Consider the following 71,302-nt stretch of genomic DNA (forward strand, 5'->3'; position numbering starts at 1 on the left):
GTAACACTAACCTACCTGTGCCGTATGGGCAAAACCAGGGGCCAGTGGGCAATTACAGCGGCATTAGGTCCGACTCACAGCCTGCTCCTAGTTCACTCCAGTGAGACTGCGCACACATACAATGGGAGGAGGGAGGAAGGCTATAAGCCCCACCCAAGCTGGCTGATATGTTGCTGGCCTCACAGGTAAACCTTAATGCTACCTAAAATGATAATAAAGGCGCATTAGTATAAACTTTAAACAAATACATTGATGTGGTATCACATGGCAGGAGGTGCTTAACCCCTTAATGCAGATGTGCATAGATACTGGGGGCAGAGCATGCGCTTGTGGTCCGTTGCTATGGGTGATCCCCAGCAACAAAAATGCATACAATGGAGGATACCTGCAAACAACCACAAGTACCACAATGGCATCCTGCACCAGATAAATAGGTTTGGATGTAAAACAATCAAAATAATCTATGACAGAATATAGGTGCACTACTGTGGTAGATTTAACAATGACATTTACTAACCCTCAAAACTGATGTAAAATTGAGACATTAGCCAGTATATCCTTGTATGAAGAACATACCTGAGCCCGCACACCAACGCCAAGGTTTCTCAAGTGGCTTGGATATCAGTATCGGATATTACTTCAACAACGATCATTTAACCCCCTAGATGCTGCAGCCAGTATCGACCGCAGCATTAAATTATCTCAAACAAATATACTCTGTTAGTAAAGATCTACGTTTTTGTATTTTTAAGAATATACATGCCAAAATAAACCTTTATGGTTAAATGTTATTGAAACTATTAGAATCAGGATGGAAAAATTAGTATGAAGATAAAAACAATTTAGTACTATCAATATGACCACAGCTGACCCAATTCATGGCTGCCTCAGAGGAAGTGGAAAGATTCAACATTGGCATTGCATGCTACCATAGGTCAGTGGTTCCCAACCTTTTTCGACTCGGGGGACCCCTCGGAAAAATACATTTTTACAGGGTACCCCTGCTGAATTTGACGAGCAAAAAAAAAAAAAAAAAGTTAAGAGGAATACAGGAGCGTATAGGTGTAAAGAGGGTAACAGAGGGGTGTAGAATAGTGTACATGGGTGATAGAGGGATGTAGAATAGTGTACATGGGTGACGGAGGGATGTAGAATAGTGTACATAGGGGACAGAGGGGTGTAGAGGAGTGCACATGGGTGACAGAGGGGTGTAGAGGAGTGCACATGGGTGACAGGGGGGTGTAGAGGAGTGCACATGGGTGACAGAGGGGTGTTGATGGGTGTACATGGGTGACAGATGGTTGTAGAAGAGTGTACATGGGTGACAGGTGTGTTGAAGGGTGTACATGGGTGACAGATGGGTGTAGAAGAGTGTATAGTACATGGGTGGCAGGGAGGCGTAGGTGACAGAGGGGTGTACATGGGTAACAGGGGTGTAGAGGAGTGTACATGGGTGACAGAGGGGTGTAGAGGAGTGTACATGGATGACAGAGGGGTGTAGGAGAGTGTACATGGGTGACAGAGGGATGTAGAGGAGTGTACATGGGAGACAGAGGGCTGTACAGAGGGGTGTAGAGGAGTGAACATGGGTGACAGGGGGTGTAGAGGAGTGCACATGGGTGACAGAGGGGTGTTGATGGGTGTACATGGGTGACAGATGGTTGTAGAAGAGTGTACATGGGTGACAGGTGTGTTGAAGGGTGTACATGGGTGACAGATTGGTGTAGAAGAGTGTACAGTACATGGGTGGCAGGGAGGCGTAGGTGACAGAGGGGTGTACATGGGTAACAGGGGTGTAGAGGAGTGTACATGGGTGACAGAGGGGTGTAGAAGAGTGTACATGGGTGACAGAGGGGTGTAGAAGAGTGTACATGGGATACGGGGGACGTAGCGGTGACAGAGGGGTGGACAGGAATGACAAGGAGGTAACATAGGGGTGTAGAAGAGTGTACATGGGATACGGGGGACGTAGCGGTGACAGAGGGGTGGACAGGAATGACAAGGAGGTAACATAGGGGTGGTGAACATGAGTGACAGGGACGGACAAGGTGGACATGGATGACAGGAAAGTGGACAAGGATGAAAGGAGGTAACAGAGGGGTGAAAAGGGGGGGTGGACAGGGAAGAGGATGCATTACCTTAAATGGGCACTGTCAGATACAAAAACTGATATGTTGTAAACCATGCAAAACCAATAGAAAATTTTCAGTATTTCATAAAAAGCCAGTCAAACAACTGCCCCCCCCCCCCCCCCCCCCCCCCCGTCTGCTTGGACACATCACCTACGTCATGGACACACTTCCTTGATTGACAGCTGTGAGTGCAGGGCTCACAGCAGGAGAAAAAATCCTCCCACTATCAGCTTGTGTCCCACTACTGTCAGTGCAGACAAGCTGGGAGTTGTAGTTTTGCTAATGCTGGGGGAGATGTGAGCAGACAGCATAGTGAGGGAGGGGGCAGAGACCTGCACAGTGAGGCCACTGTGGTAGCTTGGGGGGTGTAGGGTAAGTAGTGTGTAGCTGTGCAGTGATGAAAGGGTGTTGAATTAACCCTTAACTGTCATGATGCCAGGGTGCGGGTTCCTCTCTGTATATATATCCTATCGCCACCCATCCCAGTAACGATAGGGAGGAATAAATGATTGTCCACAACCGGAATTTTAGTAAACTGAAGATAACTTTACTGCAGATTTTATGCAAGTAAAACGTAGTAACAGTCTTTACAGAGGACTGGACTTTAGGTTCCTCACAGGTTTGGTTGGGACCTTGTAGGGAATAAGCTTGAAGTAATTCCTTTATGCTGTTCCATTGGATTTAGGGGTATTGTTTAGGTCCAGCAGTCACGTAGGTTTTGTATTCAGCTGAAGTTAGCAGGCTTCAGGCCTAGATTTGTCTTGAAGGTATACACAGAGCTCCGCTCATTGTCATATCCCAAGGGAAAGAGAGCAAGGATTGGATAACAGCGCCCTAATATCTGAAGGGGCAGGCTTCAAGCTTATTGGTCCCCCAGACCTGTCAGTTCTAATACAAAGCATTGTGGTACATCATGTGACATGAGCACCTGACCTGGAAGGTCCTTAACCTTAGCAGAACACTATAATTATCAATCATGTGACCTAAGGTCCTGGAAGCAACATTTACACTATACATTAAATATACTATATACATAAAATTAAAGAAGAAAGAGGTGACTAGGGGTTATCCCACTAAGAGCATCCTATCAGTATGGAGGAACTCTGACTTTGGGGACTTATAACAAAAGGTACAGTACGCGTACAGTACCGGGACACCGCACCACACCCCCTCCCTTTGAGAGGAATTCAGAATAGTAAGCTAAACTAAAAGTGTAATAAGAAAATAAATAAAGGTGCTAGACACATAAAAATTTTATTTACATGGTCAGGATTAGGTACTGAGTGATATATTTAAAAAAAAATTTTGGTTGGATCTGACGGGTACGCTTTAATTAAGCTGAGCTTTTTTTCAATGTCCTTCTGCAGGGGGCCGGGGAGATGATCCTGGGGCCGGGAGGATGGTCTGGTGCACCATCCCCATTACATATATCCCTTTCCATGCCTGCGCGCCTGTGACTCACTCATGACGCCGCAGGGGGACGCTGTGTGCGCAATGTGCACGCAGGCTTCCCTTCCCCCCTGTGCCGCCTTGATTCACAGGCACATAGACCGGGGTGGGAGATTTAAAATAAAAAAAATTGCTGGAGCGTCGCGGTACCCCGGGCAGCGCCTGACCGCCGGTTGGGAATCACTGCCTTAGGTATACCTAAAATTAGCAGATTTTGTACTGACCTTTAATATTTTGCTTCTTGTATTCAAAGGTTTTTTCCAGTACTTTAAGAAAGTTATAATACTGTGTGGAAGGGATTTCATAGCCACATCCCCTGGAATGCTGCCCACATGGAATGCTGGGAAAGGTCAGAGACAACAGACTTACAATACAGCACTTCCTGTGTGGGTTCCGGCATGGAAACAGGACAAAGCGTCACATGGAGGTAGTAGAAGCAGATTACTCAGTATTATAACTTGGTATCATGGGCTCAAAGGCTGAAGAAAATAATTCCTGAAATACCCGTTTCATCTACTCTTACATGTAAGCTTTATATATCCTACTATATGACGTCCCACAGTTATATTCCGCCAAAGATCTCCTTTTAGTCACAGCTGGCGGGATTCTGTTACAATGACACTACAAGTTGCAAAGGCAGAGTTCCTCATCGGGAGTCCAGTGACTGGTTCACCATTTCCCAGTGTTGTTGGCAAGACATTTATTGTCTTATAGTTTTAAGCAAATAAAATTATAGCTGAGGCCACCAATAAAATTATACCTGAGGCCACCAATACCTTCTACCTTCTATCTATTAGAAGGCTAAATTAACGCACCATTAACGCACCACTGGCATTCGGAACATCTATCAGCAAACAGCATCGTTCCAGCAATCACAGCATCACTTTCCATACAACGGCCGCAGCTTCCACCCATCCAGCCTACTGACCAAGCTGATGTCAGACGCCAAGTTGCTCTCTCCATGAGTTTCATCCATCAGCTGTCCGTAAGCAGTGTTTTATCCCACTACCATCAGCGGCTTCCACCGGGTCTGTGGCAGGCAGACCAGCCATGGGAGCGCACGCCAGCGCCCATACACGGCCCTCTCGGACCCCGCTCTGGACAGGTGCTTGCCGGCACCAATCCTCTGGCAAGCTTTATCAAAGTACTTTATCTGACAGGTAACTATAGCCTATTTTTCTGTCCAAACACACGGACTAGAGTCTATATCCGATAATATTTGTTTTGCGGACTGTGGAAAGCTCATATTCCGAACTACCAGATGCCGGAATAACGGACTTACTTCCAATTATTGCATTCAGTGGTTTTATATTTGATATTTTAATATTCATTTGCACATTTACCTCCCCACAAGGGCCCTGTGTAAGGAGGTTTTATAAATATTATTGTCCTGTTATTTTTAATAAATGTATACAGTGGTCCCTCAACATACGATGGTAATTCGTTCCAAACGACCCATCGTTTGTCGAATCCATCGTATGTTGAGGGATTCGTGCAATGTAAAGTATAGGAAGCTGTACTCACCTGTCCCCGCCACTCCGGACCAGGTCCTCACCGCTCCCGATGCTGTCCCAGGGGCTCCCGATGCTGTCCCGCTGCTCCGGTGTCTTCTTCGCGATCCTCCGGCTTCTTCCGCATCTTCTCCGGTGCCCGGGCCTCGCTTTCTGCTGACGTTATTACGCTGCTGCTCCGGCACGGCGTGCATAGTGACGTAATAACGACGCCGGAAAGCGAGGCCCGGACCCTGGAGAAGATGCAGAAGACGCCGGAGGATCGCGAAGTGGACCCAGAGCAGCGGGAATAGGTAGGCGAACCTTCCCGGGATGCTTAAACTGCTATCCGACAGCAGCTTAAGCATTTTGCGCTGTCAGATAGCAGTTAATGGGATGGCCCCGACATATAAAAGAATCGTATGTCGATGCTGACATCGACATGCGATGTCCTCTGAGAGGCCATCATATGTCGATTTTATCATATGTCGGGGCCATCGCAGGTCAGGGGGTTACTGTATTGCTTTCATCATACACTTGAAGCACAGTTCTTTGTAATAAATTCTCATTTAATTTTCCATCCTGTATCAGACTATCTGATATTGGCCTTGAGATTATGGTTACCATTTCTTTCCTTTTTCCAAATACTTATCACACCTAAGGTGTAGGTGTCCAACCATACTGTACCTCGGCTAATTTATTGTGAGCTGCACTTAATCCTCTTTTTTCTAGTTATCTAACTATGTCTGTATGTTTCTCATTTTCAATTTTGCTATCTCAATGCCATCACGCCCCCTCCCATAGACTTGCATTGAGGGGGCTGGGGTGTGACATCTTGAGGGGCGGGGCTATGACATCACAAGCTTCCGGCCAGCTCTAAGCATTTGGAACATTCGGAGTACCCCTTTAATTCTATCCTGAGTGGAGTTGAAAAGAGTAATAAAGCCCTGGAAGAGCTGACACAAATGGGCTCTCTCAGCTCAGATGTTGGCCTGATTAGGGAAGATATGAAAAAAGTGAAAGAAAGATGGGAAAATAGAAAAGCTAATCCCGCAACTAGATGGAAAAGTCAGGAATGTTGAAAAAGTTCAGGAAGAATTGACTAGAGAGAAGAAACAACTGCGAGAGAAAATAGAAGATTTGGGAGATAGATTTAGGCGTGCTACTGTGAGAATAATTGGCTAACCGGAAGGAGAGGAAGGAACAGACCCTATTGCATTTTGCTCAAAATGGTTGACTGAAATATTTGGAGAACTGTTTTTTTCTGCTTGGTTTGTTATGGAAAGAGCACACAGAGTACCGTTTTCAAAGCCCATACCGGGAGCTCCACCGAGAACTTTATTGACAAAATTTATGTGTACAAGAGACAGGGACAGCCTATTAAAAGCAGCTATTGAAAAAGAGGAGATCAAATGGGGAAGTGCCACTATTTATATGTATCCAGACTTCTCAAGAGAGACACAAAAGAAGAGGACGGACTTTAGGGACATTAAGGGAAAATTGCAGACTTTGAACATTCCTTTTTCTCTACTTTTTTCTGGCACGTCTAAGGGTTGGTTTTAAGGGAAAAACCTAGATTTTTCATTCACCAGGAGAAGTGGGAAAATGGATGGAAAATAAAGGGATATGAATTGATAATACAGAGAGGAATTTGTTTGGAGGGAGAGAGGGAGCGAGGAAGTTAAGCGGAAAGGGGAGAGTAGAGGTTAATTTCTATAGGGGGTCGGGGAAGGGGGGGGAGGGGTCTGGAGGGGAGGGTGGTAAGTCAGCCTGGCACATAGTTGGGAAAGAAGGGTAGAAATTGGCAATTTGTATGACATTATCTCAGAAGAAAGGTAAAGATTAGATATTAGTTTGGAATGTAAGGGGTCTCAACGACAGCAGTAAAAGAGTGACAATTATGGATAGGATGACAAGGTACCTTCCTGCAATTGTCTGCCTCCTTGAAACCCATCTTACCCAGGAGACAGTGCACTTAGTTAAAAGAAAATGGGCTAAACAAGAATTCCATTCTTTTGGGTCTAACTATTCAGCAGGGGTCATGGTTTTGATTCATGGGAATCTTAAATTAAGACATGGGTAGCACAATGTGATCAAAATGGGAGGTATTATTTTTTATATGTAAAATGGGACACAGTAAATATGGTTATTGCTTTCATATATATTCCTCCACCATAATCCCCGGATGTGTTGAAAAAATTATTGGATTTTCTGTATGGGAAACAGTTTAAAGATCTTTATATTTTAGGGGACTTTAACTCGGTAAAGAAGTACAAAAGAGACTGTAGGAGTGATAATGTAAGGGAAGGAAGGACAGCCTTGGCTAATTTATGTGATGAATTAGGATGGAGGGATGTGTGGAGAAGTCTGGACCCAGCAAAAGAAGTATTTTCGTGTTACAATAACACCCATACAACTGTGCTAAGAATAGACATGATATTAGCCAATGATAGTAGGATTAGATCCATTACTAAAATGAGTTATGAACCGAAATGTACTGTATATCCGAACACGCTATAGGGGTTTGCATTTTGGTATATGGTAATGAAAACAATACCTATAAAAATACTATGAAGATTAATCCCCACTGGTGAGAAGTGACGGAGATAACAGAAGGTATTGAACAGGAGATTAAATAAAGGAACAGTAGACTTGTTTATGGTGTGGGATGCGCTCGAAGCTTTCCTTAGGGGAATTTTGTGTAAAAATATCCCATTTTAGGAAACAGTTGAAAATAAAAGAAGAAAGGTTAGTTAATGATATCAAAAGGATAGAAGAGGAATATGCCAACAATTTAGTAGGGGAGGTTTGCGGAAAATTAGAACAGGGCCAGAGGAATTATAAAGGATTTAATTTGGAAAAAGCACAAAAATTTTTTTTAGGGGACAAGAAAAGTTCTCAGAAGGGGGGAAATCTAGTAAATGGCATGCTAGTATTATTAAAAAAAAAAAATCAAAAAGAAAATAGGGAAATTAATAGTCTGAAAGATAGGGAGGGTAGGTCTGTAAGAGGAAGTGATAATACAATGGAGGTGGCAGTAGAATATTATCAGAGACTGTACATCCGAAAAAGAAATAGAGGAATTTACCATCTCCCAAAGGTAAAAGAGGAGGATAAGAGAATACTAAATAGGGCGATTAACCAGAGCGACATTCAAGAGGTACTTCAGTCCTGCCCTGGGAGTTCAGGGAGGGTCAGATAGTTTTACCTACGACATGTATAAAAAGATTCCGGGAAGCATTGTTGTCCTTCTTAATGGAGATCTTTAATGAATCCTTGAAGAGGGGGAATTTGTCTCCCTCAATGTCCGAAGCTATTGTAATTTTACTCCCAAAGAAAGGGGACAACAATGATATGATGGAAAATTTCCGACCTAAATATTTTATTATATTTACCCCACTTTGCCTAAAACATTTTATGGTGGCTTTAAAACACAAAAGTTTTCAATTTCTTAACAAAGAAAGAATTGGGGACTTGTGGGCAGTGGCAGCAATTTGCTATAATGCAGAATTAGAATGTTTTATATTTATAGTATCCCTATTATAAAAAAAAAAAAACTTTTGACATGTTAAAAATTTTGATCAGTTGGGGTTCTTAGACCGCCACCCACTAGTAGAACGTCTTGTGTCTCTTTCCTGCAGCTCCATTATAAGTCTATAGTCCTCTCAAGGAGGATGGATATAGCTAAGAGCCCCCAACCAAATGAAAGGCTTTTTGAAATGACAGGCATACTTTAAAGGGGTACTCCGCTGCCCAGCATTTGGGCGTCATAAACCTGCCCCCTCATTATGTCACGACCCTCCCCCTCAATGCAAGTCTATGGGAGGGGGCTTTACAGCCATCACGCCCCCTCCCATAGACTTTCATTGAGGGGGCGGGGCGTGAAGTCATGAGGGAGCAGGGCTATGACGTCACAAGCTCCTGATGCCGGCTCCAGAGTTCAGAACAGTTTGTTACAAACGCTGAGCAGCAGAGTACCCCTTTAAAGGGGTACTCCACCCCTAGACATCTTATCCCCTATCCAAAGGATAGGGGATAAGATGTCTGATCGCGGGGGCCCCGCCGCTGGAGACCCCCGCGATCTCTCCTGCAGCACCCCCCTATATCAGCAGCACAGAGCTATGTTTGCTCCGTGGCTGATGATGGGTGATACAGGGGCCGGGGTGAGGGAGGGGGCCCCGCTCCCTCATGATGTCATGCCCCGCCCACTCAATGCAAGCCTATAGGAGGGGGCGTGATGGCCCATAGACTTGCATTAAGGGGGTGGGGTGTGATGTCGCAAGGGGGCGGGGCCGTGATGTCACAATACCCCGGCCCCTGTATCACCCGTCATCAGCCACGGAACAAACAGAGCTCTGTGTTTCTGATATACGGGGGTGCTGCAGGATACGAGATAAGATGTCTAGGGGCGGAGTACTCCTTTAAGAGACTTAGAGAATTTTTACCCTACACACGTCAAGAGTGACAAAATTGCCCTCATTTCTTGCACAAGCCCTTTCTTTTGCATTAAAAATGTTGCACAAACTCCTGCTTTGTGCAAAGAATCGAGTTTACGCACATAGTTTGTGCAATTTTGCCCCTTTGTGCAGGGCAGAGAATGATCAATTCCCACCTTCATAATTTATTCTTCTTTCTAACCTCAACCCAGATACCAGCGGATTCCCCTTCGTGATCACAGAGGTCGATTGTCTCCCTTTTGCTTGATGACAGAGAGAATCCAGACCTGATCTCTTACCCCATCCAGCAGGATATGATTGTTCCATTCCAGAATTTATTTAAAAATAATATATTTTTTTTAATATTCATTATTGACAGTGCTATTTTTAAAATTTTATTTTAGCATTTTACAAACTTTTTTTTTTTTTACAATAAATAATAAAACATAATGAACCTTTCCGCAGTGTGGTCAGTTATGTTGCTAAAGATAATGTCGAGGCCGGACGTTACCTATAGGGGGATTTTTGGTAATGTAGATCTCTAGATAAATGACCGCACGTTGGCTTGTGGTCAGCCATTTCTCCTACATTACAGAGGTCCATATGTTGTTACAATGTGCTAGGCTACTGCTGCCATCTACTGCTACTACTGCTTAACACAGAGTACTGTAGGTGCTGTTTATTATCATGTGAGACAATATTCCAAGATCCAGACAGATCAAAGAAAACTTTGGTTCCCAAAAATATCTGAAAAGTTAAAAGAATATTAAAGGTGTGTTCCAGGAAAAAAAAAAATTTTTGTTATTTTTTGAAAATAAGCCCTAGCTGGATTATCGGGGTTGGCTGCAATATAAGCCCTACCCCGAAAATAATACCTAGGCAGGTGGTCTTCAACCTGCGGACCTCCAGATGTTGCAAAACTACAACTCCCAGCATGCCCGGACAGCCGTTGGCTGTCCGGGCATGCTGGGAGTTGTAGTTTTGCAACATCTGGAGGTCCGCAGGTTGAAGACCACTGACCTAGGCAATGCCTGGGCTGCAAATATAAACAAACTTTAACTTACCGTACCTTCGTACTCCATTCCCCCGTTGGGACGTCTCAGAGCCTTCAGCGTATCACCGGCCGCAGCGATGTCCCACCTCGGCCGATGATAGGCTGAGCGCGTTGTCATGTGAGGAGCAGGCCGGCTTCTTACAGGACAGTCGGCTCAGCCTATCATCGGCAGAGGCGGGACATCGCTGCGGCTGGTGATAGGCTGAAGGCTCTGTGACGTTTCCATCCCCAGGAAGCAGCAAGAACAGCGGAGGCCGGTACCTTAGCAACGGGGGAACGAGGACGAAGGTAGAGTTAAAATTAGTTTTTTAATATTTGCAGCCCGGGCACAGGAATACAAAGTACAAGTAGTGATAATTATTTGGCGGGGGGGGGGGGGGAGAGAAGCTGTGCTCGCGGGTGACATACGATTAGTCTCCCGATGTGGGGTGGGCTGATAAACCGGTGGCAGGGGACGTTGGGTTGGGCAGAGCTGCACCCATCACATGATGATGATGGGGGGGAGGGTAAATATCGTAAAATTTTGTTCAATGTACATACCGTAAATAAATAAGCCCTACCCTGAAAATAAGCCCTAGTGTGTTTTTTGTGACAAAAATTAATATAAGACTCGGTCTTATTTTCAGAGAAACACGGTATCAACTGACTCCAGAAAGTTAAACAGATTTGTTAATTACTTCTATAAAAAAAAAAAATCTTAATCCTTCCAATAGTTATTAGCTGCTGAAGTTGAGTTGTTCTTTTCTGTCTGGCAGACAGAACTTGTCTCGGGAACTGCACAGAGTAGAAGGGGTTTGCTATGGGGATTTGCTTCGACTCTGGACAGTTCCCGAGACAGGTGTCATCTGAGAGCACTTAGACAGAAAAGAACAACTCAACTACAGCAGCTCATAAGTACTGAAAGGATTAAGATTTTTAAATTGAAGTAATTTACAAATCTGTTTAACTTTCTGGAGCCAGTTGATATATAAAAACGTTTTTTCCTGAATAACCCCTTTAATTGTATTCATCGTCTCATCCCTCTGTCTAAGGGTGCGTTCACACGGAGTAAATCAAGAGTAATTCACACCCAAAAATTTACGGGCGGAAAAAAGAATCTTATTTTCGCGCAAAATTTGTGCAAAAGTTGTGCGGAATTGCGCGCGGAAAAGGGGGAGAAAGAAGTGAAGGGTTTTTCAGCCATTTCCGCGTGAATTCCGCTCAAATTGCGCACGACTTCCGCGCGAAAACGATGTCGGGCGGAATTTTTTTTTTACCATAGTTTTTACTATGTTTTTTTTAACATAGAAGAGAAGGGCTCAAACTATCATGTGTGACACCAACGTACAGGGACTGTTAAGTTAGTGTAGTTCATAATATAGTGTCTGTACCTGGGATTGATGATGGTCTTGCAATTTTTGTGGGATCTTTGCCCTGGATGTAAATTTTTAGGAGCATACAAAATGAGTGTTGTCTCGGGCCTTTCCCAGGTTGCAGTGCGGCCCGAGACAAAACATCGCAAGTAAATGGTTGAAAGGAAGCCTGTCTGTGCTTCAATGGGTGAAGCGACCACTGGGTGGGAGGGAGATCATTCTCCACAGGGCTGCAGGGAATTGTCCCAGGTGTGCTTCAATGGGTGGGGTGACTGATGTGTGGAGGAAGTAAAGTTAACTCACATTTATAAACAAGAGATCCTGGGACTAGTAGTTGGTGGGAAAGAACATCAATCTGAAATAGCTATTTCACAAAAAGATAGCAGCAGCTTTATGGTGGACTCACAACACAGCCATTTAGCCCCAGGAAAAGCACGGATCCATCCTAATCATGTCCATTACTGTCTGGCAGGTAAGTACTAAAGTCACCATATTTTGGATAACCCCTTTAACCCCTGAGTATCGTACTGGCAACCAAAGCAGCTTTGTTACAAATTTTTATTACAGATGTAATAAAACAAATATAAATTTTTGGGTAGTGGTTTTATTTAATAAATACAGATGTCAATCAATATGAACAATGTACTTCCAATAAATTACTGTAATAAAACAAAATAAATAATTTAATTATGCAGTAATGCACTTAAAAAAGCTTTCTAAAGAGAGATAAATATGTGTGAAAATTGAAATAAATATAAAAAAATGAAATAAATATTAAATATAAAAATATAAATAAAATACTAAAATATTTCTATTAATAATTAGCTAGGCATTGCTAGAATATTTTTATAATACAATATCATAAATTATTCCGGACTTTTATTAGTGATAGGTACAGTGTCGCCTCTTATTTGAGGTAGTGGGTGATGGGTCGGACACAGGTGCAGCCCACGGTGACCAGTTGCTTGTCCAGCTTATAGACGGGGACACATTCTCTCATCTCACGACGCAGGACCAGGATCTCCTGTCTGATGGGGACTGAGTTCATAATGAGGTCCACATTACCCTCAGAGTCCATACAGCCGTGGTGGAGACATCTGGCCTCATTGATGACCACAGGGAACCTGTTATGGTCCACGTTAGGGCTGGTGGAAGGAGAGAAGCAGAAGTTGTACAAATCAGGGGCCACAAGATTAAACATAATTGAATCCATTACCTGCAGGAAAAATTATACCCTGACCAAGACATGGTGGCTTGTTTGACCCCCAGGCACCAAGGGCACAAGTCCCACCAGCCCCACTTACTATCATCCTATTGATTTCAGTGGGCAGAATGATGATGATGATAATAATTAATAATAATAATAATGATGATGATGATGATGATGAAGATAATATTATTGTCACATTGTATAAGCCATTATTATGTGTATATTTACCTGTATTCCCATGGAGACATTGAGCGGCTCTTCATACTGTCAGTCATGAGATGTGCAGAACTCCTACTGCCGACCTTCATATCAACCTTCACACGTGGTGGAAATGTGGTGCCCAGAGAGAATGGACAATCTCCGCCGGACACTGGAGGGACATCCCACCCATCTGTACCAGGGATCTGCTCTCCTGTTCCATGGACACAAGAGCTGAGGCTCAGAAGAAGCCATGTGGAGAGAACCTGAGGAGAAGATATATACATTCTATGTATTAGAGGAGGTCATTATGGATGTATCACCATGAGTAAGGGTTAATAATGGACCAATAAGATGCTGCAGGTTTACTCTATATAATGCTCCTTTATTAACATCTATAAGACTCTTGTATGTATCCAAAAATGAAGGGTCTTTGTTATAGCCCAAATCAGCCATGACTAGGAGTATTATATGACACCAAGCTTAATGCAGATAACTCACTAAATCAATATCAGCAATTATTCCTAACTAAATCATCATGTGACATATAATGACCCCTAAACCTGGTAAATGGCATAGAAGCGGATCAGAGCTCTTACCATTGATGTTCCCCAGTGGGCGGCCATTGCTCTCACAGATGTGCTCTGGGGAGGTTCTGCTGGTGGACTGTACTGTGATCCGGACTCCAGGCCCCATTATATAAGGGTCACAGTTGTTCCTGGGGTTTCCTGAAGTATTCATAACCTAATATTCAGGTTGTATTGGCTCAGTGTATTTTTTGTGATATCATTTTAATTAGGGAATTTATTAGGAAATCTTGTGAGAATTTATAGGTCAGGATCAGGAACCTCTCCGCTATGGAATCCCTTCATTATTGATTAACCAGAAGTGGACACTACTCATCCAGTTATCTGATAGAGATAAGAAGAGCCGTCAACCCAAGAGGGAGCTTGTGATAACAAAATGGACTGAGAAGAATGAGAAGTAGAAGACATTATGTGATGCTATATACTTAGATGGGTATTTCAGGATATTCTGGGACATTTTAAGAGGGCAAAGATTATGTCAGATGGACAAGATGGCGGCCCTGTTTTCTTTGGAAGGGACATTTAGACAGTGACAAGCATCTCCTGCCTACTCGTAGAGAAAGCCTTTGAGGCCTTCCTCCCCCACCCACACAGAGAAAGTGTCAGGATCCGGGTACTGAGAGGATACTGGTGGTGGATCCTCTGTGTCAGTGAGGTGATGACGTGGACCGTACCAGGGGAACGGAGTCTAAGGGGTTACTGGTATTCACTAGAGCCCGTCGCAAAGCGGGATGGACTTGCTGCGGCAGGTAACCCCCAGGTCGTTCCACCCGATAGCGACTCAACCCCGACTGACTGCTGAGATAGGCGCGGTACAAGGGATTAGGCAAGAGCAAGGTCGGACGTAGCAGAAGGTCAGGGCAGGCAGCAAGGATCGTATTCAGGGGCAACGGCAGGAGGTCTGGAACACTGGCTTGGGACATACAAGGAAACGCTTTCACTGGCACAATGGCAACAAGATCCGGCAATACAGGGAAGGGGAAGTGATGTAATATAGACCAAGGCACAGGTGAAATTACTAATTTGGGCCAGGCCCCAATCAGCGGCACACTGGCCCTTTAAATCGCAGAGAGCCGGCGTGCATGCGCCCTAGGGAGCGGGGGCCGCGCGCGCCGGTACTGGACAACTGGAGGACAGGTCCGGTAAGCAGGCTGGGATGCGAACCTCGAGCGGGCGCGTCCCGCATCACGGGTCGCATCCCTGCTAGAGACACTATCGCAGCGCTCCCGGTCAGCGGGTCTGACCGGGGCGCTTCGAGCAGGTAAACGCTGCGACCGCTCCGGGGAGGAGCGAGGACCCGGAGCGCTCGGCGTAACAGAAAGCCTGTGGGTCCTGCTTCTCCCGCCAATGTGTAGAAAAAGCCTGTGAGTCCTGCTTCCCCCACCCACACATAGAGAAAGCCTGTGCTATTTCTGTTAATAAACCATTAGAGGGAGAGCTTTAAATCACTGTATGAGTTAGGGATGTAGGACTCAGAGACTCTATTATGAGGGGGAGGTAATACTTATACTTACAGGCTGTCTCTATGATAGGTGGGGTAAGCAGGGCTCTTAGGCATTCTCTAAGGCTATGAAGCAGGACCCACAGGCTTTATCAATGGGTGGGTGGGGAAGCAGGACCCACAGGCTTTATCAATGGGTGGAAGGGGAAGCAGGACCCACAGGCTTTATCAATGGGTGGGTGGGGAAGCAGGACCCACAGGCTTTATCAATGGGTGGGTGAGGAAGCAGGACCCACAGGCTTTATCAATGGGTGGGTGAGGAAGCAGGACCCACAGGCTTTATCAATGGGTGGGTGGGGAAGCAGGACCCACAGGCTTTATCAATGGGTGGGTGGGGAAGCAGGACCCACAGGATTTATCAATGGGTGGGTGAGGAAGCAGGACCCACAGGCTTTATCAATGGGTGGAAGGGTAAGCAGGACCCACAGGCTTTATCAATGGGTGGGTGAGGAAGCAGGACCCACAGGCTTTATCAATGGGTGGGTGGGGAAGCAGGACCCACAGGCTTTATCAATGGGTGGGTGGGGAAGCAGGACTCACAGGATTTATCAATGGGTGGGTGGGGAAGCAGGACCCACAGGCTTTATCAATGGGTGGGTGGGGAAGCAGGACCCACAGGCTTTATCAATGGGTGGAAGGGTAAGCAGGACCCACAGGCTTTATCAATGGGTGAGTGGGGAAGCAGGACTCATAAGCTTTCTCTATAAGTGCGGGAATAAAACAGGATTTACACGCTATGTTTGAGTCTTTGCTCTATTAAAACTATACAGCTTTAAGCTTTGTGTCCACCCACTGTCCCATACTGCCCTCAAATATGCGGCCTGACACTTCCACTCACCACAATTTAATAGATCACTAAAGTATCGAGGTGTTCACTTTGGGTAATCTTCCTTTATTAGAATTCCCAAAAAATAAGCTGACCACGAGGCATCCTCCTATTGCTGGGACCTCTAAAGATTACCTGTAATCAGTGGGGTATCCAGATGGATATGTTTGTCCCCTACAGTGCCTCTACAGGAGAAAAGATGCATTACATCATTTACAATACATTGTCATTGACGAATGTTACGTACAGTCCAGAAGTAGCTAAAGCCCCTTTGACAAACACTTCTGTAAGCCATATATATATATACTTAAAGGGTTATTTCCGGTGAAAAACAATTTTTTCATATCAACTGGCTCCAGAAATGTAAACAGATTTGTAAATGACTTCTATTAAAAAATCCCCTACTTCTCTTGGCAGCTCATAGACATTACATTGCTCAACAGGGGGCAGCAATGAGCACAGGAGGAAGCATTGATGGCAATCATTACCGTGTGCTGCTATCTCTATGGTCAGAGATAACCGCTGAGAGTTCAGATAAATTATGGCCCCTCTTTAGGGAAGTTCTGGAGATCTTACGCCGGTTTCTTTCTCTTATTATCTGACACAACCTGACAGAGTTGGACAGTCCACACAATGGTCACAGACACTGGAATATACAGAAACTCTTTGGAAAACTATGTTTCCTGGGATAAAGACTCCACCCGGAGCAACAACCAAGATAAATAGAGAGAGGGACTGGGATCCAAGAATCAGAGCAGAAGATCCACCACAGCAGACAGCGCCCCCAGCAGGAGGAGCAGAATGGACCGTACAATATACCTGATACTTGTGAGTATAAAAGTCTCTATTTTACAATATTGTATTGAGGATAATTATAGGAAAATGACTTTTAATCAGTTGGTCCTTTACTGACTTTGCTTCTATCTTTCCAGTAAGGTTATGTTCACATGAAATTTTTACAGTTGTTTTTTTGACATTAGAAAATGTTCCAAAAAAGAAGGCAAAAAAATACAGAAAAGTAGAACCAAAAGCCATTTGGTCCATTTTTCAAACATTGTTTATTTTATTTTATTTTTTTAGCTACATGTATTTTCATTACATTTCCCTAAAAAATAAGTCTCTATCCCCTGCTCAGGTGACTTTCCTGGTGTCCCTCTGCTCTTCTGCCATTCTACCAGATGAGTATTTGTCCCAAATTAATACTCAGGAAGGATCTAGGGATGAAGAGCTCCACCTGGAGGCCAGAGGGAGATGTCCTGGAAGAAGGAATCGGCGCCTGCCAACCTCTATGATAGTGGACACCAGTGTCATTGACACCAGTTACCTGGATAGTTTGGTGGAGATGGAGGACGTTCACACCCGCTCTCTATCACCCTGGGACTACCGGTAAAATACTTTTTACTTTTAAAAAAAAAATGTTTTTAAATCAACTGGTGCCAGAAAGTTAAACAGATTTGTAAATTATTTATATTTAAAAATCTTAACCCTTCCAGTACTTATTAGCTGCTGTATACTACAGAGGAAGTCCTTTCTGTCTGACCACAAGTGCTCTCTGCTGACACCTCTGTCCATTTTAGGAACTGTCCAGTGTAAGAGCAAATCCCTATAGCAAACCTCTCCTGCTCTGGACAGTTCCTGACATGGACATAGGTGTCAGCAGAGAGCACCGTGGTCAGACAGAAAGGAAATTCAAAAAGAAAAGAACTTCCTCTGTAATATACAGCAGCTGATATGTACTGGAAGGATTAACATTTTGAAATAGAAGTAATTTACAAATCTGTTTAACTTTCTGGCACCAGTTGATTTAAAAAAAAAAAATTTCTAGGGGAGTACCCCTTTAGCCCCATTATTTGCAGTGCTGAATAGTAATAGTTATGTGCAAATTTCTTTCATATAACTATTTAGTGAAAAATGTAAAAAACTGAACACTCCGTTTGTGCTTGAATTTGCAGGTTTTGCCTATGTCCCTATGTCTACACTACTTTCTTTAAGCCCCAGCAGTTCAGCTTTGACATAAGGGTATTCTTTAGATGCCACTCACCATCCCCATTAAAGGGGTACTACCATGCTGACAACTTATCCCCTATCTAAAGGATAGGGGATAAGTTGCCTGATCGCGCGGGATCTCGCACGCAGCACCCCGCTCTCATCAGGCCCCGGAACGAACATCCGCTCTGGGTCTGATGACGGGGTCGGTGATCATGACGTCACAGCTCCGCCCCCCGTGTGACGTCACGCTCCGCCCCCTCAATGAAAGTCTATGGCAGGGGCGAGACAGCTGTCTCGACCCCTGCCATAGACTTACATTGAGGGGGCGGAGCATGACGTCACATGACGTCAAGTTCCTTGGATATTTGCATTAGGGTGAGGTCACATGTAGCGGGTAATAGTGTGGTCCTAAAAATGAAGAGAAAGAATTGGGCTTCCTAGAGCCTGAAGCTCCACAAGCAAACATGTCAGAGGAAGTGGGTCCTAAAATTATAAGAAGCAAAACAGAAAGCAAACAACAACCTAGTGTAAACTGAACCTCTTCATATGTAAAACAAATAGTTTAGACATTTATCTTGGCTGAAAACTATACAAATATGTAATCAGAGTGTCGATATATGATGCATAGGAACTCATCTCCAAGTTGATGCTCTTAAAGGGGTACTCCGCTCAAAAACACTTTTTTTTTTGGGGGGGGGGGGGCTACAGAAAGTGGCCGCTAGACCGAAAGGAACATGTCATGTTTCCAATACGATATTTTCACATGAACTAATAAGAAGGATGAAAGGAACAATAAAGGGGTACTCCGGTGGAAAACATTTTTTTTTTAAATCAACTGCTGCCAGAAAATTTTACAGATTTGTAAATTACTTAATCATTCCAGAACTTATCAGCTGCTGTACGCAACAGAGGGAGTCCTTTTCTTTTTTCATTTCCTTTCTGTGTGACCACAGTGCTATCTGCTCACACCTCTGTACATGTCAGGAACTGTCCAGAGCAGGTCAAATCCCCATAGCAAACCTCTACTGCTCTGGACAGTTCCTGATATGGACAGAGGTGTCAGCAGAGAGCACTGTGGTCAGACAGAAAGGAAATTCAAAAGGAAAATAACTTCCTGTGGAGCATACAGCAGCTCATAAGTACTGGAAGGATTGCGGTTTTTAAATAAAAGTACGGTAATTTACAATTCTGTTTAACTTTCTGGCAGCCGTTGATTTAAAAAAAATTGTTTTCCACCGGAGTACCCCTTTAATCTTCCTTTCATCCTTCTTATTAGTACATGTGAAAATATCGTATTGGGAAACATGACATGTTCCTCTCGGTCTAGCAGTCTCTTGTTATTCTATTTCTTTCTGAAGCCTCCAAAAAATCCATCCAGAGTAAAGGCCCCTTTACACGTATTTTTCGCCGTATAAGACGCACTTTTTCTTCCCCAAAACTGGGGGGGGGGGGGGGGGGAAAGTTGGTGCGTCTTATACGGCGAATACCTGCGGCCATCAACGGCCGGGACCCGCGGCTAATACAGGACATCACGGATCGCGGTGATGCCCTGTATTAACCCTTTAGATGCGGAGATCAAAGCTGACCGCCGCGTCTGAAGCGAAAATAACACTAACCCGGCTGTTCGGTCGGGCTGTTCGGGACCGCCGCGGTGAAATCGCAGCGTCCCGAACAGCTTACAGGACACCGGGAGGGACCTTACCTGCCTCCTCTGTGTCTGCTCCGTGCCAGGATCCCCTGCATGGCCGGCGCTCTCCTTCGACGTCATCACGTCGTCGCGCACGTCGGCCTGTCATCCAATAGGAGCGGCGTGTGCAGCGACGTGATGACGGCGACAGAGAGCGTTGATCCCGGGGAAGAAAACGTCCGGAGCGTCGGGGACACCACGGGGACGCGGCGACAGCGGTGGAGCGACATCCAGGGCAGCGGTGACGGGTCCGGAGCGGCGGGGACAGGTGAGTATTACCTCCTATCCAGTGGTCTTAAACCTGCGGACCTCCAGATGTTGCACAACTACAACTCCCAGCATGCCCGGACAGCCAACGGCTGTCCGGGCATGCTGGGAGTTGTAGTTTTGCAACATCTGGAGGTCCGCAGGTTGAAGATCACTGTTGGGTGCAGAATCTTTTTTTTCTAAATTTTGCACCTTTAAAATAGGGTGCGTCTTATATGCCGGTGCGTCCTATAGGGCGAAAAATACAGGTACTTATCGTCGGCAGAGTGAGTTTTCCTAAGAGGGCTTGTTCCCTATACACACAAAAAAATTAAAAATTAAAAATGTTAAAAAAAGGCCAGCGAAAGGCCAAAGAACGAACAAACACTTTTGGATCTATTGTGCGTCCGTTTTAATTATTGTTATTGATTACTATCGATATTGTATAAACAGGAGATGGGCCTCAGACAATGAAGAATTTAAAGGGCCTCAAACAACGATCCAGCGATCGCCCGCAGGGTTGGTTGAGCCATTTAAAGACCCATAACACCAGCGCTGATCACAGAGATCGTCGCTCATTATCCTTCCCCATTGGCAGGATACACAATAGCAGAATTGGAATGTACCAAGTGTAATGTGTTTTGTTTCACACTTCGAATTTGTCTTTTCAGCCTCAACACAGATCCCAACAGATTCCCCTTTGTGATCTCCGAGGCCGATTGTGTCACTTTTGCTTGTGTAGACGCTGATGGCAACGAGAATCCAGACCTGATCTCCTCCCCCGTCCAGCAGGAGATGATGGTCCTACGATGGGAGCAGAAAAGCTGCAGCTTCTCCTATAGACTGGAGACTGTGGTGGTCACAGTGGGCTGCACATGTGTCAGGCCTATGGTCAGCTATTACTGAATATGAGAAAATATATATGGATTGACTTTTATGTTTTGTAAACACAGGCTAAATTATTGTCTATATTATTATTTTTATTATTATTTCTATAGCACCATTTATATGGATTAAAGGGGTGTTCCAGGAAAAAAACTTTTATATATATATATATATATATATATATACATATATATATATATGTATATATATATATATATATATATATATATATATATATATATATATATATATCAACTGGCTTCAGAAAGTTAAACAAATTTGTAAATGACTTCTATTAAAAAATCTTAATCCTTCCAATAATTATCAGCTACTGAAGTTAAGTCGTTCTTTTCTGTCTGGAAACAGTGCTCTCTGCTGACATCTCGGGAACTGCACAGAGTAGAAGAGGTTATCTATGGGGATTTGCTTCTACTCTGGACAGTTCAAGAAACAGGTGTCATCAGAGAGCACTTAGACAGAAAAGAACAACTCAACTTCAGCAGCTCATAAGTACTGAAAGGATTAAGATTTTTTTTAATAGAAGTCATTTACAAATCTGTAACTTTCTGGATCCAGTTGATATATATATATATATATATATATATATATATATATATATATATATATATATATAAGTTTTTTCCTGGATAACCCCTTTTAAGTTTTTTAAATTTTTGGATCTTTTTCCTTTATGTTTAGACAATAAATATAAATTTGAACCCATTAGATTCTTGTCTATACATCTTGCTATTAGTTATATAGCACTAACATATTCCACATCACTTTACAATATAGAGGGGACATGTACAGACTTATCGTATTTTTCGCCGTATAAGACGCACTTTTTCTTCCCCAAAACTGGGGGGAAAAAGTTGGTGCGTCTTATACGGCGAATACACCCCTATCGCGGCGGTCCCTGCGGCCATCAACGGCCGTGACCCGCGGCTAATACAGGACATCACCGATCGCGGTGATGCCCTGTATTAACCCTTTAGATGCGGTGATCAAAGCTGACCGCCGCGTCTGAAGCGAAAGTGACACTAACCCGGCTGTTCAGTTGGGCTGTTCGGGACCGTCGTGATTTCACCGCGGCGTCCCGAACAGCCCGACTGAATAGCCGGGTTAGTGCTTACAGGACACCGGGAGGGACCTTACCTGCCTCCTCGGTGTCTTCTCCGTTCAGGGATCCCCTGTATGGCCGGCGCTCTCCTTCCTCGTCATCACGTCGTCGCGTACGTGCGTCGGCGTGCGTAACGACGTGATGACGGCGACGGAGAGCGAGGATACCCGGCCGGCAGCAGAGACGTTCCGGAGCAACGGGGACACGGCGACAGCGATGGAACGACATCCAGGGCAGCGGTGACGGGTCCGGAGCGGCGGGGACACGTGAGTATTACCTCCTATGCAGTGGTCTTCAATCTGCGGACCTCCAGATGTTGCAAAACTACAACTCCCAGCATGCCCGGACAGCCAACGGCTGTCCGGGCATGCTGGGAGTTGTAGTTTTGCAACATCTGGAGGTCCGCAGGTTGAAGACCACTATTGGGTTCAAAATCTTTATTTTTTTAGATTTTGCACCTATAAATTGGGTGCGTCTTATACGCCGATGCGTCCTATAGGGCGAAAAATACGGTACATTACAGAGTAACAAACTTATAAACAATTATAAAATAAACATGATGTTCCCGCTCACAGGAGCCTATAATATAGGGAATAGGGGGTGACACAAGAGGAGTGAAGACCCTGCACACAATAGGTTACAATATGTGAGGATATAGGAAAGATGATAGAGATGTAAGTACTTGTATTGTACAATAATACCGCCATCTTTTCTGATAAATAGGGCACTAATAGACATAATGCTGCATGAGACAGTCACCAGAGTTGACTAAAGGTCAACCCCGCCCCCTCATGATGTCACACCCTGCCCCCTCAATGCAAGTCTATGGGAGGGGGCGTGACAGCTGTCACGCCCCCTCCCATAGACTTGCATTGAGGGGGCAGGATGTGACATCATGAGGGGGCGTGGCTATGACTTCACGAGCTCCCGGTGCCGGCACCAGCTTTCGGAACTGTTTGTTCCAAATGCTGAGCAGCGGAGTACCCCTTTACCCTTTAAACATGTGATTGTTTGCAATCTGGGTTATGGCGTCCCAGAGAAGTGGCGCAGTGATGACTGAATTCTAGATTGTTGTCAGAACATTGAAACCTAGACCTTCAAAATGTGACCCAATCACTTTTAGGCTAAGTTCACACTGGGCTGTTGTGCACTAACCTGTTCAGAGTCCCTTTGGCTATTTTTTTTTTATTTTTATTTTTTTTGCGGCAAATGGGCCCTAAACTCGGAGCACAACTGATCCCTGTTGGATCCCAATGACTTGAATAGGGCCACACAGGGAGTAGGGCAGAGAAAAGAATAGGACACATAGGCCCTGATTTATCAGAGACAGAGACTGGAGTGATTTTCCCAAGCAACCAATCACAGCTCATGTTTTATATCTTATGGAGCTCTGGTAAAATGAAAGCTGAGCCGTGATTGGTTACTTGGGAAAATCACTCCAGTTTCTGTCTCAGACAGATTGATAAATCAGGGCCATGGTACTTTTTATTTTGCCCTCAATTACTATCCTTCCGATAGACTGAGCCACAGACCTCCCTTTACACGAGCACAACGGCCATGTAAACAAACACTTAAAGGGGTACTCTCTCTTGTGGAAAACTTTTTTTTTTTTTTTTCCTTAAATGAACTGGTGCAAGAAAGTTAAACAGATTTGTAAATGACTTCTATAAAAAAAAATCTTAATCCTTTCAGTACTTATTAGCTGCTGAATACTACAGAGGAAATTATTTTCTTTTTGGAACACAGAGCTCTCTGCTGACATCACGAGCACAGTGCTCTCTGCTGACATCTCTGTCCATTTTAAGAACTGACTAGAGTAGGAGAAAATCCCCAAAGCAAACATATGCTGCTCTGGACAGCTCCTAAAATGGACAGAGATGTCAGCAGAGAGCACTGTGCTCGTGATGTCAGCAGAGAGCTCTGTGTTCCAAAAAGAAAAGAATTTTCCTCTGTAGTATTCAGCAGCTAATAAGAACTGGAAGGATTAAGATTTTTAAATAGAAGTAATTTACAAATCTGTTTAACTTTCTGGCATCAGTTGATTTAAAAATAAATAAATAAAAGTTTTCCACAGGAGTACCCCTTTAAGTGGGTTGGTGTCAGTACACACTGTGCAATTCTAATGTGTTTTCTTACTTAAGGGTACGTTCACATGAGCGGATCCCCAGCATATTTTATGCTGCAGATCCCTTTACAAGTGCCTGCTCGGAGTGGCAATACGCCGCTTCGAGCAGACACACTGCGATGTGCGAGTTGCAGCGCGCATGCGCAGTATACTCGTACATTGCGGTACTTCTCGGCCTAGCTCATAGAGCAGGAGGAGCGGCAGTGGTATGTGCGAGTACACAGAACATGCATGGTGACTCGCACATTTTTTCAGTGTGTCTGCTCATAGCGGCGTATTGCCACTCCAGGCAGGCACTTGTAAAGGCACCATACAGAGGTCCTTCAGCGGCGGATCTGCAGCGTAAAATACGCTGGGGATTCGCTCTTGTGAATGTACCCTAAGGGTGCATCCCACTTGCCGTATATGCAGCGTATTTGACACTGCGCAAAACTTACGGCAGCAGCGGGAAATACGCTGCATATCCCTGGCTCACTATACACACAAGGCTTTCCGACGGCAGCCCTATGTGTGTAGTGAGTTTTGGAGGCGGAGCCGTGTGCCGGAGTGTCTGTGACGCGTGGCTCCGCCTCCAAAACTCACTACACACATAGGGCTGCCGTCGGAAAGCCCTGTGTGTATAGTGAGCAAGGGATACGCAGCGTATTTCCCGCTGCTGCCGTAAGTTTTGCGCAGCGTCAAATACGCTGTGTATACGGCAAGTGGGAACGCACCCTTAAGCACATTTTTGAGAGAAATATTGCCGTGAGAAGAAAGTGAGTTGATCTATAAATACAACTGAAGCCTTTTATGTAGATTCAACATCTTAAGGCTGTGTTTACACAATGAATTTTCACAGCATTTTTTACACATTCTACTGTATTATAGACCGTGTTCACACGTTGAGGCTAATGCTTACTGCATTCATTTTTGCCTCAAATGGACAAAATTGTGGTAAAAATTGTGAAAATGATGCAAATCACAGTGAAATGCTAAATTTTTTATGCGATTCTGGTCCTAAGTCTCAAAAACACATCCGGTAATTATCTGCAGTACTGTTAATTAGTCGCAACATGTAAACACAGCCTTACCGATTTTTGCAGTGATTTCACAAGTGTGGTAAAAATTACTATATTTTGTACTATATTTTGCACAATGGCTGTATATTTCCTATTTTAACCATGATTTAAGGGAAAATCACAGCAAAAACAGAAAAAGGCAGCAAGAAACGCAATGTGTGAACACAGCCTCAGGGGAGGTGTATGAGTACTATATATCCTTATCCCAAAGCAGCAGTATACAGATAGAGCTGGAGGGGAGGTTTATAACTACTATATTTCTTGATCCCATAGAGTTAGCAGCAGCAGTATACAGATAGAGCTGGAGGGGAGGTGTATAACTACTATATATCTTGATCCAATAGAGATAGCAGTGGCAGTATACAGATAGAGCTGGAGGGAAGGTGTATAACTACTATATATCCTAATCCCATAAAGATAGCAGCAGTACACAGATAGAGCAGAAGGGGAGGTGAATAACTACTATATATCCTGATCCAATAGAGATAGCAGTGGCAGTATACAGATAGAGCTGGAGGGAAGGTGCATAACTACTATATATCCTAATCCCATAAAGATAGCAGCAGTATACAGATAGAGCAGAAGGGGAGGTGTATAACTATTATTTATCCTGATCCCATAGAGATAGCAGATGAAGCTGGTAGGGTAAGGATCTCAGAGCTAGTAGGAGGGATCTGACAGGTGATGATGTCATCCTGTAGTCCACAGGAAGTCAGAGTCTGACATTCTGGTGTAACCATTAGGCACTGACAGATTAAAAAAAAAAGTCAGACTGGTGATCACATGACCAAGTTATAGTATTTAAAGGGGTATTCCAGGCAAAAACATTTTATCCCCTATCCAAAGGATAGGGGATAAGATGTCTGATCGTGGGGGGCCGCTGCTGAGACTCCCCCGCGAACTCCCTTTAGCACCTGCATTCTATGCGGGGGCTGCGTCTCTAGTTTCTTAAACCTCCGGGTTTCCGGGACTGGTGACAAGACGTCACGCCACGCCCCCCTCCATTCATGTCTATGGGCCGTCACGCCCCCTCCCACCTGCATTCTATACGCAGTCCCCGTATAGAATGCAGGTGCTAAAGGGAGATCGCCTGGGGGGCCTCAGCAGCGGCGCCCTGCGATCAGACACCTTATCCCCTATCCTTTGGATAGGGGATAAAATGTTTTTGCCCGGAATACCCCTTTAAACACATGTATGTAGCTGAGTTGAAATAAAACAAAAGGAGGACGAGTGATGGTGAGTCTGCTATTATAACAAAAAACATATAAACCTGCAGTTGTGTCAGTACAAAACATAAATTACATATTTTACACAATAACTTCAACGTAGATGTACTGATGCCATTTTCTGTCATTTGTCAAAACAAACTGCTATAGAATGTTCTGTGGTGACAACTGAATTCACAAGGTAGGGCTATGCTCACATTTGTTTGCTCACTCAGAGGAAAAATGGAATAGCCTGTTACGTATACATTAAATGTAGCCATTTACCGACTGATAACCAAAATAGTGTCTTTTTGGCTCTCTTGGGAATGGGGAAGAGGCCAGGGAGCTGCTGAGACAACACCACACTTACAATGAGAGGTCTACACAACTTCCTTTCATGGGTATTTCAAGTACTAACATTCTGAATCCAGTACAATGAGTGATAACACTATATTATTATATTGTATATCCAATAGTGATAGTTTTATGCACATGTTTTTTTCTGATACAGAAATTCCAGCTTTTGTATGAAACATGACATAAAATGCATAGTAAATTCTATTGTGCAAAGTCTTCTAAAGTTTTCTTTAAGAAAAAAACAAAAAACTAAAGAAATAAAAAAAAACATGCTTTAGCTCCATCTCTGCTCTACACAGGTAAAGCGGGCAATATTGGTTACAATGGAGGTCCGTGGTACACGCATCCATGGTACGGAATTGCCAAATATTCCATAGACTTCCATTGCAATCCTGTATACTGCTTGCTATACAGTGGGGATCAAAAGTTTGGGCACCCCAGGTAAAAAAAATTATTAATGTGCATAAAGAAGCCAAGGAAAGATGGAAAAATCTCCAAAAGGCATCAAATTACAGATTAGACATTCTTATAATATGTCAACAAAAGTTAGATTTTATTTCCATCATTTACACTTTCAAAATAACAGAAAACAAAAAATGGCGTCTGCAAAAGTTTGGGCACCGTGCAGAGTTAATATCTTGTACTGCCCCCTTTGGCAAGTATCACAGCTTGTAAATGCTTTTTGTAGCCAGCCAAGAGTCTTTCATTTCTTGTTTGAGGTATCTTTGCACATTCTTCCTTACAAAAGTCTTCCAGTTCTTTGAGATTTCTGGGCTGTCTGTCACGCACTGCTCTTTTAAGGTCTAGCCATAGATTTTCAATTATGTTGAGGTCAGGAGATTGGGAAGGCCATGGCAAAACCTTCAGTTTACGCCTCTTGATGTAATCCCCCGTGGATTTCGAGGTGTGTTTAGGATCATTATCCATTTGTAGAAGCCATCCTCTCTTTAACTTCAGCTTTTTCACAGATGGCATCAAGTTAGCATCCAAAATTTGCTGAAATTTTATTGAATACATTTTTCCTTCTACTCATGAGATGTTCCCTGTGCCACTGGCTGCAATACAACCCCAAAGCATGATTGATCCACCACCATGCTTAACAGTTGGACAGAGGTTCTTTTCATTAAATTCTGTTCCTCTTCTCCAAACGTACCTTTGCTCATTCCAGCCAAAATGTTCAATTATAACCTCATCGGTCCACAGAACTTGTTTCCAAAATGCATCAGGCTTGTCTATATGTGCACTGATTTTTGTGGTGAGGATGTAGAAGAGGTTTTCTTCTGATGACTCTTCCATGAAGACCATATTTGTACAAGTAACTCTTTATAGTGGAATAGTGTACCACAACTCCAGTGTCTGCCAGATCTTTCTGGAGGGATTGTGCAGTCAAACGTGGGTTTTGAATTGTTTTTCTCACAATCCTGCGAGCTGTTCTGTCTGATATTTTTCTTGGTCTTACAGATCTTGCTTTAACTTCCACTGTTACTGATGACTGCCATTTCTTAAAGGAGCAGTGGTGACCCGTGGTGAACAACTTATCCTCTATCCTAAGGATAGGGGATAAGTTTGAGATCGCGGGGGGGTCGGACCGCTGGGGCCCCCTGCGATCTCCTGTACGGAGCCCCGTCAGCCGGCGGGAAGGGGGCGTGTCGACCTCCGCATGAAGCGGCGGCCAACACCCCCCCCTCAATACAACTCTATGGCAGAGCCGGAGCGCTGCCTTCGGCAATCTCCGGCTCTGCCATAGAGATGTATTGAGGGGGCGTGTCGGCCTCCGCTTCGCGCGGGGTCGACACCCGCTATCTGGCTGGAGAGCCTGGCCCCTGTACAGAGAGATCGCAGGGGGCCCCAGCGGTTGGACCCCCCGCGATCTCAAACTTATCCCCTATCCTTAGGATAGGGGATACGTTTTTCACCACTGGACTACCCCTTTAATTACATTCCGGACAGAGGCAATTGACTTCTGAAAACATTTTGCTATCTTCTTATAGCCTTCTCGAGCTTTGTGAGCGTCGACTATTTTCAGTTTCAGATTTCTAAACAACTGCTTAGAAGAACCCATGGGGCTGATTGTTGGGGCAAGGTCAGATGAGTCTGGGCATTTAAAACCTTTGAGATTGACATCACCTGGTCTTCCCAGATGATGATTGAGGACAATCCATGACACTGACAGGTCTCAGCTTTGCAAAGGGGGCAGTGCATGCTATCAATTCTGCAGGGTGTCCAAACTTTTGCAGACGCCACTTTTTTGTTTTCTGTTATTTTGAAAGTGTAAATGATGGAAATAAAATCTAACTTTTGTTGACATATTATAAGAATGTCTAATCTGTAATTTGATGCCTTTTGGAGATTTTTCCATCTTTCCTTGGCTTCTTTATGCATATTAATACAAATTTTTACCTGGGGTGCCCAAAGTTTTGATCCCCACCGTAGCTCTGCAGCGCAGAAATGTCCCTTCATACTAGTAATCATTGGGGGTCACTGAGACATGTCAGAAGTTTGTTCAAATGATGGGTAAACTTTAAGAACCCCCCCCCCCCAAAAAAAAAAAAAATTATATATATATATATATATATATATATATATATATATTGTTACGCCGAGCGCTCCGGGTCCCTGCTCCTCCCCGGAGCGCTTGCGGCATTCTTCTGCGTGCAGCGCCCCGGTCAGACCCGCTGACCGGGAGTGCTGCAGTGTTATCACCGGCAGGGATGCGATCCACGTAGCGGGATGCGCCCGCCCGCGAGTCACATCCCAATCACCTCACCTGCCCCGTACTCCTGCTGTTCTGTCCCGGCGCGCGCGGCCCCGCTCTCTAGGGCGCACGCGCACCAGCTCTCTAAAATTTAAAGGGCCAGTGCGCCATTAATTGCCGCCTGGCCCAATCAGTACCTACACCTGCAAAACATATTAAAAAAAAACCTTCCTGTCCTTGCCGGATCTTGTTGCCTTGTGCCCTGAGAAAGCGTTTCTGTGTGTTCCATAGCCTGTGTATGCAGACCCTTGCTGTTGCCCCTGACTACGAACCATTGCTGCCTGCCCTGACCTTCTGCTACGTCCGACCTTGCTCTTGCCTTGTTCCTGTGTACCGCGCCTGACTCAGCTGTCAGTGAGGTTGAGTCGCTATCGGATGGAACGACCTGGGGGTTACCTGCCGCTGCAAGTCCATCCCGCTTTGCGGCGGGCTCTGGTGAAAACTAGTAACCCCTTAGATTCCGTTCCCTGGTACAGCCCACGTCATCACCCCAACTGAGACAGAGGATCCACCACCTGTGTCCTCTCCGCATACCAGTCCGGATCCTGACATATATATATATATATATAGATATATTACAAATGTACTGTATGCACTCAAAGGCTGACAAATAAATACTTTTATTAGTTTTACGTAATAAATAATCAGATAAATAATCAGAATATTTTCAGAAATATGTCATATAAATAATAATTAATATGTAACTTATAAAACTGAACATGCGCCACACATTTTTGTAATACTATTACACATTGCAAGATTGGGATTTGCAAATAAAGTTATTGAAACTGTTGCCCATGACAACCAGATTTTTCCCATTCTGTCGCTAGAGAACTTACAACTGGAATTGAATTGGTTGTTATGGGCAACACCTTTAGTGTCCCTTACACTGTATGAAGAGTTCCCAGTAGGCCTGAAATCCTTGTTGCCAAGAGCAACCAATCTAAATCATATTAGGAAGATAAAACGTGTCCTCTGATTGGTCGCCATGGGTAACAAGGTAACACTTCTGAGGAGGTACCATTACAGAGTCGCCTCTTATTTGAGGTAGTGGGTGATGGGTCGGACACAGGTGCAGCCCACGGTGACCAGTTGCTTGTCCAGCTTATAGACGGGGACACATTCTCTCATCTCACGACGCAGGACCAGGACCTCCTGTCTGATGGGGACTGAGTTCATAATGAGGTCCACATTACCCTCAGAGTCCATACAGCCGTGGTGGAGACATCTGGCCTCATTGATGACCACAGGGAACCTGTTATGGTCCACGTTAGGGCTGGTGGAAGGAGAGAAGCAGAAATTATACAAATCAGGGGCCACAACATTGAACAAAATGTATTTCCTTACCTGCAGGAAAAATTTAGTTTGCTTTCCTAGTCCTATATTCAAACACCCTGACCAAGACATAGTGGCTTGTTGGACCCCCAGGCACCCAGGGCACAAGTACCACCAGCCCCACTTACTATCATCCTATTAATTTCAGTGGGCAGAATGATGATCATAATAGTAATGATGATGATGATGATGAAGATAATATTATTATCACTTTGGATTATCTATGATTACTTGTATATTTACCTGTATTCCCATGGAGACATTGAGCGGCTCTTCATACTGTCAGTCAGGAGATGTGCAGAACTCCTACTGCCGACCTTCATATCAACCTTCACACGTGGTGGAAATGTGGTGCCCAGAGAGAATGGACAATCTCCGCCGGACACTGGAGGGACATCCCACCCATCTGTACCAGGGATCTGCTCTCCTGTTCCATGGACACAAGAGCTGAGGCTCAGAAGAAGCCATGTGGAAAGAACCTGAGGAGAAGATATATACATACTATGTAATAGAGGAGGTCATTATGGATGTATCACCATGAGTAAGGGTTAATAATGGACCAATAAGATGCTGCAGGTTTATTCTATATAATGCTCCTTTATTAACATCTATAAGACTCATGAACCTGTCCAAAAATAAAAGGTCTTTGTTATAGCCCAAATCAGCCATGACTAGGAGTATTATATGACACCAAGCTTAATGCAGATAACTCACTAAATCAATATCAGCAATTATTCCTAACTAACTCATCATGTGACATATAATGACCCCTAAACCTGGTAAATGGCATAGAAGCGGATCAGAGCTCTTACCATTGATGTTCCCCAGTGGGCGGCCATTGCTCTCACAGATGTGCTCTGGGGAGGTTCTGCTGGTGGACTGTACTGTGATCCGGACTCCAGGCCCCATTATATAAGGGTCACAGTTGTTCCTGGGGTTTCCTGAAGTATTCATAACCTAATATTCAGGTTGTATTGGCTCAGTGTATTTTTTGTGATATCATTTTAATTAGGGAATTTATTAGGAAATCTTGTGAGAATTTACAGGTCAGGATCAGGAACCTCTCCGCTATGGAATCCCTTCATTATTGATTAACCAGAAGAGGACACTACTCATCCAGTTATCTGATAGAGATAAGAAGAGCCGTCAACCCAAGAGGGAGCTTGTGATAACAAACCGGACTGAGAAGAATGAGAAGTAGAAGACATTATGTGATGCTATATACTTAGATGGGTATTCCAGGATATTCTGGGACATTTTAAGAGGGCAAAGATTATGTCAGATGGACAAGATGGCAGCACTTTTTTTTTTTTTTTTTGGGAAGGGACACTTAGACAGTGATAAGCAGGGGTTAAAGGGGTATTCCAGGAAAAAAAACTTTTTTATATATATCAACTGGTTCCAGAAAGTTAAACAGATTTGTAAATGACTTCTATTAAAAAATCTTAATCCTTTCAGTACTTATGAGCTTCTGAAGTTAAGGTTGTTCTTTTCTGTCTAAGTAATCACTGATGACACGTGTCTCGGGAAATGCCCAGTTTAGAAGCAAATTCCCATTGCAAACCTCTTGTAAACTGGGCGGTTCCCGAGACACGCGTCATCAGAGATTACTTAGACAGAAAAGAACAACCTTAACTTCAGAAGCTCATAAGTACTGAAAGGATTAAGATTTTTTAATAGAAGTCATTTACAAATCTGTTTAGCTTTCTGGAGCCAGTTGATATATATAAAAAAAAAAAGTTTTTTCCTGGATAACCCCTGAATGGTGGATACAGAAATTACATAGCTCTGGAAAACCCTTTAAAAGCGCCTCTAACCAGTGTCCCTATAGCAAAATACAGTAGGGGAAGGGCTAAAATCAGAAAACTATATGGTCTGATTCAACATTTGTATGTCAAAACCTGTATAAGTGATTGCAGAACTCATAGAGGGAACCTCTAGGTCCTCCCTCCAGGACTGTGAGTCCTTCTTTCCCCAGCCATACATAGAGAAAGCCTGTGCCACCCCTTTTAAACCATTAGGGGGAGAGCTGTAAATAACTGTGTATCAGCAGGGCTGGTTCTACCTATAGGCAAAATAGGCAGCAGCCTAGAGCGCCCTCTTGATGGGGGCACCGCTCGGCCCACTAAGGTGATTACATGACAAGGAGGTTTGTTACAGTGCGTCATCCCAGTAGTAAGATGAGTACATAAGGAGGAGGTTTGTTACAGTGTGTCACCCCAGTAGTAAGGTGTGGCGTGTAAAAAAGAGGAGCCAATGGGCAAGGTCAACAGGTGGAAAAATTAGCTTTTGCCTAGGGTGTCAAAAATTCTTGCACGAGCCCTGTGTATGAGTTAGGGATGTAGGACTCAGAGACTCTATTATGAGGGGGAGGTAATACTTATACTTACAGGCTGTCTCTATGATAGGTGGGGTAAGCAGGGCTCTTAGGCATTCTCTAAGGCTATGAAGCAGGACCCACAGGCTTTATCAATGGGTGGGTGAGGAAGCAGGACCCACAGGCTTTATCAATGGGTGGAAGGGGAAGCAGGACCCACAGGCTTTATCAATGGGTGGGGAAGCAGGACCCACAGGCTTTATCAATGGGTGGGTGGGGAAGCAGGACCCACAAGCTTTATCAAGGGGTGGGTGGGGAAGCAGGACCCACAGGCTTTATCAATGGGTGGAAGGGGAAGCAGGACCCACAGGCTTTATCAATGGGTGGAAGGGGAAGCAGGACCCACAGGCTTTATCAATGGGTGGGTGGGGAAGCAGGACCCACAGGCTTTATCAATGGGTGGAAGGGGAAGCAGGACCCACAGGCTTTATCAATGGTGGGTGGGGAAGCAGGACCCACAAGCTTTATCAAGCGGTGGGTGGGGAAGCAGGACCCACAGGCTTTATCAATGGGTGGGTGGGGAAGCAGGTCCCACAGGCTTTATCAATGGGTGGGTGGGGAAGCAGGACCCACAGGCCTTATCAATGGGTGGGGGGGGGGGGAAGCAGAACCCACAGGCTTTATCAATGGGTGGGTGGGGAAGCAGGACCCACAGGCTTTATCAATGGGTGGGTGGGGAAGCAGGTCCCACAGGCTTTATCAATGGGTGGGTGGGGAAGCAGGACCCACAGGCCTTATCAATAGGTGGGGGGGGAAGCAGAACCCACAGGCTTTATCAATGGGTGGGTGGGGAAGCAGGACCCACAGGCTTTATCAAGCGGTGGGTGGGGAAGCAGGACCCACAGGCTTTATCAATGGGTGGGTGGGGAAGCAGGTCCCACAGGCTTTATCAATGAGTGGAAGGGGAAGCAGGACCCACAGGCTTTATCGATGGGTGGGTGGGGAAGCAGGACCCACAGGCTTTATCAATGAATGGAAGGGGAAGCGGGACCCACAGGCTTTATCAATGAGTGGAAGGGGAAGCAGGACCCACAGGCTTTATCAAGGGGTGGGTGGGGAAGCAGGACCCACAGGCTTTATCAAGCGGTGGGTGGGGAAGCAGGACCCACAGGCTTTATCAATGGGTGGGTGGGGAAGCAGGACCCACAGGCTTTATCAAGCGGTGGGTGGGGAAGCAGGACCCACAGGCTTTATCAATGGGTGGGTGGGGAAACAGGACCCACAGGCTTTATCAAGCGGTGGGTGGGGAAGCAGGACCCACAGGCTTTATCAATGAGTGGAAGGGGAAGCAGGACCCACAGGCTTTATCAATGGGTGGGTGGGGAAGCAGGACCCACAGGCTTTATCAATGGGTGGGTGGGGAAGCAGGACCCACAGGCTTTATCAATGGGTGGGTGGGGAAGCCAGACTCATAAGCTTTCTCTATCATTGAGGGAATAAAGCAGGTTTTACAAGCTATGTTTAAGTCTTTGCTCTATTAAAACTATACAGCTTTAAAGGGGTACTCTGGTGGAAAACTTTTTTTTTTTTTTTTTTTAATCAACTGGTGCCAGAAAGTTAAACAGATTTGTAAATGACTTCTATTAAAAATTTTTTACCCTTCCAGTACTTTTTAGCAGCTGTATGCTACAGAAGAAATTTTTTTCTTTTTGAATTTCTTTTTTGTCTTGTCCACAGTGCTCTCTGCTGACACCTGATGCCCGTATGAAGAACTGTCCAGAGCAGAAGAAAATCTCTATATCAAACCTATGCTGCTCTGGACAGCAGTTCCTTACACAGACAGAGATGTCAGCAGAGAGCACTGTGGACAAGACAAAAAAGAAATTAAAAAAGAAAAGAATTTCCTCTGTATTATACAGCAACTAATAACTACTGAAAGGATTAGGATTTTTAAATAGAAGTCATTTACAAATCTGTTTTACTTTCTGGCACCAGTTCATTTAAAAAAAAAAAAAAGTTTTCCACCGGAGTACCCCTTTAAGCTTTGTGTCCACCCGCTATCCTATACTGCCCTAAAATAGGAGGCCTGACACGTTCACTCCCCACAATTCAATAGATCACTAAAGTATCGAGGTGTTCCCTTTGGGCAATGTTTTTTTAATTAGAATTCCTAAAAAAATAAGCTGACCACGAGGCACCCTCCTATTGCTGGCACCTCTAAAGATTACCTGTAATCAGTGGGGTATCCAGATGGATATGTTTGTCCCCTACAGTGCCTCTGCAGGAGAAAAGATGCATTACATCATTTACATTAAATTGGAATTAACGAATGTTACACATAGTCTAAAAGTAGCTAGAACCCCTTTAACAACTTAAAATATATATATATATTTTTTTTTTTCAAATCAACTGGTGCCAGAAAGTTAAACAGATTGGTAAATTACTTCTATTCTATTAAAAAATCCTAATCCATTCAATACTTATCAGCTGTTGTAAACTACAGAGGAAGTTCTTTTCTTTTTTAATTTCTTTTCAGTCTGACCACAGTGCTCTCTGCTGACACCTCTGTGCATGTCAGGAACTGTCCAGAGCAGGAGAGGTTTGCTATGGGAATTTTCTTCTACTCTGGACAGTTCCTGACATGGACAGGGGTGGCAGCAGAGAGCACTGTGGTCAGATAGAAAAGTACTGCACAACTTCCTCTGAAGCATACAGCAGCTGATAAGTATTGGAAGGATTAAGATTTTTTTAATAGAGGTAATTTACAAATCTGTTTAACTTTCTGGAGCCAGTTGATATGAAAAAAATAGCTTTTCACCAGCGTACCCCTTTCTAGCAGTCTTTACTGCTCTTCCCTTACTTCTCTTGGCAGCTCATAGACATTACATTGCTCAACAGGGGGCAGCAATGAGCACAGGAGGAAGCATTGATGGCAATCATTACCGTGTGCTGCTATCTCTATGGTCAGAGATAACCGCTGAGAGTTCAGATAAATTATGGCCCCTCTTTAGGGAAGTTCTGGAGATCTGACGCCGGTTTCTTTCTCTTATTATCTGACACAACCTGACAGAGTTGGACAGTCCACACAATGGTCACAGACACTGGAATATACAGAAACTTATTGGAAAACTATGTTTCCTGGGATAAAGACTCCACCCGGAGCAACAACCGAGATAAATAGAGAGAGGGACTGGGATCCAAGAATCAGAGCAGAAGATCCACCACAGCAGACAGCGCCCCCAGCAGGAGGAGCAGAATGGACCGTACAATATACCTGATACTTGTGAGTATAAAAGTCTCTATTTTACAATATTGTATTGAGGATAATTATAGAAAAATGACTTTAATCCAGAATTTATCAGTTGGTTCTTTATTGACTTGCCTATATCTTTCCAGTTTTTTAGACTTTAGAAAGATGTCAAAAAAAAAAAGCTGAGAAAATGTTTTGGTTTATTTTCAGCCATTTTTGATGGCAAAAAACAGCAATTTTACCACTCAAAAACAGACCAAAATTCTGCGTGTGAACTTACTACAGAATACTGCTGCATTTTAGAGGCCTTTTTGGTGGGTTTTACTGTTCTACAGTCTTTTTCAAGCAATATAATGTAGAGTGCTAAAGGGGTATGTGATTTTGAAAGGAAAGAACCTAAAGTCCCTTAAAGGGGTACTGCAGTGGAAAAAAAAATTTTTATTATTATTTTTTTTATGTTGCACAGGAAGTTCTTTTCTTTTTGAATTTCCTTTCTGTCTTGTCCACAGTGCTCTCTGCTGACACCTCTGTCCTTGTCAGGAACTGTCCAGAGTAGGAGAAAATCCCCATAGCTAACCTATCCAGCTCTGGACAGATCCTGATACGGACAGAGGTGTCAGCAGAGAGCACTGTGGTCAGACAGAAAATAAATTAAAAAAGAAAATAACTAAGTAGTATACAGCAGCTGATAAGTACTGGAAGTATTAAGACTTTTAAATAGAAGTAATTTACAAATCTGTTTAACTTTCTGTCACCAGTTGATTTTAAAAAAGTGTTTTCTATTGGAGTACCCCTTTAAGTCTTATCTGTATAGCGTTATAGATCTGAGCACAGGGGATTCTGCTTTATGAGTAAGGAATATATGTGTGCCTACCAGGGGCGGACATATCACTTGTTCAGCCGGTTCGGCTGCACAGGGGCCCAGCGTGTTAGGGGGCCCCCTAGTAGCCCAGGTCACAGCCTGGGCCTCACAGTCTGGGCCCCTGCAGGGCCCCCTGCCAGTACTTCATACTAAATGCTGCAGCAACAGGTCCCGGACCTGCCGCTGACAGCAGTAATTTACCTCGGCCGGGCGAGAGGACAGGCCAGGGGCTGATGGGAACAGACGTGCCCCGCGCAGGCACGCACGTCTGTTCCAAGCCCCTGATGTCACGTGTCATGGCCTCTGACCCCGGCAGTAGCGACAGGAGCAGCAAACCCTCCCGCCTCACAGCCGCATCACTGAGCAGATAAGGTGAGGAGAGTGACGGTCGGGTGCAGGGCGGGGGGGGGGGGGGTTTGGGGGGGGGGGAAGGGATTGTAATGATGATGAAGAGGACAGGAGGGGTGTTGAAGAGGTTGGTGGTGTAATGATAAGAAAGATTGGGGGTCTGGGAGAGCGTAGTGTTGATAAGGAGGACCAGAGGGGGAGTCAGGGGTGTAGTGATTAGGGGGTTTAATGTTGATGAGAAGGACTGGGGTGGGGGGTGTCAGCTGTGTAATAATGATGAGGTGCTTAAGGTATATGGGATGATGAGGAGACTGAGGATGCAGTGCATGGGGTGATGAGGAGACTGAGGATGGAGTGCATGGGGTGTATGGGGTGATGAGGAGACTGAGGATGGGGTGCGTGGGGTGTATGGGGTGATGAGGAGACTGAGGATGGAGTGCATGGGGTGATGAGGAGACTGAGGATGGAGTGCATGGGGTGATGAGGAGACTGAGGATGGAGTGCATGGGGTGTATGGGGTGATGAGGAGACTGAGGATGGGGTGCGTGGGGTGTATGGGGTGATGAGGAGACTGAGGATGGAGTGCATGGGGTGATGAGGAGACTGAGGATGGAGTGCATGGGGTGTATGGGGTGATGAGGAGACTGAGGATGGGGTGATGAGGAGACTGAGGATGGAGTGCATGGGGTGATGAGGAGACTGAGGATGGAGTGCGTGGGGTGATGAGGAGACTGAGGATGGAGTGCATGGGGTGATGAGGAGACTGAGGATGGGGTGCGTGGGGTGAATGGGGTGATGAGGAGACTGAGGATGGAGTGCGTGGGGCGATGAGGAGACTGAGGATGGGGTGATGAGGAGACTGAGGATGGAGTGCATGGGGGGATGAGGAGACTGAGGATGGAGTGCATGGGGTGATGAGGAGACTGAGGATGGAGTGCGTGGGGTGATGAGGAGACTGAGGATGGAGTGCGTGGGGTGTATGGGGTGATGAGGAGACTGAGGATGGAGTGCATGGGGTGATGAGGAGACTGAGGATGGAGTGCATGGGGTGATGAGGAGACTGAGGATGGAGTGCATGGGGTGATGAGGAGACTGAGGATGGGGTGCGTGGGGTGTATGGGGTGATGAGGAGACTGAGGATGGAGTGCATGGGGTGATGAGGAGACTGAGGATGGAGTGCGTGGGGTGATGAGGAGACTGAGGATGGAGTGCGTGGGGTGTATGGGGTGATGAGGAGACTGAGGATGGAGTGCATGGGGTGATGAGGAGACTGAGGATGGAGTGCATGGGGTGATGAGGAGACTGAGGATGGAGTGCATGGGGTGATGAGGAGACTGAGGATGGGGTGCGTGGGGTGTATGGGGTGATGAGGAGACTGAGGATGGGTTGTGTGGGGTGTATGGGGTGATGAGACTGAAGATGGGGTGCGTGGGGTGTATGGGGGTGATGAGGAGACTGAGGATGGGGTATATGGGGGTGATGAGGAGACCGAGGATGGGTTGTGTGGGGTGTATGGGGTGATGAGACTGAGGATGGGGTGCGTGGGGTGATGATTAGACTGAGAATGGGTTGTGTGGGGTGTATGGGGGGATGAGACTGAGGATGGGGTGCGTGGGGTGTATGGGGTGATGAGGAGACTGAGGATGGAGTGTATGGGGTGATTCAGTGGTGTATCGTGGTTGGCAGTATTATATTGATAGAGTACAGTGGTGGGCAGTATTATATTCAGGGGTACAGTGGTTGGCAGTATTATATTCAGGGGTACAGTGGTTGGCAGTATTCAGGGGGTACAGTGGTTGGCAGTATTATATTCAGGGGTACAGTGGTTGGCAGTATTATATTCAGGGGTACAGTGGTTGGCAGTATTATATTCAGGGGTACAGTATTTGGCAGTATTATATTCAGGGATACAGTGGTTGGCAGTATTCAGGGGGTACAGTGGTTGGCAGTATTATATTCAGGGGTACAGTGGTTGGCAGTATTATATTCAGGGGTACAGTGGTTGGCAGTATTATATTCAGGGGTACAGTGGTTGGCAGTATTATATTCAGGGGTACAGTGGTTGGCAGTATTATATTCAGGGGGTACAGTGGTTGGCAGTATTATATTCAGGGGTACAGTGGTTGGCAGTATTCAGGGGGTACAGTGGTTGGCAGTATTATATTCAGGGGTACAGTGGTTGGCAGTATTCAGGGGGTACAGTGGTTGGCAGTATTATATTCAGGGGTACAGTGGTTGGCAGTATTATATTCAGGGGGTACAGTGGTTGGCAGTATTCAGGGGGTACAGTGGTTGGCAGTATTATATTCAGGAGTACAGTGGTTGGCAGTATTCAGGGGGTACAGTGGTTGGCAGTATTATATTCAGGGGTACAGTGGTTGGCAGTATTATATTCAGGGGGTACAGTGGTTGGCAGTATTCAGGGGGTACAGTGGTTGGCAGTATTATATTCAGGGGGTACAGTGGTTGGCAGTATTCAGGGGGTACAGTGGTTGGCAGTATTATATTCAGGGGTACAGTGGTTGGCAGTATTCAGGGGGTACAGTGGTTGGCAGTATTATATTCAGGGGTACAGTGGTTGGCAGTATTATATTCAGGGTACAGTGGTTGGCAGTATTATATTCAGGGTACAGTGGTTGGCAGTATTATATTCAGGGTACAGTGGTTGGCAGTATTATATTAATAGAGTACAGTGGTTGGCAGTATTATATTCAGGGGTACAGTATTTGGCAGTACTATATTTGGGGGTACAGTGGTTGGCAGTATTATATTCAGGGGTACAGAGGTTGGCAGTATTCAGGGGGTACAGTGGTTGGCAGTATTATATTCAGGGGTACAGTATTTGGCAAGGTTATAACGATTATTGTCATCATACAGAGGATGAGGATCTACTGACAAATTAAGGAACCAATGATGTCCAGGTGTCAGACTCTGCAGAGAAGATGGAAGAAATCCTGGTGTCTGGACCAGATGAAGAAGAAAAGTAAAGACAACAGAGAAGACGTCACTCAGGTCAGTGATATCATTGTGTATTTTCCTAACTGTCCCATCAGAGCTGTAGTCACTGATATCATTGTGTAGTCTCCTGACTGTCCCATCAGCTGTAGTCACTTCAGACATGATGGGAGTTGCAGCTTTCCAACATCTCGGGAGCCACTTGAACCAAGGTGATTGGTGGGGGTCCCATGAGTCAGACCCCCACCATAAAAATGGGCTGTTTATTTAAAAATGCCTGGGCCTATTTTTGGTCCCAGTCTGGCCCTGCCTGTAAGTCATTTCTATCATTAAGGATAAGAAGCCAAGGAACCAGGGGGTGCCAAGGGGTGTCGTGCTAAGTCCAGGGGTGCGAATGTAAAGGGGAGCACTGCCCTCTGCCTCCCAGCTAGATACGGGTCAGGCTGACCTGGGGGAGTACTCACTGGGCCGCACACTGAGAGGGACAGGGGCCACCCGGAGCCCACCTCAGGAGCCGTTCCATCCACCTGTGGTGGACAAGGCAAGTGGCGACACTACACGCGCGGGGTAAGTGGAGGCCCCCCCGGTGGGGTCTAGGTACATGAGGGGGCACAGTGCTGGGGGGGGGCCCAGGCACATTCTTTGCACAGGGGCCCTCTGCTGTCTGTGTCCGCCCCTGGTGCCTACTGTATTACTATGAGGAGTGTTCTGGGCTTTAGGAATAGATGAAACTTTTTGGTTGCCTCCTGCCCTCACCGTTTCAATGTTTATTCTACAACTATTTATTACCTGGATAAAAAATGAATATACAATTTATCTGGTACAATGTACAATTTTATTTGATAAGATACATGTTGGTAATAACACTCTAAGTTTAACGTGGGTGAAATCCTTCACCCATTGTTCCCCTAGAGGTTTCCTTAAAGGGCTTTTCCTCTCTGGCCTGCTGAAGAATGACTCTTTGTGAATTAAAGAATTACTGTGTTTATAACCATTTTCATAGTTTTTGCCTCGACATGTACAGTGGGGCAAAAAAGTGTTTAATCCGCCATCAATTGTGAAAGTTCTCCGACTTAAAAAGATGTTAGAGTCCTGTAATTTCCATCATAGGTATACCTCAACTATGAGAGACAGAATGAGAAAAAAAATCCATAAAATCACATTGTCTGATTTTTAAAGAATTTTTTTGCAAATTATGGTGGAAAATAAGTATTTGGTCAATAACAAAAATTCATCTCAATACTTTGTTATATGCCCTTTGTTGGCAATGACAGAGGTCAAACATTTTCTGTAAGTCTTCACAAGGTTTTCACACACTGTTGCTGGTATTTTGGCCCATTCCTCCATGCAGATCTCCTCTAGAGCAGTGATGTTTTGGGGCTGTCGCTGGGCAACACAGACTTTCAACTCCCTCCAAAGGTTTTCTATGGGGTTAATATCTGGAGACTGGCTAAGCCACTCCAGGACCTTGAAATGCTTCTTACGAAGCCACTCCTTCATTGCCCGGGCTGTGTGTTTGGGATCATTGTCATGCTGAAAGACCCAGCCACGTGTTTTCTTCAATGCCCTTGCTGATGGAAGGAGGTTTTCACTCAAAATCTCATGATACATGGCCCCATTCATTCTTTCCTTTACACGGATCAGTCGTCCTGGTCCCTTTGCTGAAAAACAGCCCCAAAGCATGAAGTTTCCACCCCCATGCTTCACAGTAGGTATGGTGTTCTTTGGATGCAACTCAGCATTCTTTCTCCTCCAAACATGACGAATTGAGTTTTTATCTAAAAGTTCTACTTTGGCCTCACATATTACATTTTCCCAATCCTCTTCTGGATCATCCAAATGCTCTGTAGCAAACTTCAGACGGGCCCTGAAATGTACTGGCTTAAGCAGGGGGACACATCTGGCACTTCATGATTTGAGTCCCTAGCAGCATAATGTGTTACTGATGGTAGCCTTTGTTACTTTGGTCCCAGCTCTCTGCAGGTCATTCCCTAGTCCCCCTGTGAGGTTCTTGGATTTTTGCTCACTGTTCTTGTGATCATTTTGACACCACGGGGTGAGATCTTTCATAGAGTCCCAGATCGAAGGAGATTATCAGTGGTCTTGTATGTCTTCTATTTTCTAATAATTGCTCCCACAGTTGATTTCTTCACAGTAAGCTGCTTGCCTATTGAAGATTCAGTCTTCCCAGCCTGGTGCATGTATATAATTCTGTTTCTGGTGTCCTTCGACAGCTCTTTGGTCTTGGCCATAGTGGAGTTTGGAGTGTGACTGTTTGAGGTTGTGGACAGGTGTCTTTTACACAGATAACAAGTTCAAACAGGAGCCACTAATACAGGTAATGAGGGGAGGACAGAGGAGACTCTTAAAGAAGAAGTTACAGGTCTGTGAGAGCCAGAAATCTTGCTTGTTTGTAAGTGACCAAATACTTATTTTCCACCATAATTTGTAAATAAAGTCTTTAAAAATCAGACAATGTGATTTTATTGATTTTTTTTCCTCATTATGTCTCTCCTAATTGAGGTATACCTATGATGAAAATTACAGGCTTCTCTCATATTTTTTAAGTGGGCGAACTTGCACAATTGGTGGCTGACTAAATACTTTTTTGCCCCACTAGATTTTCAAGTTATACATTCATGGCATTGAATTAAATGTGCACAAGATGTCAGGCCATGTTTACACATCCAGAATTCCGCATTGGAGTTCTGCCGGAGATTCTGGAGCAGCAGAGTCCCATTGTATTCTATGGGATTCTGCAGCGCTGTGCACATAGGGGGATTTAGGCCCCAGATGTTTCTTGCATGGAAAATCTGTTTTCCTTGTCCGCAGAAAGAACGATACAGTTCATTCTTTCTGTGGACTACGCATGGAATGCATAGCGATCTATGAGAGAGGGCATTCCCATGCGGAATATTATGCCAGTGCCCACAGTCTCTGGAATGTCCGCATGGAGATTTTCCGTGCCGATATTCCGGAGGTGTGAACATGGCCTCACAGTTTTGGTGGTTCATGAGTTGGGTACAAATTGTAAGTAAATTATGGTGGGCTCATATTAAGTAACAGAAAATGTTAAACCTCATGGTGGTGAACAGGCTGAGTCTTGGAAGTAGGCATCCTTAACCCTTTAAAGGAGTACTCCGGCGTGCACTTTTTTCCTTTTACCCCGTCCGGGCTGCAAAATAAAAGAAAACACACTTTCTCTTACCTGCCAACAAGCCCCCGTAGCTCCGGTACACTCCGGTACAGGTGTTTGGTCCCCGGGCTGTATTCTTCTTACTTCCTGTTAGCCCGGCACGTCACATGGAGCTTCAGCCTATCACCGGCCGCAGCGATGTCCAGCCTCGGCCAGTGATAGGCTGAAGCTCCGGGTGATGTGCCGGGCTAACAGGAAGTAAGAAGAATACAGCCCGGGGACCGAACACCTGTACCGGAGTGTACCGGAGCTCCGGGGGCTCGTTGACAGGTAAGAGAAAGTGTGTTTTCTTTTATTTTGCAGCCCGGACGGGATAAAAGGAAAAAAGTGCACGCCGGAGTACTCCTTTAAGGACCCGGGCTTTTTCCGTTTTTTCATTTTGAATTTTTCTTCCTTAACTTAAAAAAATCATAATTCTTTAAAATTTTCACCTAAAATTCTATATGATGGCTTATTTTTTGCGTCACTAACTCTACTTTGTCATGACATTAGTCATTTTACCCAAAAATCTACGGTGAAAAAGGAAAAAAAATCAATGTGCGACAAAATTGATGAAAAAAAAACTACTTTGTAAGTTTTGGGGGATTCCGTTTTTACGCAGTACATTTTTCGGCAAAAATGATACCTTATCTTTATTCTGTAGGTCCATACGGTTAAAATGATCCCCTACTTATATAGGTTTGATTTTGTATCACTTCAGAAACAAATCATGAATACATGCAGGACAATTTATACGTTTAAAATTGTCATTTTCTGAGCCCTATAACTTTTTTATTTAACTGTGTTCAAGGCGGTATGAGGGCTCATTTTTTGCGCTGTGATCTGAAGTTTTTAGCGGTACTATTCTTGTTCTGATCAGACTTTTTGATCACTTTTTATTACGCGCTATTTTGGACTTTGGAATTTTTTTGCGCGTACGCTATTGAATGTGCGGTTTAAAAAGCGGTATATTTTTATAATTCAGACATTTCCGCACGCGGCGATACCACATATGTTTATTTTTATTTACACGTTTTTTTTTTTTTATTATTCTTGGAAATGCCGAGTGATTCAAACTTTTATTAGGGGAAGGGATAATTGAAAGGGTTAATGATTTTTTTACACTTTTCTTATACAATATTATAGCTCCGATAGGGGGGGCTATAACATTGCATTTACTGATCTTTTACACTGATTGATCCATCTCCATAGGAATGGATCAATCAGTGTTTTCGGCGATTGAATGCTCAAGCCTGGATCTCAGGCTTGAAGCATTCATTCGGCGATCGGACTGCAGGAAGGAAGGTAAGAAGACCTCCTCCTGTGCTACAGCTGTTCGGGATGCCGCGATTATACTGCGGCGATCCCGAACAGCTCCCTGAGCTAGCCGGGCACTTTTACTTTCGTTTTTAGCCGCGCTGCTCAGCTTTGAGCGCACGGCTAAAGGGTTAATAGTGCACGGCACCGCGATCAGTGCTGCTTCACTATGACGCCAGGCCCGCCGCGATATGATGCGGGGTCACCGTGTGACCCCGCGTTATATCGCGGGACCGGGACTCAGGGCGTAAGTTTATGTCCTGGGTCCTTAACAGGTACTCCGCTCCTAGACCTCTTATCCCCTATCCAAAGGATAGGGGATAAGATGTCTGATTGCAGGGGTCCCGCCACTGGGGACCCTCGCGATCTCGGCTGCGGAACCCAAGACATCCGATTCAAGGAGCAAACTTTGCTCCATGCTGGATGACTGGTGATGCGGGGTGGAGGCTCGTAACATCACGGCCATGCCCCCACAATGCAAGTCTATGAGAGGGGGCGTGACGGCCGTCATGCTCCCTCTCATAGACTTGCATTGAGGGGACGTGGCCGTGACATCACGAGTCTCCGAAGCTCTGGCGCTACACCCGATGCTCTAAACGAATGCTGGATGCAGCAGGGAGATCGCAGGGGTCCCCAGTGGTGGGACCCCGCAAATCAGACATCTTATCCCCTATCCTTTGGATAGGGGAGAATATGTCTAGGGGCAGAGTACCCCTTTAAGGGTATCATAATTGTAACATCATTAAGGGGCAGGCATGGTGGATTACCAGAGGAGGATTTTCTGCAGGGACCTTGGTGGCCTTAAAATGTACTGGCACTGCAGGAATGGCAAGCCAGAGTGTGCCCCCCTTTATTGCTGTCTGGTCCAATGCAGAATGTCAGACAGCTGGGGATCACACAGTATTCATGAGTTCCTGTGGCCAAGCACTTCACCTGACTCCTGTCATTGCTTTAGTCCTGTTTAAAAAAAAAAAAATTGTGTGCATTTATTTAATAGTCTGTGTTTATTATAGTTGGAGTTGTTTTAAGGGATAGTGAGGGTCCCATCTCATATCCATGCAGGAGCTGGAAGGCTACAGGTTGGAACATATTGCTCTAGTTATAACATTTCTCTGAAGAACCGAAACATAAAGTCTATTAGAAAGTAGAACCTTTCATTTACACATTAAATAAACTATAATGCCTCTTCAAGACACTATCCTATATATTATCTTTTACATTACATTTCCTTAAAGAAACTGGATGCAAAATAAGTCTCTATCCCCTGCTCAGGTGACTTTCCTGGTGTCCTTCTGCTCTTCGGCCATTCTACCAGATGAGTATTTGTCCCAAATTAATACTCAGGAAGGATCTAGGGATGAAGAGCTCCACCTGGAGGCCAGAGGGAGATGTCCTGGAAGAAGGAATCGGCGCCTGCCAACCTCTATGATAGTGGACACCAGTGTCATTGACACCAGTTACCTGGATAGTTTGGTGGAGATGGAGGACGTTCATACCCGCTCTCTATCACCCTGGGACTACCGGTAATGTACTTACCCCATTACTAGCAGTGTTGGATAGTAATATGGTTATGTGCAAATTTCTCCCATAGAACTATTTAGTGAACAAAAATATGAATAAATAAGAAACTGTGAATATTTAATAAAGAAACTGGCCCCTGAAAGTCCCACCACTTGGGGTCCCCATATCTACTGCGACACTAACTAGTCCTGCAGCAGCATCAGGCTTGTCTATGAGTCACGGAGGGACACGCCCCCTTCTACCACACACCAATCAACTCCCACCACCACAAGGAAGGACACGCCCCCTTCTACCACACACCAATCACCTCCCAACACCACAAGGGAGGGACACGCCCCCTCCCACCACACCACCAATCACCTCTCAACACCACAAGGGGGGGACACGCCCCCTTCCCCTGAGAGGATTTCTAACACTGTGAGCTAATGAAAAGGGGTATTTTTCTAACAAAAAATATAGGTGATAGAGGCATAAAAAGGAGATGCACATGATCAGGATTAGGTACTGAATAACATATTATTTCTTTTTTCTTTTTTGTGGGATCTGACAGCTACATTTTAAGCCCAACCAGTTCAGTTTTGACATAGGGGGATTCATTAGATGCCACTCACTATCCTCATCTACACACACACACACACACATATATATATATATATATATATATATATAATGCCATTATCCACGTTCCTTGGATATTTGCATTAGATTGAGGTCATGTAGCGAGTAATAGTGTGGTCCTAAAAAGGAGAGAGAGAATTGGGTTTCATAGAAAACCATCAGTAAACTCAGAGCCTGAAGCTGCACAAACAAACATGTCAGAGGAAGTTGGTCCTAAAAGTATAAGAAGCAAAACAGAAAGCAAACAACAACCTAGTGTAAACTCAACCCCATCATATGTAAAACAAATAGTTCAGACAAATATCTTGGCTGAAAACTATACATATATGTAGCGAGAGAGACGATAGATGATTAATGTGAACTCACCTCCAAGTTGATTGTCGGATCATTGGATCTTTTGTGCATCCATTAAAATAATTTATATTGATTATTATCGTTATTGTGTAAACAGGTGATGTGCATCAGACAATGAGTAATTTTAACTCAAAAATTATCCAGCAATCGTCCGCAGGGTTGGTTGGGCCATGTAAAGACCCATAAAACCAACGCTGATCACAGAGATCGTCGCTCATTATCCTTCCCCATTGGCCGGATACACAATAGTAGAATTGGAATGTACCAAGTGTAATGTGTTTTGTTTCACACTTCGAATTTGTCTTTTCAGCCTCAACACAGATCCCAACAGATTCCCCTTTGTGATCTCCGAGGCCGATTGTGTCACTTTTGCTTGTGTAGACGCTGATGGCAACGAGAATCCAGACCTGATCTCCTCCCCCGTCCAGCAGGAGATGATGGTCCTACGATGGGAGCAGAAAAGCTGCAGCTTCTCCTATAGACTGGAGACTGTGGTGATCACAGTGGGCTGCACATGTGTCAGGCCTATGGTCAGCTATTACTGAATATATATGGATCTACTTTTTTTTTTTTTTTTTGGGGGGGGGGGATTTTTTCCTTTATATTTAAGCAATAAGTAAGCCTAAATTCTTGTGTATACCATTATAATTATTATTGTTGTTGTTATCATTATTATTGAGTATAATTTATATGGATGGACTTTTTTTCAACTTTTGGATCTTTTTCTTTTATGATTAAGCAATAAATATAAATTTAAAGAGAATAAAAATTATTGTCTATACATCTTGCTATTTTTTATTTCGCACTAACAAATTCCACAGCACTACAATATAGAGATGACACGTACAGGCATTACTTACAGAGTAAAAAACTAATAAACAATTAAAAAAGAAATATGAGGATCCTGCTCACAAGAGCCTATAATATAGGGAACTAGCTGAATACCCGGCGTTGCCCGGTTTTTCCTTCCTCATCCTTGTCGGGGAGGAAAATAAACAAAGGAGGAAGATTTTGACTTCATATCCCGTCCTCATATATTGTTGTCATATCCCAACCTCATATCCCATCCTCATACCCCAACCTCCTATCTCGACCTCCTATCCCGTCCTCCTATCTGGTGCTCCTATCCCGTCCTCCTATCCCGACCTCCTATCCCAACCTCCTATCCTGTCCTCCTATCCCATCCTCCTTTCTCGTCCTCCTATCCCGACCTCCTATCCCATCCTTCTATCCCGTGCTCCTTTCTCGTCCTCATATCCCATCCTCCTATCCAGTCCTCCTATCCCGACCTCCTATCCCGTCCTCCTATCCCGTCCTCCTATCCCGTCCTCCTATCCCGTCCTCCTTTCTTGTCCTCATATCCCGACCTCCTATCCCGACCTCCTATCCCGACCTCCTATCCCGTCCTCCTATCCCGTCCTCCTATCCCCTCCTATCCCGTCCTCCTTTCTCGTCCTCATATCCCGACCTCCTATCCTGACCTCCTATCCCATCCTCCCATCCCGTCCTCCTATCCCTTCCTCCTATCCTAACCTCCTATCCCGACGTCCTATCCCGTCCTCCTTTCTCGTCCTCATATCCTGACCTCATATCCTGACCTCCTATCCTGACCTCCTATCCTGTCCTCCTATCCTGTCCTCCTATCTCATCCTCCTATCTCAACCTCCTATCTCATCCTCCTATCTCGACCTCCAATCTCGACCTCTTATCTAGACCTCCTATCCCGTCCTCCTATCTTGACCTCCTATCTTGACCTCCCATCGCGTCCTCATATCCCAACCTGTAATATGTGTACCAGGTATTGAAATATCTCCAGCCGTACGGATATTATGTGAGAATATACATTTCCCATTGATTTGCATGGGACGTTAAACAAAAACCCTGACCCTCATAAATGGGGGTAGTTAAGGGTTAAATTAACTATCCTATATTTTAAGTGGACATATAAGTAACATGTGACCAAGTATTATCGAAATATCTCCAGTCGTTTGGAAGTTATGCAGTAACATGTATTTCCCATAGACTTGTATGGGACTTTAAACATAAACCCCACCTCTGGCAAATGAGGGTGAATAAGGGTTAAATCACCGATCCTATGTTTGTTGTTGACATATAAGTAACATGTGTGCCAAGTTTCATGTTAATATCTTTAGCCGTTTCGAAGTTTTTGTGGAACATACACACATACATACATACATACATGTATATACACACACATACACACACGTTGAGTTTTATATATATAGATAGGGGTGACACAAGAGGAGTGAAGACCCTGCGCACAGGGGCTTCCAATATGTGAGGATATAGGAAAGACAAAAGAGATGAAAGTACTTGTATTATACAATGATACCGCCATGTTTTCTGATAAATAGGGCACTAATAGACATAATGCTGCATGAGACAGTCACCAGCCAGTATATGTGTATGTACAGATATGAAGGGCATTAGGGCAGTGGTCCTCAGCCCAATCCTCAAGGCCACCAATATTCCGTGTTTTTCAGTTCCTCCATTGGAAAAGAATAATACATTTTTCTTTAATCCTACACTGTTGGTGGCCTTGAGGACTGGGTTGTGGGCCACGACATTAGGGTACAGAGACAATAGGGAAAAGTTTTGAATAAAGGGATAAGATTGTGAAGAATCTGAAGAGTCAGTTTATGAAATGTGTGTGTATGTACCAAAAGATAGGGGATGAGTCATAGATCTCCGAAACGGCACCCCGGCATTGCGCAGGAAGCTGCGGTCGACACGCCCCCTCCATGTATCCCATAAAAATACATGGAGGGTGTGTGTCGCCTGCAGCTTCCTGTGGGGTCGGCCACTTCCTGCAGACTATCAGGGTCCCCTGCATGAGATTGTGGGGTCCCAGCGGTCAGACCCCCCCGGTCAATAACTTATCCCCATTTTTTTTCCACAGATGTACTCCTTTAAAGGGGTAATTCAGTGCTTAGACATCTTATCCCCTAATAAGATGCCTGATCGCAGGAGTCCCGCCTCTGGGGACCCCCGTGATCTTGCACACAGCACCCCATTTGTAATCAGTCCCCGGAGCGTGTTCGCTCCAGGTCTGATTATCGGTGACCACAGGGCCAACGGCGTGTGACGTCACGCCTCTGCCCCGTGTGACGCCATGCTCCGCCCCTCAATGCAAGTCTACGGGAGGGGGCGTGATAACTGTCACGCCCCCTCCCATAGACTTGCATTGAGGGGCGGAGCGTGAGGTCACACAGGGGGGAGGCGTGACGTCACACGCCGCCGGCCCCGTGATCGAAATTAATCAGACCCGGAGCGAACACGCTCCGGGGACGGATTACAAACGGGGTGCCGCACGCAAGATCACGGGGGTCCCCAGCGGCGGGACTCCCGTGATCAGGCATCTTATCCCCTATCCTTTGGATAGGGGATAAGATGTCTAAGCACCGGAGAACCCCTTTAAGGCATTCCAGAGAACTGGTGCAGCATGAGGAAAGTCTTAGTGATGACACTCAAATTGTGACCCAATTACTCTTACTATTTTTAAGTGACTTCTAGATAATATCCTCTATATATTCCATTATTAAAGATCTGTGAAACTCTTCATGTTCTTCATTGGCTTCAGATGATCCCAGGGGAGAGGTAATCTGGACTTTTCTTCACGATGTCACCCTCTTTAACAAAAAGCATACTTTGTCATACAGTATTTGGAAGTGTTTTTTGTTTTTTTTTACCAGAAAAGGATTAAGAATATTGCCATTTGCTTATCTAATCACTAGAGATGAGCGAATCTAAGCTGACGAATCCAAATTCGTTACGAATTTCAGGAAAAATTTGATTCGGAACGAATGTGAATATCGCCGCGATTCGATCGCACAAATCGCTTCATTAAACTCCATTTAGTGCAGTCCAGGCTCCAGGGCATCTAAAATGATGGATCCACATGTGAGGACATGGGGCAAGGAATCCTTGGAAGGCGGGAACAAGGGTCGGTGGGATGACCCTGAATCACATGCAGCATGCAGCTTATCAGCAGCCAGCCACCCCTGTGATGTCACAGCCCAATATAATTGGCCGCCATCTTGCGGCCAGTCAAATCAGCGTTCCATTACAGAGAGAGAGGGACAGACAGCAGTGTGTGTTGCACAGAAAAGCAGTTTTTTACAGCAGCGATTCACCTGAAGCCCAAATCCAGCCTAGAAGTACAGATAGGGAAGGGAGTGAGATTGAGAGAGAAAGCGCAATTTTGGGTGTAGTTCACAGCGACTGGTGTGTGCAACAACGGAAAAGCTAATAGTAGCCAGCCAGTTAAGTCCTCTATTAAGTGTAACCTGTGCGCACATCTAAGTGGTGTACCATTTTGTTCCTGTTAAAATCTTAAGGGCCTAGATACTGTGAAAGGCCAGGCAAAAGTATACACCTGCTGGTGTTGTAGGCAAATACTGTTTTAAGCGTACTGGAGCGCATTGTCCTCCCCTCATAAATGCATACCACATACGTACATCTAAGTGGTATGCCATTTTGTTCCTGTTAAAATCTTAAGGGCCTGGATACTGTGAAAGGCCTGGCAAAAGTATACACCTGCTGGTGTTGTAGACAAATACTGTTTTAAGCGTACTGGAGTGCATTGTCCTCCCCTCATAAGTGCATACCACATTAGTACATCTAAGTGATGTACCATTTTGTTCCTGCTAAAGTCTTAAGGGCCTAGATACTGTGAAAGGTCAGTGGAGTGTATTGTACTCCCCTCATATACACACTAAGTATTTCAGGAAGAGAAGTGGCAGTATGTGCACAGAGGAGTAGCAGAGGCCTAAATTCATCAGGCAGAGGTTGCAGCAGACTAGGGGCAGCAGGAATCGCAGCAAGAGGCCTGAGCTCCCGGTATCAGCTAGCGGTCATGTCTCGGCCAGCAACCCATCTGCCCTCATCGATTGGTTAACACGGTCATCCACTTCATCACAAGTGACATCTCACACCCAGTCAACAGTCGGTGGGTTACTCAGACACAACCCTCAGTTGGCATGGCCAGGGATCAGTCCCTGTCCTCCCATTGCCTCTGTCCTATGCGGTTCCCTCTCCCACAGAAGTATCTTATGCTGTGGGTTCAGCTCCACTATTTAGTGAGGACGATCTAATAGAGGACAGTCAGCAGCTACTGCCCGGCCAAGAAGTGGAGGAGACATCCGCCGTTTCCACCACTAGGCGGGTAAGTAGTGATGAGGAGAGTGGCGTGGGAGGTGGTGTTGCGAGCCTTCAGACAGTGTTGAGGAACCTGAGGAGGACATCAGTGACATGCAGACACAACTCGATGATGATGAAGCCGATCGCACTTGAGAGCCGGGTGCAGAAGGGGCTTCATCATCAAGAGAAAAGGGTTGCAGGTGGCCCGTGAGTCAGCAACTGAGCCAGCAAAGTGGTAGCGTGGTTTGCAGTCAGCATGATGGCAGAAGTATACCACCTGGAGCCAAACGTGCCCGGCAGGGCTGCCATCAGGACTTTTGGGGCCCCTTACACAGCTAAAGGCCTGCCCCCGACCCCCCCCCCCCCCCCCCCCCGCCGCAGATTGCCTGCCCAGACGCGGTTGCCTGCCCAGATTATGTCCGTAGGCCGCTGACTCCGCCCCTAGACCTCCCGTACGGTCCGCCCCAAATTTTTTTAAATTTATTTTCAGTACTATAAAGGCGTACTACCCAATCAGTGATATCAGCCATTAGCCTTGGGTCCCAGCTGCTGATAGCAGCCTAGACCCACCAGGTATGAAGCGCGCTCAGCTCCTGAGCGCGCTTCAAACTGCAGAAGTGCTTGCAGAGCTTACGTTCATGTCATGTTTCTTAAGGGGTTATGCAATAAATGTTATATAGAGGGGTTTAAGGGTATGTGTTTCATATAGTTGGGGTAGACGCCTTTGTTAGTAGTTTTCCTCCCATATAGTTGTAGGCCTCTCTGAGCAAATATTAAAGGAGTTTTCTGGTAAAGGATAGGGGATAAGTTATAGATCGTGGGGGGTCTGCTATCACCTGCACGGGGTCCTGGCAGTCAGCTGGAAGGGGGGCATACCATACCCCGCACGTAGCACCGGCCCACATGCCTCTCCATGTAGCCCATAGAGATACATAGAGGGGGTGTGTCGGCGGCGACTTCCTGCGGGGTACATACATCAGCTTCCGGCAAACTGCCAGGTCCCTGTGCAGGAGATTTTGAGGGTCCCATTGCTTGGACCCCGTGACCCCGCATCATACTGGGTCGGTCCCGGCTGCTAGTCATAGCCTGGACCCTGGGCTAACATCACGCGGCATTGATCGTTGTGCCGCGCGCTGTTAACCCATCAGACGCGGCGGTCAACTTTGATCGCCGCGTCTGAAAGTGAAAGTAAACGCTTCCCGGCAGCTCAGTCGGCTGATCGGGACATCGCGATGTCCCGATCAGCGAGGACGCAAGCCGAGGTCCCCTTACCTGACTCCGCGGCGTCCGATCGGGGTTTGATTGCTCCAAGCCTGAGCTACAGACTTGAGCAATCAAGCCCCTATCTCACTGATCCATGCAAAGCTATGGCTTTGTAGGGATCAGCATAGGAGATCAGTGTGTGCAGTGTTATAGTCCCCTATGGGAGAAATAGCACTGCAAAAAAAAAGGGGGGGAAAAAGTTAACAAAGGTCATTTAACCCCTTCCCTAATAAAAGTTTGAATCACCCCCCCTTTTCCCATAAAAAAAAAACTGAAAATAAAATAAACATATGTGGTATTGCCGCGTGCGGAAATGTCCGAACTATAAAAATATATCGTTAATATATTCCAAAGTCCAAAATAGCGTATATTTGTGGTCACTTTTTATATCATGAAAAAATGAATAAAAAGTGATCAAAAAGTCCGATCAATAAAAAGAATGGTACCAATAAAAAATTTCAGAACATGGCGCAAAAATTAGACCTCATACCGGCCCGTACGCGGAAAAATTAAAAAGTTATAGGGGTTAGAAAAGGAGAATTTTTAACATATAAATTTTCCTGCATGTAGTAATGATTTTTTTCCGAAGTACAATAATATCCAACCTATATAAGTAGGGTATTATTTTAACCGTATGGACCTGCAGAATAAAGATAAGGTATCGTTTTTACCGAAAAATGCACTGCCTAGAAACGGAAGCCCCCAAAAGTTACAAAATTAAATTTTTCTTCAATTTTGTCGCACAATAAATTTTTTCTCCGTTTCGCCGTGCATTTTTTGGTAAAATGACTAATGTCACTGCAAAGTAGAATTGGTGGCACAAAATTGAAAGGGTTATGATTTTTAGAAGGTGATGAGGAAAAAATGAAAATGCAAAAACTGAAAACCCCCTGGTCCTTAAGGGGTTAACAGAGGGGCCTACCCAAACTATATGGAAGCAACTATTAACAGAGGGGCCTACCCAAACTATAGAGGGGCTCCATATAGTTTGGGTAGGCCCCTCAGTTAATAGTTGCCCCCGTAGTTGTGGTAGGCCTGGGCCCCCTAAATTTATGACAGGTGCTGCCTGTGATCAGGCTCATTTTCTACTGCTGCCATCACTCACCTCTTTGATAGCCAGCCCAGCGGCGCACTGAGTCGCAGGGCACAGTCAGCAGCAGAGCAACTCTCCTCAGCTTCGCCACAGCGCTACTGTACATGAGGAGCAGGGCAGCGGCTGTATCAATACGCAGCGGCCGTGCGCAAGGAAGTAGTACCTCCCGCCGGCCACTGCAAATTTAAAGAGACAGCCGGCCCCGGAGGTATCCCTGCCCTGCTGCATGTATGCTAGCCTGTATCCCTGTACTGACCGCGGCACTGACTGTAAGTAACCAGTTAGGAGCAGCGGCGGGCCCCCAGCGGTCAGTGAGAGACAATCGCAATCACTCACTGACAAGAAAAAAAAAAAAAGGTCCAGGGACGGCCGGGCCTCCCTGAAGCTCCGGACCTCACACAGGAGGATAGCTTGTACCCCCCTGATGGCGGTATACCACCTACTTCATGGCAGCCTGCCTTCCCTGCAGGTATGGGAACAGGAGTTCCTGGAGTCGGCAGCAGTAGCAGTCAATCAGTGCCGACTATTGGTGGGAAAATCAGCTACTCGGCAGTGTGGCAGTTTTTCATCATGCATCCAGAGGATGCTAACCTGGGCACATGCAAGATGTGTCAGCAGAAAGTGAAGCTTGGCCAGGGTCCCAATGTTGGCACCACGGCCCTGCGTCAACATATGCAGCATCACCATAAAGCGGCCTGGGAGAACCGTTGCTCCGATGGGAGGGTCCAGCCTGCTGCATCACCCAGAGGCACGCCGCTACCTGTTTCAGCCAGGCAATGCTCCACCACCTCAGCCCAAGGGAGCTGTCTGTCATACCCTCCTTCTGTTGCTCCAGATGCTCCTCCTACTTCGAGTCAGTCATTCCGCCATGGCGACGCCATGTCCAAGAGACAATAGTATGTGCCCAATCATCCGACAGTGCAGAAGCTGAATGTGTACCTGTCCAAGTTGCTGGTGCTGCAGTCCATCTCTTTTCAAGTGGTGGTCTCTGCACCTTTCAGAGAACTGATGGCTTGTGCCGAGCCGAGGTGGGGAGTCCCAAGCCGTCATTTCTTTGCGAAGAAGGCAGTATCAGCCCTGCACAATTTTGTGAAAGAGAAGGTGGGCCAGTCCTTGAGCCTGTTGGTGTGTACCAAAGTGCATTGCAGCGCCAACGTGTGGAGCTATAACTACGGTCAGGGACAATACATGTCCTTTACGGCTCACTGGGTGAATGTGGTTCCTGCACAGCCACAACACCAACTTGGGCAGGTCACACCACTTCCTCCTCCACACTCTCAGGCCATTGGTCCTGTGACAGTGTGCAACTCCACCTCCTTATCCTCCACCGTGTCCTCAGCCTCCACTGCACGGACAAGTCTCAGTGCCTCTCCAGCATACCAAGTGTGCAGGGCACAGCGGGTTCAAGCTGTTCTTTACATGTTTTGCCTTGGCGAACGGAGTCACACAGAGGAGGAACTGCTAAAAGTCATTCATCAAGAAATCGAATCATGGCTTACTCCATGAAAACTGGAAATGGGAACCATGGTGACCAACAACGGGAAGAACATCTTGTCTGTGCTGCGACAAGGAAGCCTGAGACATGCGCCCTGTATGGCAAACGTGTTCAATCTGGTTGTCAAGCGATTCCTGAAGTGTTCCCCCCATCTGCAAGACATCCTAAAAATGGGAAGGAAACTGTGCATGCACTTCAGCCACTCGTACACCGCAAAGCACACCCTCCTTGAGCTTCAGCGTCTGAACGGTATCCCACAACATAGTCTGATTTGCAACATTTCCACAAGTTGTAATTCCATCCTCCATATGTTGGACTGACTATACGAACAGAGAAAAGCCATCACTGATTTCTTGATGATCTAAGCAGATAGGGGGACTCCCCTGTGTAACTTCAATGTCAACCAGTGGCAGCTCATACATGACACCTGCCGTTTGCTCAGGCCCTTTGAGGAAGCCACATTATTAATCAGCCAACAGTATTACAGGTTGAACGACGTCATTCCACTGCTTCATTTCCTACAACACATGTTGGAAATGATGGCTGGTCAGGGCACTGGAGACGTGGTGCCTACATCTCACAGCCACATCAGCCCTGTGGGGTCTGAACTGGAGGAGGAGGAGGGGAGGGTCACAGTGGAGCACAGTTTAGGTTTCGCAAGATGGGTGGTTTTTCTAGTCATCTGACAGGAGAGGAGAAGCAGGAGCAGCTAGAGGAGCTAGAGGGTGATGAGGAAGGCGAGACAGAGGACCCAGACACACCGTGGCAGTAGGCAGTGGAGATGGAGGCAGGGAGTCCCTCCGAGTCACTTGCACAAATGGCACAATGCATGCTCACTTGCTTGCGTACGACAGCCGAATTGTCACTTCTGGGATGACTTCTGGCTCTCCACCTTATTGGACCCTTGCTACTGACACAAAATGGAGGCCTTTTTTACACCCACTGAGAGGGAGGACAAACTGACCTACTACAGAGACATCCTAGGCAGTTGGCTGATGCCCATCTGCGCCATCGTCCATCCTCTCGCAGGTCTGAAACGGGATGGCCCCCTGCGCTCACCTTCCACTGCCATGGCTGCTGGGGAGGGGTGCAGTGGCAGGAGCCGTACCAACTCCATTAGCAGCAGCCTGAGTCTACAGTTGCTGATGAGTAGCTTTCTTCACCCGCATAGTGAAGCAACTCATCAGCAGCAGGTAGACCTGGAGCAGGACCTGAACCAGCAGGTGGTGGCATACCTTGACATGCCCATGCCAACACACCTTGAAGATCCGCTGGACTTCTGGGCAGCCAAACTTGATTTGTGGCCGCAACTAGCAGAGTTTGCCCTGGAAAAGCTGTCCTGCCCGGCCAGCAGTGTGCCATCAGAGTGGGTGTTTAGTGCGGTGGGGGCCATAGTAACCGCAAGGAGAACTCGTCTGTCCACGAAAAATGTGGAGAGACTGACCTATGTGAAGATGAATCAGGCATGGCTCAGCCAGGATTTCCACCCACAATACCTGATGCATCAGAGTAGATTGACCATGGTGCCACACCAACACTTCACAAATATGGAAAGTGCCAAACAGATTTAAGGCACTGCTCCCCAGTTACAGACATTCCTCGCCATCGGAACACTGAGAATATGCATTAGATAAATATTCATTAGATAAAATTTAACTTTTCCTAAGATAAAATATATGCACCCAAAATGTTTTTGAAATCAAACAAAAGGAAAGATGTGCAAAAAACACCATGTGCCACGTACACCGCCAAGTATTGATGTGATGCAAAGACCTCTAAAAGGTTAAAGGGAAAAATGTATCGTCCATTGTAACCGGTGGGGGTAAAAACTTCCCCTGTAAGGCCCTACTCTCACGTTATTAATTCCCTTCTTGGCAAGTGTTACTTGCCCTAAAAAGGGCGACCCCACACAGGAACCTTTCCACCTACAAACACTGCCATTTCAATAGTTTCCTGTGTGGGGCCGCCCTTTTTAGGGCGAGTAACACTTGCCAAGAAGGGAATTAATAGGGCCAAGTAGTGCCTTACAGGGAAATTTTTTACCCCCACCTGCTACAATGGACAATACGTTGCTCCCTTCCACCTTTTCGAGGCAAGTGTTACTCGTCTTAAAAAAGAGCGGCCCCACACAGGAACCTCTCCCTATTTTCACCTAAAAACCCTGGGAAACGGCAGTGTTTTTAGGTGGAAATAGGGAGAGGTTCCTTTGTGAGGCCACCCTTTTTAGGGCGAGTAACACTTGTCAAGAAGGGAATTAATACAATACAGAAATGTAGGTGCACTACTGTGGTAGATGTATACAATGACATTGGCTAATCCCTCAACACTGATGTTAAAATTGAGACAATCGCCAGTGTATCCTTATATTAAGGACACACCAGAGCCCGCACACCAACGCCAAGGTTTCTCAGATGGCACGGGACCTAACGCTAACCTACCTGTGCGTAATAAGCAAAAACCAGGGGCCAGTGGGCAATTACAGCAGCACTAGGTCGACATGCAGCCTGCTCCCAGTTCCCTCCAGCGTGACTAAGCACACATACAATGGAAGGGGGGAGAGAGGCTACAAGCCCCACCCAAGTTGGCTGATATAGGTGCATGGCCTCACAGGTGCAACCCTAATGCTGCCTGGAAAATGTTCAAGGCGCATTAACATATGGAGTTTACACACCTCCACGTATAAATTTACAAACAACAACAAAAAACGTTTTCTCAAATGGCTGGAGGTGCTCAACCCCAAATGCAGTTGTGCATATATACTGGGGGAGCAGATCCTGCCCTTGTAGTCCATTGCTAGGGGCGATCCCCAGCATAAAAATGCATACAATGGAGGATGCCTGCAGCGGACTACAGGTGCCACAATAGAATCCTACACCAGATAAACGGTGTGGATGTGTAACAATTAGAATAATACAATACAGAAATGTAGGTGCACTACTGTGGTAGATGTATACAATGACATTGGCTATCCCTCAACACGGATGTTAAAATTGAGACAAGAAGGGAATTAATAGTTCGAGAGTAGGGCCTTACAGGGGAAGTTTTTACCCCCTTCGGTTACAATAAACCATACATTGTTCCCTTCCACCTTTTAGAGGTTTTTGCATCACATCAATACTTGGTGGTGTTGGTGGCACATGGTGTTTTTTGCACACCTTTCCTTTTGCTTGATTTAAAAAAAAGTTTGGGTCCATATATTTTATCCTAAGAATATTATTAAAAGTTAAGTTTTACGTAATGCTAACACTTTTACAAAAGAGACAATTTTCTTCTGCCTACCTGCCTCAGCTACTATTCTGATCCTGCCACCCGCCTGATGCCACACATCTGATGCCACTATTTCATCGGGTCACTTTCAGGACTCCTGATGCTGCTGATGCCACCTCCAGGCTGTCTCATTCTGCCACCATATGTTCTCCTCATGCTGCTGCCACCTCCAGACTGTCTCATTCTGCAACTATATGTTCTCCTCATGCTGCCGCCACCTCCACGCTGTGTCTTTCAGCCACTATATGGTCTCCTCATACTGATGCCACCTCCAGGTTCTGTCATTGTGCCGCTCTGCAACAGTGATTCTAATAGCAACGCCTCTAGTCTGCATGTCATACTGAATAAAAGTATTATTTCACTAACACAGAACACACCCTATGTGTGTTACAGCAAGGCAAAGTGTTCTACACCCCTATTGAGGCTCTCTGTAGGCCAGAAATAGCCATTTTTAATACAGATTCGCCACTAAAAAATTCGGACCGAAACAAATTTTTGGGGAAAATTCAGCAAATCGTCCGGATCAAGTTTTTCAAAAATCACCACAATATAACTAGGCTGTTTTTTTTTACTTCACAACCCAGCATCTTAACCCCTCACATGCTGCAGTCACTGCAGGAGTGCAATACCTAAAGTGGTTTTACAGGAAAAATTTTAAAAGAAACTTTTTTACCCTTACACATTTCATTATTATTATTAATAATAATGATAATAATAACTGATACTCCATTGATTATAACACCATAACAATTCATATGATAAAATTAATTTGGTGTTAATGCCCCACAGTTAGGCTTTGTGGCAATATTACAACCAAAGTTTTGTATCCCTATTACCGCTACATGCTCTTGCCTAACTGTAATTCTGACAACCCAAAATGAAAAGCCAGGACTTATAACCATAATACGTGTGCAAAAATGTGACTGTATTACACCTACGTGAAAGCAGCCTAAATGAGTGAACTAAAAAAAAATCTATTGCTGATTACTGTCCATCTCACCTCCCTAAATATGGCATACAAAATAATCAAAAAGTCATAGGCACCGTTAAAGGCTATCAATAAATATTACAAGTTGACTTGAAAATAACAAACTCTCATTCCAGTAAATTAATGGAAACAAAAATCTAATGTACATAGAATACAAAAACAAACATTATGTAAGAAGAATGTGTTTTTATTGTGCAATATTAGTAAACCTTAAAGGGGTATTCCAGAATTTTTTTTTTATTTGACTATGCTACAGGGGCTGTAAAGTTAGTGTAGTACATAATATAGTGTCTGTACCTGTGTGTGACGGTTTTCTCACAATTCTTCTGTGATTTTCGCCGCAGTATTTCTTTTTAACAGCATACAAAATTACTCATGTCGTGGGATTTCCCAGGTTGCAGTGCGTTGAGACCTGACATCACTAGTCATGTGATCAGAGGGAGTATGTCCTGCTTCAATGTGTGGAGCGACCACTAGGTGAGAAAGAGTTCATTTTGCAACAGCTGGAGGCAAGCTGACTAGAAAACACTGGTGAATTGCATTGAAGGGATCACAGGTGTGTTTCAATGGGTGGGGTGGCTGATGTGTGGGAGGGAGGAAAATGACCTCATACTTATAAACTATGGAACTATGGGACGTGTAGTTTAGATAATTAAATTCAACAGGAAATAACCAGTTCTGGCAGGTACGTACTACTAAAATCACCTTATGGTGGATAACCCCTTTAACCCTGCCCTTTTCTCCTGCTCTGGACAGTTCCTAAAATGGACAGAGGTGTCAGCAGAGAGCACTGTGGTCAGACAGAAAAGAAATTCATAAAGAAAATAACTTCCTCTGGAACATACAGCAGCTGATAAGTACTGGAAGGATTAAGATTTTTAAATAGAAGTAAATTACACATCTGTTTAACTTTCTGGTACCAGTTGATTTAAAAAAAAAAATTCCACTGGAGTTCCCATTTAATGCCGATCCTGGCATTTAAAGAACTAAGTCACAGCTGCCTGTTCGCCCATGCTCTCGAGGGTACAATAAAATAAAATGTTGGTAGATGGTTCCCTTACCTGCCTCTAGCTGCCGGATCGATGCTTTGTTGATGCAACCTGACGCCATTCTCACTATTTAATCATATACAAAAGCATAACATTGAACAGTGAAAGCAATCTAAGGATTGCATATAAATGTATAAAATAAAAAATAAAAAAAGTTTTTAAAATTATATAAAAGCATCTCCCCTAATAAAAATAACTAAAATTCCCTTATTTTCCACTTTACAAAAAAAAAAAAGAAATTATACCAAGCCTATTTGATATTGGCACGTGTAGAATTGTCGGAACTATTAAAATATAGAAGGAGATTTATCATTCTTTTCAAATACATGGCTTTTATATAAAAACAATATGTTTAACTTACTTTTGCTTAATTGCGACCTATTTATCAAATAGTCGCACGACCTTGATAAATAAATTGCACATAAGCAAAAACCGGGAAACCTGCTTACAAAAGCATTTTTTAAAGCAGAATATTTTTCCCTTATGTTAATAGCCGAAGTTCTTTATCAACCCTGTGTGAATATGTGTGTCTGAATGTATGATTACTTCTACTCCCATCATGGAAAAGATTCTTTTCTGTGATGGGAGTAGTAGTTCCCTGGCTGCGGGAGTCTGCAGGTGGCTGGGGAGGCTGCATTACCCCCATCATGGAGTATGTTCCATGTTGGGGGTAGTAGTTCAGGGGATTAAGGATTGATCGCTCTGGGTCTCTCTTCTGAGACATGATGCGATCAGCAGTTATAAAGCAGGGGAGCTGTGGCATGCTGCACTCCCCTGCGATGTATATACTACTTTGTAAACTTTCATTTCTAAATTCCCCGCCGGGAGCCCTGAACGGCCAGCACCGAGGAGCCATTCAGGGCTCCCAGCAGGGTTTTTAAACTACTACTTTGTCCCACAAATGTATGCCCCCATGTATGTTTATCATAATTAATTGGCCCCAGTGTGTTTATAATAATTTATTGGCCCCAGTGTGTTTATAATAATTCATTGGCCCCAGTGTGTTTATAATAATTCATTGGCCCCAGTGTGTTTATAATAATTTATTGGCCCCAGTGTGCTTATAATAATTCATTGGCCCCAGTGTGCTTATAATAATTAATTGGCCCCAGTGTGTTTATAATAATTCATTGGCCCCAGTGTGTTTATAATAATTTATTGGCCCCAGTGGGCTTATAATAATTCATTGGGCCCAGTGTGTTTATAATAATTAATTGGCCCCAGTGTGCTTATAATAATTAATTGGCCCCAGTGTGTTTATAATAATTCATTGGCCCCAGTGTGTTTATAATAATTCATTGGCCCCACTGTGCTTATAATAATTCATTGGCCCTAGTGTGTTTATAATAATTCATTGGCCCCAGTGTGCTTATAATAATTAATTGGCCCCAGTGTGCTTATTCCCCCTCCCGCTGGTTGCTTCTCATCTTCTTGGAGCAGGGCACCAGTGGGAACATGTCGGGAACTGGCGGCATTGAATGAATGAAGCCAACATGTCCCGCATCTAGGTTTCATTCATTCGCCGCCGCCGCTGCCCGACACGTCCCTGCTGCTGCCCTGCTCCTAGTGCAATCAGCACACCTCTTGGACATGTCTTTTCTCTGCTGCTCATCTCCGTACCACGATGGAGATGAGCAGCAGAGAATAGACATGCCCCGGCAGTACACTGATTGCGCTAGGAGCAGGGCAGCAGCGGGGACGTGTCGGTCGGCATCAGTGGCGGCGATGAATGAATGAAGCCTACACGCGGGATGTGTTAGCTTCATTCATTCCCCACTGCCGGTACCCGACATAACCCGTCACTGCCCTGCTTCAAGAAGATGAGGAGCAGGCAACGGGAGGGGGAATATGCACACTGGGGCCAATTAATTATTATAAACACACTGGGGCCAATTAATTATTATAAACACACTGGGGCCAATTAATTATTATAAACACACTGGGGCCAATTAATTATTATAAACACACTGGGACCAATTAATTATTATAAACACACTGGGGATAAAGAATTATTATAAACACACTGGGGCCAATGAATTATTATAAGCACACTGGGGCCAATGAAATATTATAAACACACTGGGGCCAATGAATTATTATAAACACACTGGGGCCAATTAATTATTATAAACACACTGGGACCAATGAATTATTATAAACACACTGGGGCCAATGAATTATTATAAACACACTGGGGCCAATAAATTATTATAAACACACTGGGGCCAATGAATTATTATATATACACTGGGGCCAATAAATTATTATAAACACACTGGGGCCAATGAAATATTATAAACACACTGGGGCCAATGAATTATTATAAACACACTGGGGCCAATTAATTATTATAAACACACTGGGGCCAATTAATTATTATAAACACACTGGGGCCAATGAATTATTATAAACACACTGGGGCCAATGAATTATTATAAACACACTGGGGCCAATGAATTATTATAAACACACTGGGGCCAATAAATTATTATAAACACACTGGGGCCAATGAATTATTATATATACACTGGGGCCAATAAATTATTATAAACACACTGGGGCCAATGAATTATTATAAGCACACTGGTGCCCATGAATTATTATAAACAAACTGGGGCCAATTAATTATTATAAACACACTGGGGCCAATGAATTATTATAAACACACTGGGGCCAATGAATTATTATAAACACAACGGGGTCAATGAATTATTATAAGCAAACTGGGGCCAATTAATTATTATAAACAAACTGGGGCCAATGAATTATTATAAACACACTGGGGCCAATGAATTATTATAAACACAACGGGGTCAATGAATTATTATAAACACACTGGGACCAATAAATTATTATAAACACACTGGGGCCAATGAATTATTATATACACACTGGGGCCAATGAATTATTATAAACACACTGGGGCCAATTAATTATTATAAACACACTGGGGCCAATTAATTATTATAAACACACTGGGGCCAATGAATTATTATAAACACACTGGGGCCAATTAATTATTACAAACACACTGGGGCCAATGAATTATTATAAACACACTGGTGCCAATGAATTATTATAAACACACTGGGGCCAATTAATTATTATAAACACACTGGTGCCAATGAATTATTATAAACACACTGGGGCCAATGAATTATTATTAACACACTGGGGCCAATGAATTATTATTAACACACTGGGGCCAATGAATTATTATAAACACACTGGTGCCAATGAAATATTATAAACACACTGGGGTCAATGAATTATTATTAACACACTGGGGCCAATGAATTATTATTAACACACTGGGGCCAATGAATTATTATAAACACACTGGGGCCAATGAAATATTATAAACACACTGGGGCCAATTAATTATTATAAACACACTGGGGCCAATTAATTATTATAAGCACACTGGGGCCAATTAATTATTATTAACACACTGGGGCCAATTAATTATTATAAACACACTGGGGCCAATTAATTATTATAAACACACTGGGGCCAATTAATTATTATAAGCACACTGGTGCCAATGAATTATTATAAGCACACTGGGGCCAATGAATTATTATAAACACACTGGTGCCAATTAATTATTATAAACACACTGGGGCCAATGAATTATTATAAGCACACTGGTGCCAATGAATTATTATAAACACACAGGGGCCAATTAATTATTATAAAGACACTGGGGCCAATGAATTATTATAAGCACACTGGGGCCAATGAATTATTATAAACACACTGGTGCCAATTAATTATTATAAACACACTGGGGCCAATGAATTATTATAAGCATACTGGTGCCAATGAATTATTATAAACACACTGGGGCCAATTAATTATTATAAAGACACTGGGGCCAATTAATTATTATAAACACACTGGGGCCAATGAATTATTATAAACACACTGGGGCCAATGAATTATTATAAACACACTGGGACAATTAATTATTATAAACACACTGGGGCCAAGTAATTATTATAAACACACTGGGGCCAATTAATTATTATAAACACACTGGTGCCAATTAATTATTATAAACACACTGGGGCCAATGAATTATTATAAACACACTGGGGCCAATGAATTATTATAAATACACTGGGGCCAATGAATTATTATAAACACACTGGGGCCAATGAATTATTATAAACACACTGGGGCCAATGAATTATTATAAATACACTGGGGCCAATGAATTATTATAAACACACTGGGGCCAATGAATTATTATAAACACACTGGGGCCAATTAATTATTATAAACACACTGGGGCCAATTAATTATTATAAGCACACTGTGGCCAATTAATTATTATAAACACACTGGTGCCAATTAATTATTATAAACACACTGGGGCCAATTAATTATTATAAGCACACTGGGGCCAATTAACTTTTATAAGCACACTGGGCCCAATGAATTATTATAAACACATTGGGGCCAATGAATTATTATAAACACACTGGGGCCAATGAATGAAATAATGAATAATGGGTTATTTACGTAGTCTATCAAAATTCTTTCACAACTATTTAGTGCCTTATTCTATTTTAACACAACATACATTTTTTTTTATTTAGAGGGTACGCCAGCATGTGCGTGTCCTAAAATGAACAATGTGTGCAGTGTGTATTTTCAACCTTAAAATTAATAGAGTTAATCAATATACATAATTAATATAATTAACATTAACATTAATGTAGTAGCTTTGTTTCATGATGGAGAACAAGAACAGTTGTTAAACTGGGTGTTAATTTCCTTTTCTGCAGACGTATGCACTTTCTGAAAGCCAGTTTGGACCTGGAATACACATGCGACTTTTTTTTCTTCATAAATAGCGACTATTGCATTTGATAAATACATGACCACTGCAGAGAAAAAAATTAAATTACTACGGGAGCAGATTTCAGAAATGTGCTTTGGAATAAGCAAAAATCAAAAAGTCGCAGCTTGTATAGAAAAGTCGCAAGAGCTGGCGCCGAGAGCTCGTGATGTCATAGCCCTCCCCTTGTTACATCATGCCACGCCCCCTTAATGCAAATCCATGGCAAACCCATAGACTTGCATTGAGGGGGCAGGGCGTGACATCATAGCTCCGCCCCCTCATGTTGTGGAGAAAAGGGATGTGGCACAGGGGGATAAAGGGGGAATGAAACGGCACAGGGGGCAGAAATGGAACAGGTGGGATAAAGGAGAAAGAAATGAAACAGGGGGATGAAATGGCACAGGGGGTGGTAAAGAAGGGGTGATGACTGTGCAAATGGCACAGATGGGATCAAGGGGAAATTATGTGGCACAGGGGGTTATAAAGGGGGGGATGATTTGGCACAGGGGAAAAATGTGGCACCGGGAATGGGGGGAGAAAGATGTGGCTGGCGGACGTTTAAAGAGCGATCTTCTGCTTCTGTGCTGGGGCTGCTGCAGGGGGCTGCAGTGGGGGCCAGGGCCTCCTAGGAGCCCGGGCCCCTTACTGGGGTATTGGCTGTACCTCCCAGATGGTGGCACTGTGTACAAGGTAGGGCGGGCACATAAGCCTGGTTGTACCTTATTGGGAGTGTTTTGTCCCCTATTAGGAGTATTTTGTCCCCTATTGGGTGTGTCCACCTCCGCTATTTGGATTGTCCCCTATTCGGAGGGTGCTAATTCTTTAAGTCTTATGGGAATAAAAGACTGTCTGCTATTGGGAGGTGTCCCTGATTGGGAGGAGTCAGCTAGGGGAGATTTTACTGTATATATCAACAATATAATGTGTGATAACACTATATTAGTAAGTTATATATCTTATGGTGATAGTTTTAGGTAAATGAGATTTTCTTATACCGGAACACCTGATTTTGTATGCCACAAACATGACACAAAATGCCTAGTAAATTCTCTTGTGTAAAATCTTTTCTAAATAAACATGCTGTGCCCCTTCATCTCTGCTCTGCACAGGTAAAGCGAGCAATATATGGTTATAATGGAAGTCTATGGTATGTCTGGCATACAGAATTGCCAAACGTTCCATTGACTGTTCTAGTGATCACTGGAGGTCACTGTGACATGTCAGAAGTTTGTTAAAATTAAACTTACACTTTAAGAACCCTCCCCCCCCAAAAAAAAATTTTTTGTAAATAAATATATATATATATATATATATATATATATATATATATACACTACAAATATACTATACACACTCATAGGCTGGCAAATAAATACTTTTATTAGTTTAATAATAAATAAATAATAAGATAAATAGAATACTTTCATAAAAATGTCATATAAATAATATGAAATATTTAACTTATAAAACTGAACATACGCCGCCACCTCACGCACATTTTTGTAATACTATTACACATTGCAAGATTGTGATTTGCAAATAAAGTCATTGAAACTGTTGCCCATGACAACCAGATTTCACCCATTCAGTCGCTAGAGAACTTATAACTGGAATATAATTGGTTGTTATGGGCAACACCTTTAGTGTCCCTACACTGTAAGAAGAATTCCCACTAGGCCTAAAATCCTTGTTGCCAATAGCAACCAATCTGAATTCTGCTTTTGATTTCTAAATCATATTAGGAAGATAAAATATGTCCTCTGATTGGTCGCCATGGGTAACAAGGTAACACTTCTTAGGAGGTACCATTACAGAGTCGCCTCTTATTTGAGGTAGTGGGTGATGGGTCGGACACAGGTGCAGCCCACGGTGACCAGTTGCTTGTCCAGCTTATAGACGGGGACACATTCTCTCATCTCACGACGCAGGACCAGGACCTCCTGTCTGATGGGGACTGAGTTCATGCTGAGGTCCACATTACCCTCAGAGTCCATACAGCCGTGGTGGAGACATCTGGCCTCATTGATGACCACAGGGAACCTGTTATGGTCCACGTTAGGGCTGGTGGAAGGAGAGAAGCAGAAATGATACAAATCAGGGGCCACAACATTGAACAAAATGTATTTCCTTACCCCAGTTCTCCATATTAAATACCCTGGTTAAAGCAGAGTGGCTTTTTTTTTTTAGCCCCCGGGTCAAAGGGTCAATATTTAGAGCATGGGATTTGACCAGCGGGTGGGGATCCTAACCTGAACTTGGACTGGATCAGTACCTTTTTTGGTATGTTTTTATATGTTTTCTATTGTATAGCACATGTTTTAGTTTATATCATTTATGTGATTCAATGTGGGACCATGCGGCTCCCATAAAAGAAGCATGTCTGCATAGTTTTTGTTTTTTTTGGTATCTTACGTTGTGACCTGATTTAGACTTTTTCGGTTGTGCAGCCATTTGTCTGTCACATTTGAATTATTCGCTGCATTAGTCTATAGAGAATGATACGGATCTGGTGGCTGGCAAGGATATATGTCAAAGTTTATATTAATGGCACTAAAGCTTTATTCAGTCTACAATAGACAGGTGCATCTCTTATATAGGGGAAGATGCTTCATCACTTGACCATCTATTCTATGAGGTATTGGAATGTTGGTTTTCCTTTAACCAGTCCATTAACCTATATATAATGTTGTCAAATAAAAAAAACATATCAATAAATTATAAGATTTAAAAAAAAGGGGTATATGTGGTGAGGGTGTGATGAGGGCAGATGGCATTAACCCATTGTATTTGTGACGCCAGCGCGTGGTTAACCTCGGCCTCACCCGAGGTATGGCCGCTGGATCCAGGCACGAGGCAGGGTTTATATGGGGGAGGCTTTGGAGGGGTCCTATAGGTCACCCACAAGTCATCTGGTCACTGACACCTTCCCTGGTTAAAAGACTTAGTAACAAGAATTAAAGGCACAAACCTTATACAGACAATGCAATAGATAACATAATTAACCATTTATGATGCACAGATTAAGGGGAGACTCAGGGGACACTTAAATAGGGCCCACCGGAGAGGACTGCAAGGGTACAGGGGTGCAACTGCTGTACTGGGCCACTGTATATATATATAAATATATATATATATATATATATGTATATATATATATATATGTGATAAATATGTGTGTGTGTGTTAATCTATTTTATATATATATATATATCTATCTCATCTAATTAGGCAGATAGATAAATAGAAAGATAGATAGATAATTGTAGAAATGCATATAATGGATAAAATAATGGTAGTAGTGGTACTGATGTAAATAATACAGTAGTAAACGTAATAATATTTAATCTTGAGGGGTGCACATGAATAATACACAACATTAAATATTATTGTATTATCTATGATTACTTGTATATTTACCTGTATTCCCATGGAGACATTGAGCGGCTCTTCATACTGTCAGTCATGAGATGTGCAGAACTCCTACTGCCGACCTTCATATCAACCTTCACACGTGGTGGAAATGTGGTGCCCAGAGAGAATGGACAATCTCCGCCGGACACTGGAGGGACATCCCACCCATCTGTACCAGGGATCTGCTCTCCTGTTCCATGGACACAAGAGCTGAGGCTCAGAAGAAGCCATGTGGAGAGAACCTGAGGAGAAGATATATACATTCTATGTAATAGAGGAGGTCATTATGGATGTATCCCCATGAGTAAGGGTTAATAATGGACCAATAAGATGCTGCAGGTTTATTCTATATAATGCTCCTTTATTAACATCTATAAGACTCATGTATGTATCCAAAAATAAAGGGTCTGTTCTTTATCCAGGAGAAGCCATGACTAGGAGTATTATATGACACCCAGCTTAATGCAAACAAATCACTGGACCAATTGTAGCAATTTATCCTTATAAAATAATAATGTGACATTAAAATCTGGAAGGAGTCAGAGCTCTTACCATTGATGTTCCCCAGTGGGCGGCCATTGCTCTCACAGATGTGCTCTGGGGAGGTTCTGCTGGTGGACTGTACTGTGATCCGGACTCCAGGCCCCATTATATAAGGATCACAGTTGTTTCTGGGCTTTTCTGAAATAATCCTATCTAATATTTAGGCTCTGTGTATTTTTTGTAATATAATATTAATCTTTAGGAAATGATTAGGAAACATTGGGAGAATCTACAGGTCAGGAAAATCTCTGCTATGGAATCCCTTCATTATTGATTAACCAGAAGAGGACACTACTTATCTGGTTATCTGATAAGAAAGCCATAAACCCAAGTGAAAGCTTGTAATAACAAATAGGATTGTATGTTCATAAGAAGTAGAAGATGTTCTGTGATTTTATATACTAACAGCCCCCATACATATGTAACAGGGTTTTGGGGATGTCCATCTGCATCCTTTGGGTCCTTTTATT

The 71,302-nt window shown here is 44.3% G+C and overlaps 6 protein-coding genes across 9 annotated transcripts in view; 3 read left to right on the forward strand and 3 right to left on the reverse strand.

Moving 5' to 3' along the window:
* The first annotated feature begins 10,779 nt into the window (after nt 1-10,779).
* Nucleotides 10,780-21,168, forward strand: LOC130360531 (interleukin-17A-like). Its single transcript, XM_056563050.1, has 4 exons — nt 10,780-10,849; nt 16,851-17,063; nt 17,371-17,621; nt 20,829-21,168. Exons 2-4 carry the CDS (start codon nt 17,037-17,039, stop codon nt 21,061-21,063), a joined length of 513 nt encoding a protein of 170 aa, XP_056419025.1. The 5' UTR covers nt 10,780-10,849; nt 16,851-17,036; the 3' UTR covers nt 21,064-21,168.
* LOC130360530 (interleukin-17A-like) lies at nt 12,659-22,909 on the reverse strand. 2 transcript variants are annotated; one of them, XM_056563048.1, is made up of 3 exons: nt 22,804-22,909; nt 13,352-13,587; nt 12,659-13,058 (listed from the first exon to the last, which is right to left on the reverse strand). In XM_056563048.1, the coding sequence occupies exons 1-3, from the start codon at nt 22,867-22,869 to the stop codon at nt 12,821-12,823; spliced, it is 540 nt and encodes a 179-aa protein (XP_056419023.1). In that variant the 5' UTR covers nt 22,870-22,909; the 3' UTR covers nt 12,659-12,820. The 2 variants fall into 2 exon arrangements, with proteins under 2 accessions (XP_056419023.1, XP_056419024.1); XM_056563049.1 differs by lacking the exon at nt 22,804-22,909 and adding an exon at nt 13,921-14,544.
* A 7,451-nt stretch (nt 22,910-30,360) lies between these two features.
* LOC130360532 (interleukin-17A-like) lies at nt 30,361-48,259 on the forward strand. Its single transcript, XM_056563051.1, has 4 exons — nt 30,361-30,662; nt 36,385-36,597; nt 46,494-46,744; nt 48,025-48,259. Exons 2-4 carry the CDS (start codon nt 36,571-36,573, stop codon nt 48,257-48,259), a joined length of 513 nt encoding a protein of 170 aa, XP_056419026.1. The 5' UTR covers nt 30,361-30,662; nt 36,385-36,570.
* On the reverse strand, nt 30,656-32,167 carry LOC130360533 (interleukin-17A-like). Its single transcript, XM_056563052.1, has 3 exons — nt 31,810-32,167; nt 31,241-31,476; nt 30,656-30,938 (listed from the first exon to the last, which is right to left on the reverse strand). The coding sequence occupies exons 1-3, from the start codon at nt 31,834-31,836 to the stop codon at nt 30,701-30,703; spliced, it is 501 nt and encodes a 166-aa protein (XP_056419027.1). The 5' UTR covers nt 31,837-32,167; the 3' UTR covers nt 30,656-30,700.
* A 19,984-nt stretch (nt 48,260-68,243) lies between the features above and the next one.
* LOC130360534 (interleukin-17A-like) overlaps nt 68,244-71,302 on the forward strand; it is a 14,657-nt gene continuing 11,598 nt past the window's right edge. The window contains exon 1 of one of the 2 annotated variants that reach the window (XM_056563056.1): nt 68,244-68,663. The gene's annotated coding sequence lies outside the window, so the exon portion shown is untranslated. Of the gene's footprint in view, nt 68,664-70,577; nt 70,594-71,302 lie in introns of those variants that run through there. The other variant, XM_056563058.1, reaches the window with a different exon arrangement.
* The window catches only part of LOC130360535 (interleukin-17A-like), a 3,656-nt gene continuing 1,007 nt past the window's right edge, over nt 68,654-71,302 (reverse strand). The window contains exons 2-4 of one of the 2 annotated variants that reach the window (XM_056563060.1): nt 70,842-70,999; nt 70,296-70,531; nt 68,654-68,939 (exon numbers count right to left, since the gene is read on the reverse strand). In XM_056563060.1, coding sequence (XP_056419035.1) covers nt 68,702-68,939; nt 70,296-70,531; nt 70,842-70,868 — 501 coding nt within the window. In that variant the 5' untranslated portion in view covers nt 70,869-70,999 and the 3' untranslated portion in view covers nt 68,654-68,701. Of the gene's footprint in view, nt 68,940-70,295; nt 70,532-70,841 lie in introns of both variants that reach the window. The other variant, XM_056563059.1, reaches the window with a different exon arrangement.

This window comes from Hyla sarda, chromosome 3 (genome assembly GCF_029499605.1).
Source record: "Hyla sarda isolate aHylSar1 chromosome 3, aHylSar1.hap1, whole genome shotgun sequence".
Lineage (NCBI taxonomy): Eukaryota > Metazoa > Chordata > Amphibia > Anura > Hylidae > Hyla > Hyla sarda.

Bases quoted from the DNA above. Each gene is read 5' to 3' on its own strand.
- LOC130360531 (XM_056563050.1), top strand. From the start codon at position 17,037: ATGGACCGTACAATATACCTGATACTT. The intron at 17,064-17,370 runs GTGAGTATAAAA...TCCCCTGCTCAG, and splicing joins GTACAATATACCTGATACTT to GTGACTTTCCTGGTGTCCCT. The intron at 17,622-20,828 runs GTAAAATACTTT...TTGTCTTTTCAG, and splicing joins CTATCACCCTGGGACTACCG to CCTCAACACAGATCCCAACA.
- LOC130360530 (XM_056563048.1), bottom strand. From the start codon at position 22,869: ATGGCGGTATTATTGTACAATACAAGTACTTACATCTCTATCATCTTT. The intron at 13,588-22,803 runs GTAACCTATTGT...TCTTCTCCTCAG, and splicing joins TTCCTATATCCTCACATATT to GTTCTCTCCACATGGCTTCT. The intron at 13,059-13,351 runs GTAAATATACAC...TCCTTCCACCAG, and splicing joins ATGTCTCCATGGGAATACAG to CCCTAACGTGGACCATAACA.
- LOC130360533 (XM_056563052.1), bottom strand. From the start codon at position 31,836: ATGGCCGCCCACTGGGGAACATCAATG. The intron at 31,477-31,809 runs GTAAGAGCTCTG...TCTTCTCCTCAG, and splicing joins CCCACTGGGGAACATCAATG to GTTCTTTCCACATGGCTTCT. The intron at 30,939-31,240 runs GTAAATATACAA...TCCTTCCACCAG, and splicing joins ATGTCTCCATGGGAATACAG to CCCTAACGTGGACCATAACA.
- LOC130360532 (XM_056563051.1), top strand. From the start codon at position 36,571: ATGGACCGTACAATATACCTGATACTT. The intron at 36,598-46,493 runs GTGAGTATAAAA...TCCCCTGCTCAG, and splicing joins GTACAATATACCTGATACTT to GTGACTTTCCTGGTGTCCTT. The intron at 46,745-48,024 runs GTAATGTACTTA...TTGTCTTTTCAG, and splicing joins CTATCACCCTGGGACTACCG to CCTCAACACAGATCCCAACA.